The sequence below is a fragment of the Emydura macquarii genome, unplaced genomic scaffold, assembly GCF_026122565.2.
Source record: "Emydura macquarii macquarii isolate MOO-44397 ecotype Brisbane River unplaced genomic scaffold, CSIRO-AGI_Emac_v2 contig_1790, whole genome shotgun sequence".
NCBI classification, from domain to species: Eukaryota; Metazoa; Chordata; order Testudines; family Chelidae; genus Emydura; species Emydura macquarii.
In genome coordinates, this window is record NW_027131927.1 from 4,055,440 (window position 1) to 4,111,595 (window position 56,156).

A 56,156-nucleotide genomic window follows, 5' to 3' on the forward strand; every position below is an offset into this window, starting at 1 on the left:
CCCCCAAAACACGCCACAGCCGTTGAACAGCTTCAATTAACCACTTCCTCCAATTTAAAACAAGCAAATCACACACCTCCTTCCAAACTTTGAAAAGTAGAAAAAACAGCTCAGTGTCTTGCAGAACTGAAATGAAGCTTTTAAAAAAACGTTTCAATGCAGCAAAACGTCAAACGTTTTGGGTCAGCCCCAAGCGAAGAGACAATGCAGCGCTGTGCCAGGTCTAGCCATTGCCCTGCTTGTGGGTGCTGTTGGAGGCTGCCAGGTGTTAAGCAGCACGGTGCCCAGATGGGGCGAGGTGCTGATGGGATTCAGCTTCATTGTGACACAGGGACCTCTCCGTGCCCATGGGCAAAGGGTGCATAACACATACAGGGCTCCCTGGGCTGGTCTTTTCATCCTAGTCGCTAGAGCCCGTCACGTAAGGACTCTGCTGAAAGCCTGCGGCAGACTGGGCATTGTACGGAAAATATGATGGGCTCTCAGTGTGGGCGTTAGGGCTGCACATACACCGGGCTCCATCGCCCCTTCTCTCGCTCTTGGGCTCATCACATGCCAGTTTCGCATGGGCTGGTTCACAACTGTCACCCTTTACAGCCTGGGCAAAATGCTACTCAACAGACTTGGGGCCCTCTAGGAAAACCCCAGGGAGTGGAGACAAACTTTTGGAACTATAACTGTGTGGCAGCAGCTTCCCCCGCCCCCTGCTTCACTTCAGATGGTAACCGAGTGGGTTTGGTTCATGGCTGCCAATGGTGGAAGGCGTGGGGGAGGAGAGAAACATCTCTCCAGCAGCACGGACTGTGGCTGAGTTTTGGCTTCGGGAAGCGTTAGGGTTTTACACAAAACCCGTTGCTGCCCAGCTGGCTGCTTGCCGGCCTCTGAAAATCTGTTAAACAAACAGTGACTTGCTGTCACCATGAACAGCCATGGATGCCACATGTTAAAGGAAGCGGTCACAGGTATAACTAAGGCCGGTGACACGCTACTTCCTTGGGCACAGAGGGGCGGCAGCTCTGTGTGCAGCCAGCAGCCAGGGGGACACTCCAGGGAGACACTGCGGCTGGAACACAAGCGTTTCTGGTTGGCGGGGCGGGGGAGAGCTTGTTTGTCCCATGGAGGCCGGGAACTGAGCCCTGGCAAGGACCAGCACCAGGGAACCTGATCAGGCCTTCTACTTTCATGGCCAGGGCTGGGTGAGTCGTCCCCCCTCCCCCCCACACACACAGGCTGTTGCCCCCTGCTAGGGGCAGCACTGGTAACATTGCATTTCAGCCTCGCTGCCCAAGGCCCCCACTGCCTGGTACAAGGCTGCCACTCCCAGTTTCCCCTTCCACCACCTGGGGGGGGGAGAAGGGGGCAGGGAGAGGAGGCATCTTGCCGGGCCCCAGGCACCCCCACAGCAGCCTGATTAATGGCTCCAGCAGCCCTGGGGGAGACTATTCCAGACCTTAACCTCTCCCCCATGATAGCCTGGTAGCCGCCCCCTGGAGCCGTTTCTCTGGCGCTGCCTAGTTCAAACCCTGGACCCACACCTGGCTCTGTGCCCCGTGGCTGCTAGCAGCTGGGCAGGTTTCCCTCACGCAGCGGGCGGCGGATTTGCTTGGGTTTATTTTATTAACAACACAGCTCTGGGTTGATCTTGCTGGTGACTTCTTCTGCTATGAAACAAGAGCTTTAAGAGGCTCGCGAAGGCCCCGAGGACTGACCTGGGGGAGGCGTGGGGGGTAACAGTGAAGGCACCGTGGGCTAGCAACCTGCTGAGCCGTGTCCAGGGGAGCAGTATGGCTCCCGGGTGTTGGCCGCCTGTGCCGGGGTCAGCACCTAGAGCTTGGAGTACACGACGTCCTTGGGGCTCTTCTTCTCCAGGGCAGCCTGGGCAGATTTCAGGATATCCTCCGTCTGCAGCATGCTCATGTTCCAGGTGGCCTGTGGGGAGGCAGGGGAGGCACTAGGACCCTGAGGGGAGGGAACCGCACTGCCCCTTTCAGCTTGAGCCCCGGGAGAACACTGCCTGCAGTCTAAGTACAACTGCATCGCTGGGGGTTGGGATTGAGGGGCCCCGGCGGAGCGGGGAGTGGGGAGCCCCAGGGGCTGCGGGTTGGGAATGAGGGGGCAGCAGCTCGGGTGCTTACGATGTACCGCAGGCCCTCAGGCACGGAGTGGTCCCTGGAGTAGAGGATGTTGATCTTGGTGCCCTGCACGGCCACGGGGCTCTTGCCAGCGATGTCGGCTGCCAGCTCGAAGGCGCCCTCCAGCATGGCCTGCTTGTCCTGGAAAACCCGGCTGGAGAGAGGGGAGGAGCCGTGTGGAGCTAAGGGGGGCGCTTGGACCCCAGAGCTGGGGCACGGAGCCAGCCACCTTGCGGATGGGACAGAACTGTTTCCTGCAGCGTGGTCTCCAGCCAATTGCAGTGCACTTCACAGCAGGGTGCGGCCCAGACCCCTCCCGGCTGCTCTACCCCCAAGACCCATGCAGCAGGGGAAGGAAGCCCTCAGGCTCCCGCCCCAGTCAGGCATGTGTCTGTCTGCTCACGGGAGCTCAACCCCACTTGTGCTCACATGCCCAAGAGTGGGGAGAAGGTGAAGTCACACACAGAACTCCTGGGTTCTCTCCCCAGTTCTGGGAGAGGAGTGGTGTCTAGTGGTTAGAGCAGGTGGGTGGGAGCCAGGACTGCTGGGTTCTCATCCCAAAACAGCCACAGACTTAGAGGCTTAGGAGAAGCCACCAACACCTCTCTGTGCCTCTCTTTAACCACCTGTATGCTGGAGGCCCTTTGCCTCCGGAAGGCAAGGGGTGGGGTGGTTCGCTCCTGTGCAAAGTGCTTGTTGGGGCAGCTACCTGACCAGGCCGCTGCTCTCAGCTTCTGGAGCCATCATCTTGCGGGCAGTGAAAGCCAGTTCATTCACCAGGCTGGGGAGGAAGAGCACAGAAGCAGGCTGAAGAGGGCAGGTGGGGGCATGAGACACACACAGACCTATCGGGGGAGTGAGGGGGCAGGTGTCATGGGGAGAGGCTGCTCCTTGCCAGCTGTGCTATACAGACCCCTCCTCCACGTCTCCTGTCCTCTCCACCCTCTGCCAGCTCAGCAAGCCTGCGTCCCTGCCCTGTTGGAAACGCAGCTGCTCCCTGACACCTGGCCAGCTTCCAGGGATAGCTAAGTGTGGGAGAATGGCTCCTAAATCCTCTTGTTCTTCAACTGGGCCAGAGCTCCCTGCCGTCTCTCTAAGCGGCATCCTTCTGGCTCTCAGTGCCATGCTGCCTGGTGCCCTCAAACCGCTGCCCTCCAAAAGTGGGAGCTATCAGCTATTCTCCCCCAAAGGAGCCCCCCATTCACGAGCCCGAGGTGACATTCCTGGCTTGGATTCTTCTCACTCCCCTCCCAAGCAAGGTGCAGAAGCAAAGGGGCAATGCGTGAGCCAGCCTAGAATGCGGCCAATTCGATTCAAGGAGACTGGACAGGCAGGACAAGCAACGCTCAAATTGCAAGACAAAGAGGGGGTCAAAGGTCCAAACTACTTCTCATGATAGGGGGCTGTAGGGGGACCAGAGGAGCCAAGAGGGACATTTTTCCAGGCACTGGTGCTCAGATTCTGTGGTGCGCAGCGTACCATTCGCCAGCACCATTTGCCAACTCACAGATCCACCAGCTCTTGGTCAACTGACTTCCCATGTTAACAGGGTTAGGGAGAATCAGGGCTCTGACCCATCCCCTGCAAGCTCTGACCTGTCCCCTGCAAGCCATTCCAATGTTTGAAACTGGCCGCAGACACGTACCTCTGGTTCCCAATGATTCTAGGCAAGCGCTGCAGTGTGCCCACGTCTGCTGCCAACCCGATATCCACCTCCTGCAAGGGAGGAGAGAAGGGCAGGGATCGGACCCCCATGCCTAGATGCTAGGCAAAAGGGGCATTAGATCATTGGGTCCTGCAAACACAAGGGAGCTGCACTGGGAGAAAAGGGGGAGGATGATTCTGTTACAATGATCAGCGGGGAACACACGATGGCAGCAGGGACTGAGCTCGGGTTTAAATCACAAGCCTCTCCTGCTTCCGCTAAAAAACCCACCTCTGCTGACCAGGGCTGCAGGTGCTGTATGTGGCCCAGCCACCAATAGAGGGAGCCACATGGAGCTGGGGCAAGGAAGGTGGCTGTATTAAGAAGCTGTTGCAGAGGGAATGGCACGTTTGCCTTTGACAACAATCTCTTCTAAGCAACGACTGTCTTGCTACACCTGTCTCACACCTCTACCACAATCCTGTGACGTACTGAAAACTGGATTACAATTGTGATCTGTCACTTTAAATTCCCAGTTTTCCTGGTCCTGCTGGCAGGCCACAGGGGCTGTCTAGGAAACTGTGAGATCAGACTCAGTCAGCAAAGAGATAGCTTAAAGCAAACTAGGGTAAGCTGAGCCCCTCTGACTGAGAGAGCAGCCTGCTTTGTCTCTCTCTGTTTTGGAGCTCCGGTGTGTTAGGAGTATGGATTCTAAGAAATAAAGTGTTATGCAGCAACCTTCCAGCGAGAGTATCGGGTGTTTTTATCTAACTTGTGTATGTGTGCGCGCACCACTAACGTAACTCTGAAGCATCATCACTAAGCTACAGAGTTGAGATAAATGGGTTCTCTGGGCTGTTGGTTCAGGCTCTCAGCATACTCGGGCATCAGTTCAAATCCTGTAGGGGTTATGAGCAACTGTGAAAGGTTACTGTGACTCAGGGACCTCTTTATTTATTTATTTATATATATATATATACACATATATACATACATACACACACACACACACGCACGCACACACACTGAAAATTCTGTTCTCTAGGACTGTAGTTGAACGCAGATGAAAGGTAGTGTGCCTTGAGACACACTTGTCCAGACAGAGATGGGAGACCCTTATCTCCACAATGGACCATTGTGTATTCTGTGTCATGCAACAGGAGTCTATTAGCACTCCAATTCCAATACCTCTGAAGAGCTGGTGGGGACTTCAGAAGGAAATTAACAAGAAGAGGTAAACAGCAGGTGAAGAGAAATGGGTGCCCTATTTTGAGGGGAACATCACAGGTCTTTTTTTGGTATATGTGGGGGGCAGAGAGACAACTTGCCACCTTTCACCTAGGAAGTACAGAGACAGGGAGCTTGCTTCATGAAAAAGGGATCTCAACCAAACTGGTTGAAACCACTGGGGGTGCGCTATCTTGTAGGAGACAGGGGAATGTGCTGTTAGTGAAGGTTAGGCACTAAGAAGCGTTATGATTTTGTTTTATGTGTAACAGTTTGTTTTAATCTGCTCACTCTCTAGCACTTGACTTTCTGTTTGACAATAAACTTATTTTCACTATATATAGTTGAGTTGAGTCTTACAAGCTGGCGTATTTTTCTTTTGGGAATAGCAGATCTGAGAGTTCAGTGGAACAGGGGCTGGGCACTTGAAAGGGATGATTTGAGGGCTCACAAGTTAGTTTGTGCCTATCGCTACCTGTATAGAGAGAGCAGGGCCAGAAGCTGGTGGTTTCAGGGCGCTGATCACAGACCAGACTGCTTCATGGTAAAGGCAGCTGATAGTGAGGTGCCTGAAAACCCTGGAAAGGATCATAGCTACAGATTTTTTGTTTAAATGAGCTCAGATTCTGGAGGACAATAAACAGCTGCATAACTGCCGTATACTCTGCTGTGTGGAAAACATAGAGCAATACTGCTCATATGTTAAAAAATAACAGAGCTAGAAAACCACAATGCTGTCATCCGATCACCCCAAAATGTGCTTAAAAAGCCAGCGATTTAATCAGATTTCTGTCCTAAAGGGAAGGGCAGCAGAGGGCCTGTGACATACCTTTACTTGGAACCAGGCATCCTGGGTGCAATACCGGATATCACAGGCAGAGATCAAGTCTATACCTGTAAAGGGACCCAACCGTCATTCTGGGCCTGCCATAACGTTCCCACACCTCCACCCCTTCTGCTTGCCTATCCTCATTCTCTCTCTGGTGCCAGGAGGCTCTGGGGAGGTTCAGACAAGACTTCCCCTTGGGGCACTCACTATGCGAATGGGTGCATGGAACCCCTTAGCTCTGCACTGGTTTCAGTGCCAATTCAGAGGGAAGGGCACCCCCTGCTGATTCACTGATATAACTGCCAGCTTTCTCCATGGCCTGATTCAATCCCTGACTTCATTGTGAAACTGCTGATTGAGGGCAGTTCGGACTCCTCTCTGCTGGGATCTGAACCCTCATCACACACAGGCTGCTGGAACAGCCAGCGCCTTCAGTCCCTCATTGCCTGTTCCAGTTTGGAAACAGGGATCTAAGAGGTGAAAGACTCCGTAGACTGTTGCTGATTCCATCCTATGTCATCCCCACGAGGAGCCTTGAGCTAACGTAGCCCTGCCCCATTTCCACCCCCAATCCAACAGGCCTCACCTCCCCCAATGCAGCCTCCGTGGACAGCGGCAATCACTGGCTTTGAACACTGGAAGAAAACCAAGAGGATGTTAATCACAGAGCAGCCAAAGCCAGCCACCCCCTGCCCAGCTCAGAAACCCGCCGCTAAGAGGAAGGGACGCTGACTCATCGGGGATCCCTTCCATGCCTTTCTCTCTCTGGACATGCCAGGTTCTTGCTCACATCCTGATGCTGGATCCACAAGAGGCCGGCAGCTGCAGGGAAGAGCCGATGCAATGGGAGGAGGACAGGTGTACGACATGCACATGGGGAGGGAACGCTCCCGAGGAGTGTTGTTGCAGGGAGCTACAGTGCTAGCCGGGGTCAGGGAGGTTAGTGCCAGGAAGATGCTTGACTGTAGTTGTTGGTGATCCTGGGGCAAGTTAGTGTTATTTATTATTGGTATTACTATAGGGCCCATGAGCTCTAGTCTGGAACCAGGCCCTCACTGTGCTAAGCGTTGTACTTTTTTTTGCTATTAGGTGTATTACAGTAGCACCTAGGCTCCCCACTCATGGCCATGACACCATTGTGCCATTGTACCTTTTTATTGCTATTGGATGTATTATGATAGCACCTAGACATCTGTTATGGCCCAGGCCTCCATTGTGCCAGGCGCTGTACAAACATAGACCAAAAAGACGGTCCCTGCCCCAACAAGCTGGCACTCTACGTACAAGGAGACAAAAGATGGAGCCAGATGGGGCAGCACAGAGACACAGTGAGGCATTCTCAGTCAGCACTATGGGCAGTGCTTTCAACGCCCCAGCAGCCTGTCAAGTTTTCTGCAGGCGTCAGAGCAAAGAAGAGATTTCAGGAGGAATGGGAAGGAGGAGGTGGCTTTCCAGATGTTTATGGGTAGCTCCTCCCATGCATGGGGCAGCCTGGGAGACAGCATGGTTAGAAAATGTCACCAGTGGATGATGGAGACCGGCACCACAGGCCAATCAGAGGCAGGAGTTGACAGCAAATGGCAAGCAAAAACTCTCTCTGCAGCAGCATTCTGAATGGAACTGAGCAGGGCAAGCATGGAGTGGTCAAGGCCAGAATGAAGGACATTCCATGTGGGACTCAAGGAACAAAGCACAGTGTAATTTTTAATTTAGATGTTTTTATTAATGTGTGTAGGTGCAAAGTTTAAAAATAATGTACATTGAAGGTTTGGGTTTGGATGTGGTTGCAGGTCATTTAATTTAATGTCATTTCAGAACTTTGAGTGACACAATGAGTGATGAGGTGGGTGAAGTAATTTCTTTGATTGGGCAAGCTTCTGTTGCTTACAGAGACAAGCTTTCAAGCTTATACAGAGCTCTGCTTCAGTTCTGGGCTCTGTGTAAGCCCAGGAAAGCTCTATGTAACCTCTAAATCTTCTCTCTTTCACCAACAGAGGTTGGGCCAATCAAAGATGTCTCTTTAATATCCACCCACCTTGTCTCTAATATCTTGAGATCAGCATGGCTACAACACTGCAAACGAGTGATGAAATTTAAAATGTTGTTATATGATAAAACTGAAGCAAGCATACACAAAAGTTTACAGTATAATAATTGTATATTTATACTTGCATTTTTAAGATGAAACAACATTAAGGGGCAATTAATTTTTTTTGATGAAGGAATGGATATAGGGTTTTTTAAAGCTGTGTGTGAAACTTTTATAAATTGTGAGGTACCCTATTTATAATATGCTATAAATTGACTTTTTTTGCTATTGTGTTTAATTTTTGTTCTCAAACAAATATTTTATTGGCTATTAATAATATTTTAATTATTATTTGCATCAATGCAAATTCTGCAGTTACTAATATTTTAAACCATTTTAAAATTCCCCTATAACACTTGTTAAAACAAAACATATTTATGACCATGATCCAAGGTTGTGGCTTGAGTCACTTCTATTCATACTTTTTATTTACTTATGCCAGTGGTTTTCAGTTTGGGGTCCACAGACTATGTCTAAGATTTCTATAGGGGTCAGCACTCCATTCAAAATTTTTTAGGGGTCCACAAATGAAAAAAGGTTGAAAACCACTTACTTATGCTAACAAACTTAACTTTAGCTAGTTTGAAGCCTGAAGTTTAGGCTGTAAGGCTTGCTTTCTACTTGCATTTATAACAGCTTGATTAGCATAAGCAAACATTTCTCACTACTACTCCACACCAGGCTCCCGACTGACAGCCAAGAGGTGAGTTGCAGGAGAGATCCCAAGGAATCTAAGCCAGACCCTATTGCCATCTCCTCATGGAGAGTTTGCATGTGAAGTTCACAGCTCCAGCCAAAGGCTTTTGGTGTCGAAAAGCCAAAATGAGGAGCGAGCCACTGTACACCGGACTGCAAAAACCAGCTTCCTGGTAGGACACGTGCTCGCATTCTCCAACCATGCTAAGCCTCCTCACCTTCTCCAGCACTGAGAAGCTCTCCTGATGCTCCCTGATCTTCTTCCGCATGTTCCACGCCTTGCGGGCCATGTCATCCCCTTCCACCATCATGAACACGCTGCCCATCTCCACGAGGTCAATGCCTATAGGGGGCAGGAGGGAAATCACACTCCCCCCTGTTCACTTCAATCACAAGAGTAAAGATCTACTTTACACGCACCCCTGCAGGCCCAAATCAAGGACCTGGACACTGAACTGACAAGACACTGATTGCCAGCAGTGAGGTAAGGCCCCTGGCACCATGCAGGACAGCAGAAGGGGATTCCCACCCAAGACTGATGTAGCTCCCACCTGCCTCACCCAGGAGACATGCACTGAGATGACCCAGCACAGCTTCTACCAGCCCAGCCAGCAACGATTCCTGTCTGAGACCAGAGCAGTCCTGCCAGCCCCACTCAGGTTGAGATGATGCTGAGACTGGCCCAGCCCAGCTCCTACCAGCCCAGCCCAATAGCAACCGGTCACTATCGCAACCCAGGAGCAGTCTTCCGGCCTGCAGGGAGCCTACCCCATCCCCATGACACATGAGCCACTTGCCCAAGGCTCCTTGTGTCCAGCCCATTCGGGTGGTCTCCTTACCAGCAGAGAATAGCTTCCCGGCGCCCGACACTACCACTGCATGGCACTCTGAGTCCTGGGCGATCTTATTGAAACATTCCACCATCTCCCTGCAGGGATCAGAGCAATGGGAGATCAGCCGGGCTCTCAGGGGAGTAAAGGAGCTGCTGGGGAGTCACTTGCTAGAGGAACAGTTACTTCAGTGACCCCAAAAAACATTACAAAAATCCACACCCCTAATTCTGGAGAGAGCCCTGCCCCTTCCCTAGCGCAGCACAAGCGTAAGAGAATCAAAACCACCTTTGTGATTGATCTCTTGGATGGCATGGGATCAGGGACAGGCTAAAACTGGAGGATGACACGGAAAAATCCTGGCTCTGGATGGGGATGGGAAAGCATCAGCGATCCTGGCTAAGAACATCCTATCGACACGACCTCACTGGGACACCAGAAACAGGTGCTGCTTTAGCAGAGGTTTTATAGGCCAGCTGTGGGCTAAAGGAATCTGCGGCAGAGCCAGAATCAGACCCAGGTCTTCTGATCCCCAGGCCCTAACCACAAATCCTCCTTTCACCTGACCTCTCCAGTTCACCAAGACCCATCCCAGCCATTTCAGAAAGTCAGCTGTGGCTTCTCCCAGTACAGTTTGCTCCCATGACACGTCCCTTCTTTCCAGGGCTTCTCAACCCCGTGGGCTGCAACTCAAACTTGGGTCACTTGAATATATCAAATGTCCAGGCAGGAAGCCTGTGGAGGGATGGAGAGACGGTGCCCTGCCCCCAAGGTCGGGTGGGGAGTTGCATAGCTCACCATGCACGCATCCTGCAGCGGCAGCTCCAATCCCATGGGGCTGGCTGGGCTTGGCTCTCTGCTCCGAGCACTGTGACCTGGTGCACAGCATTGCGGGTTTGGCCCAGCAGCCCCTCCATCATGACGACAAAGGGCCGGCTTGGCCAACTGTACGTGAGCTGCCTTGTGACCAGGTACATTGGATTGCAGCGCCACTCACACTAATTCAGACTCTCCAACCCCCTGGCATCATGACAAAGGGGCAGCTGAGCCAAACCTGAGTTGGCGCTCACCAACCTGCAGAGCAACGTGTGCTGTCAACACCACAAGAACAGCCAGTAACTGGAAGCTTCCTACTCTCCTCCCCCCATCCCCCTTGTTTCTTGTTGTCTAGGCACACAATCTTGCCTGAGCATGGGGTGTGTGTGACACTTGATGACCACTGGAGGCCCCTTCCAGCCCTGCATTTCTAGGATTCCCACTTACCTCCAGAACACAGAGTTCATGGCGTTCCGTTTGTCCGGCCGGTTCAGCTCCACATGGAACACTTTCTCCCGCACCCGGGACACCTTCAGAGTCTCATAGCTGTGAGATGCATGAGGCTGCCCTGAGGCCGATGACATGGCTCTGAAGCTAAGCCACGGATGAATCTGGGTGGACAACTCTGGGAAAAGAGACACGTAGCCTGTTAATATTGGGAACATGGATCCCAGTGGAGAATTCCCTGTGGGAAGATACTGGGCTGATCTATTATGGGGAAGAGTTTGGTAACCACAAGGGGAGCAGTGCAGCCTAATGGATAGGACACTGGAGACTCAGGACTCCTGAGCTCTGTTCTTAGCCCTGCTGCAGACTTCAGGCATGTCCCTTCCCCTCATGCCTCAGTTTCCCCTCCCACTCCTTGTCTATTTCATCTGCAAGCTCTGAAGCAGAGATCATTTGTGTGTTGCCCAGCACAAAGGGGCCTGTAAGTACTACCATAATACTCCTAAATCCATATTTAGGCACCTTTCCACAGGGCCTGATTTACAGAACCTCAGCACCCACTACTGACATCAGTGGAAGCTACTGGCGGTTCGTCCCTTTTGAAAATCAGTGCCTGAATCAGAATCCAAATAATGGAACCCAACTTAGAATGTCTCAGCCTCTGCTTTCCTTGTCATGTAAATATTAAAGTTCAGTGCTGCCTCTAACGCTCACTGCACTGTGGCAGAGGCCAGGGTCTGGAAGAATAATTAACCAGAAGGCTGCATGGAGATAGAGTGATAAGACACAGAGCTCATAATGAAGTCAGCAGAGTTTAAGAAAAGGAGGAGGGTGGGTTACATTTTTCCAGGTGGCACTTGTTGAAATCTTCCTCTAGGTATGGAATGTATTATGCAGTTTTATTTAAACAGTGCCCTCCTCCCCCAGTTTTACCACAGAAAGAACCACCCAGATTTCGTTCAGTTCTTCCTAGGGCATCTCAAACCTGCACAGCTCCGGCTGCTTTATTTGTATGTAAATGATCAGACTGCTTCTGTGTTCATCTGCAGAGTGCTTTAATTCTCACAACCTGCATGAGAGGGTATCAGTATTATCTGCATTTTGCAGAATAGGGAAACTGAGGCATAAAGTGGGGAAGTGATTTGCAACATCTGGAAAGAGAACCTAGGAGTCCTAGCCCCACCCCCTCTCTACTCTCACCACTAGAACACACTCCCTCCCAGAGCCAAGAATTGAACCTGAGAGTCTCAAATCTCAGCCCCCTTGTTCTAACCACTAGACACCACTGTCCTCTGACAGCCAAGTATAAAACCCAGGAGTCCTGACTCCCATCCTTCCTGCTCTAACCACTAGACATCACTCCCCTATGAGAGCTAGGATAAAAACTGGGAATCCTGATTCCTTGCTCTCTGCTCTAACCATCCCTATCAGGGCCTGTTCTATTCCCAGCTCTTGTCACCGATGTGCTATCTGAGACACAACCTTTCCCCTAGTGTCCTTTGAACGAGCTTTTGTAGTCTGGCACATAAATAGCGTGTTCACATTGGGGGCCAGGAGGAGAGATGGAAAGATCTGTTTATAACCAGAAGCAAATATGACTCCTTACCCAATTCTTTCACCTGGGGCCGTGCCTGGACACCAGGCCTCCCTGCTTCACCTCTGTGTGCAAAATATTTTCTCCAGAAAGATTTCACACACATGCTCCCAGCAAAAACCCTAGGAATTGGAGCAGATCTCTATCTAGAGATCATTGGTACTTCTGTGCCACCATCACCCGCTCTTCTCCCACCCCATTACTGTAGTATCTAAGCACCACACAATCCTCCTGTGAGAGAGGGCAGGCTGGGCTATTAGCTCCACTGCACAACTAGGAAAACTGAGGGCTTGTCTGCTCTTGAAATGCTTCAGTGTAGACACTACCTACACTGATGGCAGGGGTTCACCCATAGGCATAGATAATCCACCTCCCTGAGAGGCAGTAGCTAGGTCAACAAAGGAATTATCTACTCCAGGGGTTAGGTTGTCTTAATGCATTGCTCAGGGATGGGGATTTTTCAGATGCCCTGAGCAACGCAGCTGGGTCGACCTAACATTTTAGCATAGAGCAGGCCTGAGAAACAGTGTGAATAAGTGACTTGCCCCAACTCACACAGCAGAATCCAGTGGGGGAGAAAGCAGGGAATAGAACCTAGATCGCTCAAGGCCCAGCTCAGCACGCTAACCACTGGGCCATTCTTCCTCTCGAGGGCCCAGTCCTAAGAGTTGACCTATGGAGATACCCGCCTACTTATTTCAATCCAAGTCTGCCCAGGCCTATAAGCTTCCACTATCGGGTCCGTAACCCACGTCTGTCACCTGCCACACGCCCACGCCTGGGCACCCGTAGAATGGTTCCCAGCTCTTATCCAGCGCTTTACATCCGTAGATCCCAAAGCACTCCACAAAGCAGGTCGATATCATTATCCCCATTTTACAGGTGGGGAAACCAAGACACGGGGCAGGGACAGGGACTTGCCTAAGAGCACCCAGCCAGTCAGTGGCAGTGCTGGGAACAGAGCCCAGGTGTGCTGAGACCCTGTCCTGTGCTCTACCCACTGGATCACACTGCTCCCCTAAGCCTTGTTCGTTGGGGGGGTGCACAAAGCCCCCAACCTGCAGGGTGGGGGAAGCTGCTAGAAGGATATTGACTGTGGGGGTGCAGCCCACACGAGGGGGAGAGTTGAGAGAGGGGCAGTGCCCTACATGCCCCCCAACTGCAGGGGGGGGTCCAGGCACAGTAAAAAGCAAGATGCCCTGGAGGGGGGGCAGCCCCCTTGCCATCACCGGGGGGGTGACCCTGGGCTCCCCCAGGCTGAGAAGTGGGGGGAGCCGCCTAAGTGGGGGGGGCCTGCCCATGGGGGATTCACCCCCCCACTGACACGGGGGGCAGCTCAGGGGTAGGGAGGCAGGTGAGGTCAGGGAAGGGGTCAGGGGGTCTCTGTCCCTCACGTCTCCTCAGCAGCCCCCTCACGACGGAGCCAGCAACCGCCGCCATCAAAGCCTCGCGCGCTCTGGCCCCGCCCCCAGCCGACCAGGGTCTGGTCACACACACACACTCACATGACGCAGCATGGGACTGGGCCCTAGCAGAGCACAGCCCCTGGTCACCTGACCCATAGCCCCGTCCCTCGCAGAAAGGTGGGGACCCGTGATCAGCCCCGCCCCTTCCATCAGCCATGACATCTACCGAGGCGGAAGGGGCCAGTCCGCGCTGCCTCCTAGCGAGGCGGAAGTGGTACCCACCCAACCCAACAGCCGCTACAGACAGACAGAGCATATGGGAAGCAGCAGGCTGGATTTAGTTGGGGTTGGAATAGATGACTTCCTGAGGTCTCTTCTATCCCTAATCTCTGGTTCTATGGATGAGCCACTCCAGGCCCTGCTCCCTAGGGGAGTGGTGCTGGTGTGTGGTGCAGCCCCCGCAGCATGGGAGGCCCAAGGGTTCATCTCCCCTTATATTCCAAAGGGGGCCCAGCAGGTGCCCCACCAGCTCTGCCCCGCATGCCATGTCCTGCTCAGCACTCAGCCTTTGTCAACCCCATCACCTCCCCACTCATCCAGGCAGAGGGGATGTGACTATCTCCCTCCCCACACTTGGGGAGTGGGGCTTTTATATTTATTTTGGATGGCACCGTACAGCCCAAGCAGCACGGCAGGTACTGCTTTCTGGGGCCTCCTGGCTGCAACTGAGCTGTGGCCTGCCTTGCCTGCATGAATTACACCTGTTTAATTAAAGGGCACAATATTAAGCAGGTGTAATTGTGTATGGACTGTTGGGGTAGTTTAATTTAAAGCAGTTCCTAATGGTCTTAAATTAAACCAAAATAAATGGCACCAGAGGATATTTAAAGTTAAAGGTGAGACTTTCTTTAAAAATGTTTAATTAGGCAGAATTTTCTTATGTAGGCAAAGCTTTATATTGCTGGAGATTCTCTATTCATATTTTTACTCTAAAATGCCAATAATGTACATTGGAAAACATAATCCCTACTACACACACAAAATGATGGGATCTAAATTAGCTGTTTCCACTCAAGAAAGATCTTGGAGTCGTGGGATAGTTCTCTGAAAACATCCACTCAATACACAGTATCAGTCAAAAAGCTAATAGTGTTATGAACACTTAGGAAAGGGATAGAAAATATATTGCCACTCTATAAATCCATGGTATGCCCACATCTTGAATATTGCATGCGGTTCTGATCGCCCCATCTCTAATACCCTTCACTATACTTTTCCCAAGTCAAAAAAGGATGTAACAAATGACTAGGGGGCATGGATCAGCTTCCATGTAAGGAGAGATTAAAAAGACTGGGATTGTTCAGTTTAGAAGAGAGACAACTGAGGAGGGGAGATAGACATCTATAAAAGAGTAAATAAGGAAGTATTATTTATTCCTTCACATAATGCAAGAACCAGGGCTCATCCAATGAAAATAAACAGCCGGTTCAAAGCAACCAGAATTTCTTCACCCAACAGTGTCAGTCTGTGGAACTTGTTACCAGTGGATGTTGTGAAGGACAAAAGAATAATTAGGTTTTAAAAAAAAAAAAAAAAAGAATCAGATAAGTTCATGGATAGGTCCATGAATGGCTATTAGCCAGGATGGGCTGGGATACAACCTAATGCTCTGGGTGTCCCTAAACCTCTGACTGCCAGAAGCTGGGACTGGATGACAGGTGATGGATCACTTAATTGTCCTCTTCTGTTCATTCCCTCTGTAGCATCTGGTACTGGCCATTACTAGAAGACAGAATACTAGGTTAGATGGACCATTGGTCTGACCCAGTATGACTGTTCTTATGGTTGTGCAGGCCTCCTCCCATTCACTGCCACATGGCATTGCTACAGCAGCTACAGCAATTGCTTACATGGAGAAGTAAAATTAAGAAATTACTGTATTTTTAGCTGTTGATTAATATAATTAAAAACAGGGAAACAGCATCCACTCTGTCAGCTTTCTGTGTACCAACATGTTTTCCATGACTACTAGCATACAGGGTTTAAGCATCTGCTTTGCAAGTTTATGGATTGACTCAGTCATGCATGCAGAGTTTTCAGACAAAAACTGAGAAAACCTCAAGCCTCATCAGCTGTGTAAGGCATCAGAAATCCCACCACATGCTTTTCATAGAAGGGATTTATTGGTGTCATTGCCCCCAATAGACTGCATGATAGGGAAAAGGCCAATAACTAAAACCCTGCAAATCTGCAGCTATCCACTTTTATTCAGAGACCATGTTTGCAGATCACAGATCAGCTGTGGACACAATTTTGTATCTGCACAGGGCTCTACAAATAACCTACACCCCAAAGATGGCTGCATTTTTACGGTGCTGCATATACTAGTTGTAGAAGACTTCATGATGAAAGATGCTGTTACTTTATATATCTGCTTTTGACACCAGATCTGTTTAAGTCATTCTCTGTAATGTTAAAAAAAAATAGTCATCTTAGCCTCAATGAACTACATTTCAAAGCATTCATTATTCACTCTAAATCTGTCTCAGGAATTCTTTTTTTAGATGACAAGATTCCAGTTCTCTTTTAATTGGCAAGCACGTGGCTGCCGTTTGTAGTCTGTGTTACTCTATAATACAGACTCAGAAAGGGACATTATCTTATCTAAAGCACGAAGTGTACTTATGGTGTTATACAAATTGAAGGTAAGGTTTCCATGCATAATTACAGCATAAAGTTTCCATCTAACAGCAAACAAATCTCCATATCCCACTCATGGTGAATTCTCTTTGAAAACAAGCTTTATTTAGCAGTACAATTGTCAGCACTTCATATGTTGAAAAAACAAAGTGAGGAACATCAAGTACATGCAAGTGGTTCTCTGGATATTAACACCTTATTGTAGGAGAAGGTTTGGGCTAGTTTCAAATTCACCAACTCTCATGTCAAACCCCATACTTATGAGTGATGTCACAAACTGAAGCACTCAGTTACGATTTGCTTTTGTTCCCACGATGAATGGGAAATCTGCAGACCATTCTAAGTTTACTAACCTCAAGAGGGTAAGAGAACGTACTTTTGATGCCACTTTGATATTTAGGATCAAACACAGGTAATTTTTGTTTTCCAAACGGTTTTATTGAAATGTGCCAGTAACACAGGCAGCACAAAATATGAACGGGAAAACAAATCACATGTACAATAATTTTTAAAATTGAAGGTATCTGGGAGAGAGACTGCTTCACTTCTCCCAGCTGACATGTCTTCGCTATGGGTAGCTTCTACTAAACTGGAGCATTAAAAAAAGGAATACAAGAACTTTTTCAAAGGCAGCAGAAAGAATGGAAGGAATCTCCTGCTCCTGGCCTATCCCGGGCAACACTTATGAGGCATGTTGAGCAGTTGAGAAGCAGAGTTTCAGCGTGTATGGGTATGGCCCATCTAAGACGAGAACAAACAGGATAAAGGTTATTTTTTGCTGCAGAGACTTACTTTTTCCATGTCTAGTGCCTTTTAGTATAAAGGATCTAAAAGCTCTTTATATGCATTAAGTCCCACACCTCCCTCAAGGAGGTTAAAAGTATTATCTCCTTTTTGCAGGTGAGTGGACAGATTAAGCAGGGTTGCTCAAGGTCACTTAGCAAGTCAATGACAGAGCAGAGAATAAAACCCCTCAAAAATCCCAGCCCCCTCCTAGGCAACAGGACCATGCACTCTCCCATCACACTAGCTGCTCAAGTGCAACAGCATTTCAGTTCAAACAAGGCATAAGAAGTGGGGAAGATGGGAACTGTATTAATTCCCTGTATTTGTATAGCAACTCCCTCTGATACAAGCCATGGAAATTTCAGATGACAATGAATCATGGCATTCAATGGACCAGGCTTCTGACCACATCCTGTTAAAACTCACAGCTGATGCTTATAGTTGTTTGTATGGGGACTTGTGATAAGCATCAGCAATCGTAACTCCAGCTTAACCAAATCTGTCTGCTGACTGAATTACAGACAACTGGCAAAGAGGCCAGGAAAAGTATGCTCCATCAACAAGTTTCTGGACCAAGATTTACAGATTAAGACAAGAGTTCCCCAAAGCATGAGTGCAGGTACAGTAAAGCTTACTTGGATTTTTCATCTGGTAATGGTTCAGGAATGCCAGGGTCTCCAGCGCATCGCTTTTCGAATCCCATTCCAGCAAACCAGAGGAGCTTCTTTCACCTGGACGGAACACTGGAGGTTACAAGTGTGCGTACATCACTATACAAGAAGGACAAGGTAGGACAACAACACAGGCTAATACTCCACATTGCTATGCAAAAGATCAGGGCCTGTGCCCTGTTCTGATTGGCCTCAGACATTCAGGCTGGGAATAGTGCAGAGGATGCCTCATGCAATTCACCAGAAGCTCCGATGGAGGAATAACACCTCCCTTTTTGGAAACAAACCCAACAGAATAAACACACTTAAATGTATATTGTTGAATTTGGTCCTAAGAAGAGAGGCAGTGTGTGTCATAGAGTTTAAGGCCAGAAGGGACTACCAGGTCATCTAGTCTGACCTGTACATTACAGGCTGCCAACACCAGCCAGCTACCTGCACACCAAACCCAATAAGGGTATGTTGGGTGGAATCTAGTGGTTTAATGGGACTAGTTCCATGCAAACCATTTCCTTACTCTCCCCCTTTTTATATTGTCAGGTCCAAATTATGCAGATAGGGTTCAGTTTGCAGGTATTCATTGCTCTTCCCATCCCCATATCCAGTCCTCAGATGGAAAGACAGGGTAACAAAATCATAGGGAGCCATGTTTGCTCAGCAGAATAATCCAACCAAGTGCCCAGAAAAGGATCTGCTAATGCATGTTCAATCTCCTCTCCCTTTATGCATGGACTGCTTGCTAAATAAAGGATTGGTGGCCAAGGCACTAAACCACAGTTCAAGACTGCAACTGTAATGACTGAAGCTGGATACGCCACTCAGACAATACAGCAGTGCCACACAATTTATCAGCCGTGACCCAATCTTACACTGAAAGCTGCATTCCAGACCTGACCTCCAAACTGCCACTTACAAAGCATCCCCAAGGTTTCCCAGTACAATTGTGCTGTCCCTTTACCTACCTCTGACAAAGCAACCATTTCTCCCTGGTCCCTAAATGAAGTTTCACCATATTTAAAAGCTTACTTACTTTTTCCTGAAAACACCTTGACAGAAGCTGGCCTCTTCACTCCCAGCTCATCACAGATCTGATGGGAAGACAGACAAGTATTCAGAGATAGTAACACAACAGCCTTGAGAATCAATTGAAGTGTAAATACAGTTCAATCACCTATAAGCCAAACTTCATCAAGGCTATGAACTTATCACTAGCCTAGCACAATGGGGTCCTGATCTATGACTGGGCTCCTTGGTGCTATGGTAATACAAATTAATACCTTTCCATGTACTCCAACTAATTAGACACTTCTGTTGCCCGTTACAGTGCCTATATCAGAATGCTCCTGTTAAACATTTCCAACAGGTTTTCCGGTTCAGAGAGGTGCCACCGAATAGTTTGAGCACTATCAGAAACTAAATCTTAACACACCACCACCCATTGCATGGGAATTTTATCTTTTTTTTTTTTTTTTTTTAAACCGCATACACTAGAGGTCACTGGAGACTTTCACAATTTAGAGCGTAACTCTGCAAGCTGTGCCCCATGCAACAGACCACTCCTTACAGGGAGAAAAACAGGCCAAATAAGAGACAGAGCATGAAAGGCTTCTGCGTGGTGCAAACACATGCTCACGCAATCCTTGGTGCTCACTGAGTGCCATTCACTCCAAGCTCTAAAAGTAGTTAACTAAATTAAGCTTCAACCACTGTTTCAGGTCAAGATTCCTGTTTGGCAGAAGGGGAAAACAGACAAGATGGGAAGTGACCATGAGCAAGTCATGAGTCAATAGAAAAGGCACACCCAGGAAAACTGGGTCCCATCTCATGTTCTAGCCACATGGGAACAATAACTACATTCTAGAGCCACTTACTGCTAAGCTCATTATTACTGAATGCATCTATTTCAATAGAACCCAGAGATGTCCATCAGGACAGAGCCCCACATGAAGCTAGGAGCTGCATGCAAAAGCAAGACGTGAGACTCAAATCTGACAGTGTACCACAAAGAAGTGGGAAGAATGTTAATCAGATTATACAGCTCCCCTCAGCTCTTCACCGTCTCATCAAGCTTACCTCATAAAAGTTGTCTTCTGTCACCTCCAGAGGAGCATTGAAGAAGTGAAGCACATTGCTAGGATGTTGGATTCTGTTCTTTGCAGCCTGCTCTGGGGTTGAAAACCTGTTATTTCGAGAGCCACTGAAGTCCTTGTAGCTGCACGAGCCATCCTCAAGCCCATATGACTGGCCAGGCATAATAGCTTGCTGCTTAGATACACTACATGCAGAGAAATGCACAGCTTGTCACTATACACATAGCTTTCTGCTGGGAGTCAAGCTCCCCCATGAGATCTCACAAGACAAAGGCCACAAAGCATCTGGAAAGAGACCTACCACACATTCAGCTTCTGTCCAAACATGAAGTTGTTGTTGAGGTGGGTGATTGCTCGATCCACAGCATAGCCATCTGCCATCTCCACCATGGCTGCTCCTGGCTTGCTCTTCATGAACTTCACCTAAGATACAACAGACCCTTGATGTGAGCACAGGATGTTTACATTCATTAGAGGGGAAATTTAGGAAGATCACTTGGGTTTTAGAGACACAAGGTGGGTGAGGCAATATCTTTTATTGGATCAGCTTCTGTTGGTGAAAGACACGTTTTGAGCTCACACAGACCTGAAGATCTGTGTTAAGCTTGAAAGCTTGTCTCTTTCACCAACAGAAATTGGTCCAATAAAAGATATTGCCTCTCCCACCTTGTCTCTCTAATATCTTGGGACCAAAATGGCTACAACATCGCAAACAACCTGGGTTTTACACATCTAAACTGAACTTCTTCAGATAGATCCATTTCAGAGCCAGGCTTCAAGCTTTGCTTTCGATTTCACTTCATTTGAGTTTAGTGAATTGCTTCATCCATCCATTCCTTAAGCAGCATGTCCCCACTACTTTGAAGAGCCAAACTCTTCCATGATCACCACACTCCTCCAGTCAGCCGTAAGTCTCCAGAAGCAGAGGATATTTTCAGTTAGCCTGCTAGAAACTGTCTGCAAACAAGGAGCCACCACACAATTTCAGTGTGCAAGTTTTACACTTCTGACTCATCTGAGCCCTATTTACTCAAGCAGAGATCATGAGATACTAAAAAGGAGTTTGGCTGCACAACGCCAGTTTCAAAGCCAAGCCCAACAGACATCGTGGGAAGCAAGCAAGGCTACCTAGCAACAGAAATCACAAGCCCCAGCACAGGAATTGACCTCTCTGCCAGAGGCATGTAAAAGGTCACAGGTATCAGTCTATACATGGCCACAAGAAAAACAAGCCATTAATTTGTTCCTCTCACCTTCTCTACATTTCCATAGAGGCAGAAGACATTGAAGACCCTATCGCAGTTCATCTTGGACTGGTCTAGGCCGTACACCATCAGCACAGGGCTGTCAGCATGAGGGCCGTACTCCGGGGGTGGAGGAGGGGGAGGAGGATGTCCGTACTGAGGGCCATAGCGGCTGGGGCCCCTGCGGTGGCCACCAACAGGAGGGCCCATCCTTCTCCCTTCATAGTGAGGTGGAGGAGGGCCGTAACCCTCATCATGGTAATGACTGTGGTATCCACCATGAGGCCCTCCTGTGAAGACACCGGGAATAGAGGCAACATGTGAAAGCCATTAACATTGGAGCAAGATAGTCCTACCTAAGCCACCGTGCATACCAGACCCTCACCGTATTCTGCAGGATGGTCCCCAAGGAGAGGGGGCTGCCTCTGACGCTTATTAGGGTTACCGCCAGGATCCCCTAGAGAAAGAAGGATGGGTTAAGAACTTAACCAGAGAGGAACAATGCTTCAATAGGATGTACTCCTGGGATTTACCTGGATGCTACCAAAGTCTTAGTTTCTTTTAACTCATAATGTAACCCCAGCTGCCCAGGAGGTTTTAATCATTTTCTAGCTATTTGATTGAAGGTGCTGATGCTACCAAGACTGCTCACGCTCTCAACACCCTTTGAGAACCAACAACTGCCTCCAACATCTTAAGATTTGTTTTGGTAGGGGGAGATTAAACTCCCCTCCCCCACAGGGCCATTTCTCCTAAGGCCTGGTATTAGAAGTGACTTTCCTCAAAGGCCAAGGGGAGGTGGATCCAGCTCCCTCCAGAGCCTTCCAACCCTGCTCCAAACACTGACCACATGGTTTTCAATGCGCTCCCACACTGGACTGCAGCAGCGCTGTCTCTGCTGAAATCCCCAGGCAGTGAACTACAGCTTGACACTGCCCTAGGCTAAAGGCCTGGACTGGCCTATTTTAACAAGAGGTTAGTTTGTAGGACACACTTACATTTTCGTTTGTTAGAACTGCCGCCAAACAATCATGATTACAACTCCTATTTCTGAACCCACACAGACAAGTTATGGCATCTTGTAATGAAACCCGTATCAGAGTAAAATGCTTAGAACGAATACAGGACTTCCCAGCTTCATCTGAATGGACAGCTGGGTGCATTTCAAAGCTGATTACAAGGTAGGCATGACTGACAAGGAAAAGAAACAAAAGGAAGTGTCCCAGTTGATTTTGTGATTGAAACAATGCTGAAGTACACCTGCCTCCAGGACACTGCTAGTTCTTTATAGCAATGAAAAAACAAAACAAAAAAGTGGCAAAATATCTCCCCACCCAAACAGAGGAAGAGGGAGTGAGAGACTTATACAAGCATGGTAGCAAAGCAACGGCAGTAATAAGTTAAAATGAGCCATCATATACAATGCATAACATTCATGTAACCATACAGTTTGTTTTTTTAAACAACTGAGTTTCATACAGGTTTATTCCAACAATCAGTCATTACAAAGATTGAAAAGGGCTACTTACAGCAGGAGTACACAGTACAATGTCCATTGTCACATAAAAATTCTGTATTTCTCTTACCATTGGACGCTTCAACAGTGAGTTAGCACAGTTCTGAAAGATGGCGTCCCATCAAACATACACTGCGACCCTGCATCACATGGTTTCAGAGTCATAAATACAAGTCAAAGGCACAAAACTGCTACAAATTTTTTTTAAAAGTAAAAATCTTTAAAAGGTCTCACAGATGTTTTGTCCTCAGAAGATATCAAGAAAGAGGACATAAAGGTGTATAAATGAGAGTGTTCCTTCCATGTTTCATCTCCTGAATTTGTGTGGTGCTGTAACAAAATGGTGCTTCTGGCTCTATGTAGTTCTCCAATGTGCGTGTCTCCTCTGTAATGGAATGTGCCTTGGGTCAAGTGCCCCCGTTATGCACGCGTGCACCAGATTGCACACCCCAGCTACAGCCTCTTAGGTATCTGTGTGCCTTTGGGTTTTTTTGTTTTTGTCTCCACTTGGCGCTGATATGTTGGCAGCTGAGGACTGCAGGAAAACAGTATAACCAAAAGAACTGCCCTCCCAAACCAAACCATGTTGATATGGAGCGCATCCTATGTCTTGGCTGGCCACTGAGATCTACTCCATTCTCCGAAAAGCGCTGGTGGGCTTGTTTTGAGAACCCTCTGTTCTGTGTTTCCTAGTTCTGTGTACGTTCTTGGGTTCAGAGTTTTGTTTGGCTTTGATCAGTAAGAATAATGTCTGCTGTGGCATGTTGCGCCTCTTTCTCTCTCTCTCTCTCTCTGTGCTTGTAGATGTTTCTTGGACCACGGTGTTGTGTTCTTGATGTAATGAGCTCAATCTGCTGCTGTTTCTGGTACGTAAGGATGATGCATGTTTTCTCCAGGAAGAGCTAGTGAGGTTTCTACACTGTGTGGTGTGAGGAATGTGCAGAGGCAGGCCACAGCCAATTCGGGACGTCCACTGTAGTACGGTCCCCCAGGGTTATATATAATAACTGCTCAGAGCTGGGAAAGGCCAGGTTAATACACCGCCTTCATTTCCCAGCCTCCTGTCAGGAAAGCCAAGATGCATCTAAATAAATGCACAGCCCTGCAGCTAGCCCCTGCGGCTCTGCACATCTTCTAGTTATGTACCTTGGAGGAGAAATTTGTTTATGTTTTTGTTAAGTCATGTAATGCCATTGCTTGCTTCAGTATCTTAAGTTTCCATCTTTTAAAAACAGGGGTGTCCACCACATGGGGGTTACTCCAGCCTGCCAGGCACCTACTCGGCACCTTGGGCCATGCTGCATGGGCTTCTCATCATGAAATAAGGAGGAACTGCCTCTGGAGGCAACAATGTGGCATGGCAGGAGTCCTATGTAGCCTTTCCAAGATTACTTAGAGGGGATGAAAGCAATGTCTCTGAAGGGAGCACACCCAATTCTGGAGGGACCCTCTAAACTCCTATCAGCTGGGACCACAAATAGCTCCACACCCTGGTTTTAAAACACGAAGCAAGACAACACTGCCAAGCAGATTGTACCATTTTCAAAAAAATACAGGGAAATGTACCAGATGCAACTATTTCAGCTGATGTGAGTGCTGCTCAAACTGTAACTCAACACCAGCTGTTTATTTCATATTCCTCCACACACAGTATGCATAAGTTTCAAAACCCCAAGCAAGGGGTTTCCAGATAAGCTTTGGCAGTAATTTTAACAGTCATAAGTAGAGATCTATGCAAATTGAATACACACAGCATCTCACAGATTCTGTGTAACTAATTTGCAACACAACTTGGAAGGGAAAAGGATCTGTTCCTCAATGCTTTGAAAGATGGGAGCAAACAGAGTCTTTGGAGTTGTACAAATTTTTTGCATTTTCCTACATGGTCAAGTTACATTTGTGTAAAATGTTCACCCACACGCCTAGGACTTATAACCCAGCTCCACATTCCACTACCCTTCAACTGTGTGATTACTATCTAACAGCTCAAGGAGAATTTTCTTGTTACCTTCCTGCATAATGAAGAGATTAGCAACTATAAAGCTGCTCAGTTTTGAAAGTCGGACACAAAACAGCCTATAGCTGCTATCAGGTGACAAGCCATAAATCTCCCATGTAAAAAAGCAGTGGCACTTAGCCCTCGTTTATCCTAAAGACAGTCCTGGTCCAGAAACTCCTTAAAACGACTTATACATAGGATTCCTTAATTCCTAACCTTCAACCAATGAAGTCAGGCATGAAATACATAGTGTAAGCCACCCATGAGTGTCTCTGGTAACCAATGCTCCATTTTAAAATAAATTGAACCACCAACTCTTCCCCCCGTGTTTTGCATTGGCCTACACCATGTTTGAATTGAGGTACAGTTCTGACTGAAGTTAGGAGGCAGATCAATGGCATTACATAACATGACTCAGATATGAAGTGTGCGAGTCAACAGACAAGCAAAGTTTGTGTATAGTTACAAAGCAGTCCATCAAGGTTACCTTGTCCACTGAGATTAGGGTTTGTGTAATCCCAGGTGTCCTGGTCATTCTTGAACACATTCAAACGTGTGGGCTGCAAAAACAACAATCCTGACCCATTACTCAATTTCATACAGTGACAGTTTAGGTAAAACAGGACAATTTAAAAACATAGCAGATGGCCTTGCTACAGTATCTTTCATTCAAGGATCTCAAAGCAATCTTCACACTAAATAAGCCCTACAGCTTCCTCACAAATGAGTATTCCCCCATTTTAAAAGGAAGGTAAGTTAAGTGACTTGTTCAAGCTCACGCAGGAAGTCAGTGGTGGAACCACTTATAGAACCCTTGAGTTGTGGCTCCCATTCCCTTGTTCTAACCACTAGAAGAAAACTCTTCCTCCCAAGGATATGAGGAGAATGCAGGAGTTCTAAATTTCCCTCTCTAACGTTGTCTCCCTGTTTATTTTTACATCCACAGAGAGGTACAGGTCCATATTTCTGATAGGGAAGACAAAACCATTTAAAAAAGTTTGAGCTTGAGAGAGTTAAGCTAGCTTTTCTACAACTCTCCAGGCCTTTTACATCCACTAAGCAGATGTATAATTTTGTACAGATGGTCTGCATTCAGCCCTACATACAGACAGGTGCAACTTATCAAGCACATATCCACATTTTCAGTTACACTTACCTTGGCATACTCAATCTTTAGAGTGCAACACCCAGAGTAAATATCAGCACCATTCAGAGATGCCTTGGCTCTCTGCGCGCTCTGCACAGAGTCAAACGTTTAGAACATTAAGGAAATCTTTAGAATATTTCGTATATTTCAAACAGACTTGTGTTGCATTTCTTTAGGAGCAGGATAATTGTTCCTATCATGAGGAGATCCTCAAGTATGCAGGCTGCTAATGTCTGCTTCCTGCTCCTTCTTCTGCTGTTAAAAGGACTCCACATAATACTTGGTGCATGCATAACACTTTACAAACCATACAACCCCCATGTGAGTAGAATTAGGATATTCCTTTTGTACCTGGAGAATTAAGGCAGAGAGAGCAAGTGATTCCCTCTTATCCAAAGTAAATAATCAATAACAGAAATGAGTACAGAACGTTCTTGCTCTCAGTGCCAGCTGCAATCACTAAACCATACCCACAACATGAATAGTGAATTTTGATATTTATTTCTAAATTAAGCATCTTTTGTTAAGGACGTGCAAGATGCAAGTCTCCTGTGCCCCTATTCAAAATTTCACACTTGGAGTGTAAGGATTCTATCAAGAAATCATTGGTGAGAGAGGGTTTCTAATCTTCTATAATCAGCACAATTCAACAGTTCAGTCTGAACCCAAAACCGAGTTAGGATCAACTTTAGTAGAGTAAAATAAGAATAAACACTGAAGAGCACAGGTAGCCTCAAACAGTGAAAAAGGATATTCCACCATGGCCTGGACCCCATTCTTTCTGAATATAACAATCCTTTGCACAGGACCACATGGGTTGCAGATAGTATACAGCACGTCCTGTTGAAAGGAAGGAGACAGGATAACTTAGGAAACACACAAAGAACTTAACTGACACTGCATTAATGGCCTGGCCTTCCAGTTCTAGGAAACAGTCTCCACCAGACCTTGCCTGCATCCACATCACAAGATGTGGATGCAATTGACAGTCCACATTCAGAAGTGCTGGGATAGCAAGATCACTGCAACTGAGGATTGAGGTTTTACAGCTAAGAAATTTGCACAGCATGCATCGATATTCTACATAACTACCTAGTAATTTTTCATCATTTCTTCATCCAAAGATGCAAATATACGCTCATTTCAATTCAGGGTAATCATTATTCCCTTGCATTTGCCTGATAATATCCCATTTCAGCCTGTTAGGTGGGCTTGGCACATATTAATTCAGATACTTAAAGCAAGACCACAAACAGATGGGAATTAATTCTCCAACATGTCTCAAACTGCCTCTTGCATTGGTATATGCAACCAAGTACTTGGGCTACAATGCATTTTACAGAGATGAACATAGATTGCCCCAGGGTTAGAGAGGTCTATTGCACTCAAGGAACCTGCAATTAGAACCACCACGCACCGTTGTAATTGAATAGATGGGGTTTAGGATGGTGAAGAGCAGCACGTTGTTGACTCCCCTTGAATCATCTGTGTCTCCAGGGCGGGATATTTTCTGACTGGTGGAATAGTTGACAAACGCAGGGTGCCCTGCTATGTAGATTTGGTTGTCTGCTGCATAGTTCACAGCATTGCAGGCACCAAGAATATCCTCAAACTCCACCAGAGCCTGTCTCTTCTTAGGCATCACCACAACATAACTAGGGGGGGGAAGAGACTCTAAATTAGTTCTCAAACATAAGACAGAGGTCTATAAAATCATGACTGGTGTGGAGAAAGTAAATAAGGAAGTGTTATTTTCTCCTCATAACACAAGAGCTCAGGGTCACCAAATGAAATTAGTAAGCAGCAGGTTTAAAATGAACAAAAGGAAGTATTTCTTCACATAACGCACACTCAACCTGTGGAACTCTTTGCCACAGGATGTTGTGAAGGCCAAGATTATAACAGTTACAAAAATGAACTAAATAAGTTCATGGAGGATAGGTCCACCAATGGCTATTAGCCAGGATTGGCAGGGATGCAAAACCATGGTCTGAAGTGACCCAGGCCTAGCCTCTGTTTGCCAAAAGCTGGGAATGGGTGATGGGATAGAACACCTGTTCATTCCCTCTGAAGCACCTGGCACTGGCCCCTGTCGGAAGACAGGATATGGGCTAGATGGACCATTGATCTGACCCAGTGTGGCTGTTCTTAACATAGAGCAAATGGAGAGCAGGCTAACATTTAACTACTATAGTTACTATAGTATTAACTACTATAGTTTTCACAATCTAACTAAAATTAATGAATGAGGAAAAGTGGAAGCTGGAATTAGTACTGAATCATACATGGATCCAAATTGCCTGCTTGATGAATACATGTTTTCCTTACCTAATGGGACCAAACTCTTGCAGGGCCTCCACAAGATCAGCTTCCACAACACCATCAATCAGCCCCCTGATGTGGACAACTGGAGAAGCAGGAGTTTTGTGCGGATCGTCATAGTTTTCCTAAAGGGACAAAGCAAATAAGTATGTTAAAAGATGTTTTACACTGTCTATATAACTCAAGTTCCAGCAGTAAGATATCTCCTTTGCAAAGCTAGTGCTGTTTACTCAAGGATCCCCAAAGGTAAATAGGTTTTAACCAGGAATGAGGAAGACCGATTCAACTAATGTCTAGCAGACACAGTACCACAGGGATATATGCTTTAATTCAGCAAGCTATGCTAGCCTAAAACCTGCCCTTATATATCATTTGCTACAACTGCTCTTCGAATACCTTAGTCACAACAAATGAAAGTAAAGAACCATAGAATAACATGTTAAAATCCCACTTCCTAGACCTTTTCTTAACAGTCAAAAATGGTATGGTTTTCAGTCATACAAGTTCAGCATAAATGCACATCCCTGAATGCTCACTGATATGCAGGTTAAGCGGTTTGGAACTCTGTTTGCTGGCCACCTTGTAGCCTATGATATGGCCAGCCACAACAGCTGCAAACACGTTAGCCTGCATCTTAGGGTATAGTGAGACTAAGAAAAAAAGTGTGCTTTCTATAGCTGGTATTTTAAAATTCTAGCACAGACAGATTTTATAGTTTTAACATATGCTGGCTGGTCGAGGTGAACCCTACAACCTGCATTATTCTGTATCTTCATCAGAAAGGGCCTTTTCAAGAACGTTAAGCAAACATGACTGAAACACGCACCCTTTTTGCCTGTCATGAGAGGGACCTAGATGATTCAGGGATGCTAATCCTGCAGAGACGAGATTGCTGTAGGCCTGCACATTGAGAGACTCTCCTTCTGCCTGCTCCACTTGAGGCTTTCCCTTAGGATCAGTGAAGATCTCCACAGCCCCATGAACCGCTATACGGCAAGGAAGCATCATGCCTTCACCTTGGGATGATGCTAGGCACTGATCCCCCACTGCATTGGGTGAACAATCTTTTATTTCCCTCCACATAACTCTATGCAAAGATCTAGGATCTGCAGATCCTAGAGCAGGGGTTCTCAAACTGGGGTTGTTCTCAAACTGATAGCCAGAGCCCACCAGAGCTGTGTGGCCAGAGAGCAGCAGCTGACTGCTGGGTACTCTGAAGGCAGCACCGCTGGCAGCAGAAGCAAGGGTGGCATGGCATAGGAGGAAGCGGCATGGCATGGGAGGGGTCATCACTTTTTTGGGGCAGTCATCACAACCTGAAATACTTTCAAAGGGAGATCCCAGAAAAAAGTTTGAGAAGCTCTATCCTAGAGAGTGCACATGTGGTGAGGGGCTGGAGGGAGTCTGGTCTTGGCCCTGCTGTACTGCCAGGCACCAAGATCACCCCAAGCTTCCCCTGCAGGCCCTGTACTATGCAGGTGTCTGGTCTTTGTCCTGTGGGCGCTGCCAATGTACCAAGATGCCCTCCAAACCCAAGGGAGAAATGGACGTGGGGGACAAGGTCCTCCTCTTGGCCCTGGACTCTCCCCATATGCACATCTCCCTGCCCACCTCCCCTCCACAGCTACCCCCACCAACCCCCACGCTCACAAGCCCCCTGCCACATCCCAACAGACTACTACCTCCCCTCTGCTGCAGCGGTCTGTCCCTCTCAACGCCCAACCACCTCCCTGCGCCCCTACACAGGCCTCCCCACCCGAGCAGCCAACCAGGTCCCGCTACCGTCAGGCCCCGCCCCCAACCACCATCAAGGCCCCTCCCCCATACCCCCCCCCCCGCTCCCTCAGGCCCCACCCCCCGCTCATAGCCCCCCCGCCCCCATTACAGCAGGCTCCCAGCCCCCCACCGCGGGACTTCTCCCTCCCGTCAGCCCCGTCGTTGCCCTCACCCCTCCGGCCGCCCCGGGGCCGCCTCCGCCGGGGCCGCCGCCGCCCCCCGGGCCATGCTGCTGCTGCTCCGCGTTCTCCGTCTTCTGGCGCTTCGGGGCCCGGCCGCCCTCGCCGCCCCCACCGCCGCCGTAATACCGGCCCGAGCCACCGCCGCCCCCGGCGGCCGCCATCTTCACCATCTCCCCACCCCGGCCGCTGCCCTCCGCGCTCTGCGGACCCCGCCACCGTCGCCGCGACATGGCGCCTGAATCTGAATCTGAGTCTGAGCCCCCGCCACGCCCCTCTGAGGCCCGTCGGCGCTCATTGGCCAGCCTTTCCATCTCCCCAACTGCCATCCCGCCCTCCGTCGCCATTGGCTCAGCCACCGCCTTCCTGCCGCGTTGATTCGGTCACTCTCCTGCCTATCAAGAACGTCACCATGCTCCATTGGCTGCAAGTCGCGTCCGTCCTCCCGCCCACCGAGCTAGTTGGCTACGGTCACTGTCTGTCTAAACGGCGTCCCGCCCATCTTCACTGCCTATTACTGACTCCGCCTTCTTCTACCCAAAACTCTTGGTTTTCTTCGTCCGCTTCCGACACTCCATTGGTTAGTCTGCACGTCACTCAAAAAATTATCGACGCTGATTGGTTCATCCTCTCAACGCTTCTGCAGCTTCCGACAATCCATTGGTTAGTCTGCACGTCACTCAACAAATTCATCACTATGATTTGCTCATATTCCAGCCTGGTCTACCCCGTGCGTGCCCTGGCTACCGTCATTGGCTCATCCTCCTGCCTGCCAACTCCTCGCCCCGCCTTCCTGCTCCCACCTAGCATCTGCTGTGCTCTGATTGGAGGCCAGCCTCGGCCCTTCCGTCTCATTGGTGTCTCTTGCAGGCGTGGGGCGGGCTCACCCGGCATGGAGGCTTTTTTGCTCGAGGCCTGGGTGGGCCCCTCACTGATGGGAAGAATTTAGGGGAGGGGCTCAGCCAGCAGGGGTGGAGTTTGAGAGGGAGGGGCTCAGCCAGGACGGGCAGGGGGGGTTTGGCTTGGGGGGTGTTCAGCCAGGAGAGCTGGGGGGGTTTCTGGTGGGGGAAGGGTCTGGCTTGAGGGGGTGGGTTAGGGAACCCCTCCCAGTGCTTCACCACCCGCCTAAGGAAAACATTTTCCTAATGTCCAGCCTAGACTCCCCCACTGCAGCTTGCCACCACTGAGAACAGCCCAGCTCCATCCTCCCTGGAACCCCCTTTCTGGTAGTTAAAGGCTGCTATCAAATCCCCCCTCAGTCTCCTCTTCTGCAGACTAAATAAGCCCAGTTCCCTCAGCATCTCCTCCTAACCCATGTGCTCCAGCCCCCCTCATTGTTTGTGTTGCCCTCCGCTGGACTCCCTCCAACATCTCCACATCCTTCCTGTAGTGGGGGGCCCAAAATTGGACACAATACTCCAAATGCAGCCTCACCAATGCCAAATAGAGGGGAATAATCACTTCCCGTGATCTGCTAGCAATGCTCCTACTAATGCAGCCCAATATGCTATTAGCCTTCTTGGCAACCAGGGCACACTGCTGACTCATATCCAACTTCTTGTCCACTGTAACCCCAGGTCCTTTTCTGCAGAACTGCTGCCTCGCTCATCGGTCCCCAGTCTGTAGCTGTGCATGGGATTCTTCCGTCCTAAGTGCAGGACTCTGCAGTTGTCCTTGTTGAACCTCATCAGATTTATTTTGGCCCAATCCTCCAATTTGTTTAGGTCACTCTGTATCCTATCCTATCCCTTAAAGACAAGGATCCTGCTCTAAAATATTTACAACCATACTGATCAGATTAATTTTCTGATCCTGTAATCCAGTCATCATTTTTACAAAATAACTTTCAGTTAGAGAGCAAGGTCCTTGTACAGTTCCTGCCTGTTTCTCCTCTCTTTTTCACAAACCCCACATTATTATATCTCCGCAGCTGGTGGTTTCTTTAATATGCCAAGAGAACATCTTTACCCAATTAAGGTTAAAAAAAAAGCTTCCTTTTCTTGTGGGAAGCAATTTTTCCCCCATCAGAAAGGGACATATTTAAAACAGCTCATCCCAGGCTGACGCATCCTGCCTACAGTGCTTCAGAGATGGGGAGGTTTCTACGGAGGGGTAAGACACGAGCAATTATGGTGATGCGGGAACAATAAAAGCCATTTGTAGGCAGTTATGGGGCTGGGAAAGGTTCTTGCTGAGAGGTGACAGGCTGCTTGCCTGCAGCAGATAAGGAGGAAATGTATTTCAAGGATGATCAAAAGAAGTATTAAAGTTTAAACCAAGTGAGGCCTTTTAAATGTTAAATTCTCCTCGATGCTTTTAAGTGCTGGATTAATGACCTTGGAGTCCCCTATTTATCCTCAGGATAGAGACAGCAAGTGGAGCAGCAGAACAAGCTTCTTACACCACTGTCTGCCAGCTAGCAGTGTTATTTGTGGCACCTAGAAGCTCCATTGTGCTAGGTGCTGGACATAGTTTGGCCACATCTACACTACAGAGCCTATGCTGGCATAGTGTAGATAAAGCATATGCTGACAGAAGGAGTTTCGCCAACACGGGAATGCCACCTCCCTGAACGACATTAGCTAAGCCAGATGGTCTTGTCTGTCAGCACAGTTGTCTCCCCCCTGGGGACTTTGCTGGCATAGCTTAGCTAAATCAGCTAGGGGATATGATTTTTTTTCACATCTAGCCAATATAGCTATACTGGCATGTCTTTGTAGTGTAGACCAGGCTTTAGCCTACACTAACAGACTGGTATACTGGTATAGCTATACTGGTATACTGGTATAGCTATACCACCAAGTCATCCTAAAGCAGATGCAGTGTCTACAAGCAACAGTATGCTTTTGCCAATATAGTTTATACCAGTTCCTTGAAAAAAAATTAGCTATTCCAGTAAAAGGATTTTTTTCTCAGTGTAGCTGTGGCCATACTAGGGCTTAAAGTGTTCTTAAAAACAAATCACACCCCTATCTGCCATTATCATACCGGCAAAAGTAGCCCTGGTCTAAGAGACAGTCCCTGCGCCAATGAGTTTCCAGACTGACAGAGAGTGGGGGGCACAGAGGGAAAGCGACTTGCTCAAGGGCATAGATTTAGTAGATTTTAAGGCTAAAAGAGACTATTAGATCATCTAGTCCGACCTCCTGAATTACACATGCCAGAGAATTTCATCTAGTTTGCCCTGTACTGAGTCATAATTAATGGTTGGTTAAAGCATCTTGTCCAGAAAAGCAGCCAGTCTTGATCTGAAGACATCAAGAGATACAGAACTCGCCACCTTCCCTTGGGAGTTGGTTCCCCATGGTTAATTACCTGCACTGTTAAATTAAATCGGTGCCTTATTTCTCAATAGAATTTGTCCAGCTTTGATGTCCAGCCATTGCCTCTTGTTCTGCCTTTCTCCGCTAGATGAAAGATCTCCCAGCAGCAGGCCGGCCATTTGTCTTGTTGAAAGCCGGACGGCTCTATTTTTCTATGGCTTGTCCCATGTCCAGTGCTAAGACAAAACCGGGCGTGGCTTTGTCTGGTGTCACCTGCACTGCTCCAGTGCTCTCCAAAAAAGCATCCTCCGGGTGGCGTGACCTCGCACACACAGTACATGTGGTCACTCTGGGGGTGCGGGAGGGGTTGCACAGGGGCGAGCGAGCCCAGGCCATTCCCAAAAGTACCAGAATGTCCAGTATTCTTGGGCTGTGTCAGTAGCTGAGGCAGGAATAAATCTCCTGGCTCCCAGCCTACGGCCCTGTCTCCTAGACCACTGCCGCTTGCGGTCTAAAAGCTTGAGAGGGGAGTCATGTGTCCATGATCCACTCCAGCCTTGGCCTCTCTGCTGCGGCTGCCATGGAGGTGGTCTAGTGTCAGCTTTGAGGGTGGGGGTTGTAAAGCGGACGCAGGCCTGTTAGGAAATGGATTGAGATACCCCCCACCTCTCTGCAGTCGCTTACTAGGTTCAGGCTGGATCCAAACCGGCACGTTAGAGGTTAAAGACTCTGTGGGAGGCATTGGATTTTAAATCTGCCTGTGCTGCAGGAAATGGTCAACCCTGCTGCTGTCTGTATGGAGAGAGGTTGGATGAATGAGACAGCGGGATGTGACCTCACACTGTGGGTATTTCCAGTGTCCTCACCAACCCAGCCCGCCCGCCCGGGAATGTCAGTCGGGAACAGCTGCTCCCTCCCACCTTTATCCGTGGCTAGCAGGGAGCAGAAGCTACAGGAGGGATGAAGGGAGCCCGGGCTGGGGGATGGCAGGGCTCCTGTGGGTTGGCAGCGAGGGGGCCTTGGCCAAGCTGTGGGGGAGGAGCGGAGGATGGAAATAGCAGGAGGCCCTTGGGTCAGGACTGAGAAGTATTATCAGAGCTGGGGAGGGGTTGGAACCCAGGACTGAAATAGTAGGGGTTGCGGGGCTGGCCTGAGGCGCTTTCATAGTCCCTGACTCTACCCAGCTTTCTCAACTCCCCAGGTTTAAATCCAACCCGCAATTCAAGCAGGAACAAAAGGGAAAGGAGATCGGGCGACAGCTGCCTCTTCTCCCTGCCCGCCTGCGTGAGCCCCTCACAGCTGTGGCTGGCTTTCACAGACCCTCCCTTGTGAGCAAGCACTCCCTGGGGTGCAGCCCATCCCACCTCCCCACTCTGCTCAAGGACGGACTGAACTCTCAAAACTGACAGCCTGACTCAGGCTCCTGGAAACCGCCCACCTTCGCCCGCTTCCCTCCTCTTGCTCAGATGGATCTGCAGGAAACCCCGGAGATATGCCCACACTCCCCTCCCCTTTCCCCTCCTGGAGGTGCACTCAAGAGGCTGATGGCTAGAAGAAACTCCTTGAAGTGGTGGCGGGGGGGAAGGGCAGGTGCCTGTGGGCTTTCCTGGCTTGCCAGGTTCAAGCTCAGACACGTGGCTGGGCAGCGAGCGCTGAATCACTTGTGGCTGCCGCGCCTGTGAATCTGTCCCGGCAGGTGCAGTTGGGCTAACTACAGAAACAATTGTCAGGGCAGCGAGGAGGGCAGCAACGCAATTAAATTCCCCAACACTTCCTAGGCTCAGGCAGCGCTGGGACACGGGGGATATCACCTCCCCAGACAGTCAGCGCGGGCCAAGGGCACAGACGGGACAGAACCACTCCGGTGAGGCTTCCTCTGGCCCCACGCCTCCTTCTTGTACAGCCCTTCTGAGAAGATCAGCCACACACGCCCCCTTTGCAATGGGCCCAGATGCCACAGTGACAGAGCCCTGGCACGCCAAGCTGCAACAGAGCCAGGGGATACGAGGAGCACCCAGACCATCTCCAACATCCCCTGGCTCTGCAATACCCCTCCAGACCTTCAGTGCCCATCCTGAGGCCTGCTTCTCCATCCCTGGTGCTCAGTGTTACCACGCTGATCGGGAAGCGTTTCATGCCTATTTTGCACTGGTGAGTGATCATCCCAGGAGCAGATGGCTGGGAAATCAGGCCTCTCAGGCCTCATATCCTACCTCCCGCTGCCACAGGTCAGACTTCACCCAGGCAGCCCAGTCCCCGGGGGGACAACGCTGCTCCATCAAATGCAGCAAATCCACCTCTAGCAACAGCCTCTGACTCGTGCTGCAAAGGTAAGTAGCGTGAGAGGTGTTTTAGCTCAATGATTCCCAGAGGGGTTTTCCCATCCCCGCCAGGAGAGAGGGAGCTACAGGACATCTGAGAACCAGCCTGGGTTTCACAGGATCACAACCTTTTCCTGTCCTTTCTGCACGGCTCACAGCTGCTCCATTCTCCCCAAACACCCAGCTTGTCCACCACTACCGGCTCAGCCAATTTCTGGCACGAAACTGCCTGGGTTCAAAGACTGCCTGGGCAGGCAGGTTCCTGGAAAACAGGGCAAGTGCTTGGATGGCTGGGTTTAAACATTCACTGCAGAGGCAGGTTAGCAGGTCATCTCCCTGAATAGCCAGGCTAGGCCAAGAGATTCAAAACAAGCACTGACCTTTTTTTCTTGGGGTGCATCTGGCTCTTTCCTAGTCATCCCTGAGACTGCAGGCTCCATTACAAGACATTGCTAATAACTTCTAATCCCTCCCACCCCCCTCACCAACCACACGCCCCTCTTCAACCCTGGATCTGCCGCTCTGAGTTGCAATCCAAAGTTTGGCTCATTTCATCGGGCCTGGTTTTTTCCAATCTCACACTCTCTCTGTGCATCCTTTCCTCCAGTCAAGCCCAGCGCTCTCCAGCAAAACACAACCGCCCCGACCTCTCCAGGGGCTTTACAAACATGAAAGGAGGTTGCAGGCTGGGAATGTGGGGCATCAGCAAAGCTGGATGCGGGGAGAACCCAGGGCTGGAATAGCGGGGGAGCTGCAAGTCAGGAGTGAGGGGCTCCCCCCCTTGCTGCCACCCCTCAGATTTCCTCTGCCTTTCGCTAACACGGCTTTGACCTTTTGCGTCACGCTGGCTTTGCTGAACAAGGGGAATCAGTGTCCGAATGGAACAGTCGGGCAAAGGACACTTCAGGGACTCCAGGTTTTTTTTTTCTCCACACCTAATATTTGAGTTGGATCCATCCCAGTGGGAGCGGAGCACTTCAGCAGGACGTTATGCTATCATTGCCTGGCTAGGGCTAGCAATTCTGCAGGGGTCATAGGACAGCGGCAGTGCTGACAGGGGTTTTCTTGGATCCCAAGGTCACCCCGCTGAGCTGGAACGAGTTTGTCCCACAAGCCAGCATTTTAGAAGCAGTAGAATGGATTCCATTGGGCTTGTCCAGAAAGGCTGACTAGACTTAGGACCAGCTCCTCCCAGAGGAATTTAGGCACCTAAACTCTCATTGATTTCAGCTTATTGGTGGATTTGTGCCTTAGTGCTCCGCTCCTGTAGCCATCGTGTTACTGCTGGCTCACATGCGAGATGAGTTGGGCCACTCTCAGCTCACACTCTAGACCAAGTGCCCCCCTCAAACCATCCCTCCCTGTTGGCGCTAGGCAGCTTTGTGGCTGGTAACCTCAGCACAACAGCCAAGGTGCGAGCCAGCCCTGGGAACTGAACTGGCCCCAGATGGGAATGAGTGAGTGACATTGGTGGGGGCAGGTTGTCCTGGTCCAAATTGCTTTCCACCCTCTAGGTACGTCTACACTGCAACATAAGCCCAGGGTTCGAACTCAGGCTCAACCCTAGCCCCCCTTCCGTCGACACACAAATCACGCAGGCCCAGGGTCCCAGGACCCCATGAGGGTGGAGTGTCTGAGCTGGAGTCAAGCTGGGATCCAGGGTTCAAGTCCTATTGCTTTGCAGGGTAGATGCAGCCTTGCTGGAATCTGGGAGTCTGCCAAAAGTATCCCACAATTCCACAGGCCAACTTTCTTTGTCCCTCTGGACAGTCAAGTTTGGTAGATAGTCAAGTTTCCCCATACAGCATCACAAACCAAAGGCTGGAGTGGCCCCATTTGGGAGGGTGCTAGGAAGTCTGGGATATGGCTGGTTGGACCCGGGCCGACACATGCAGCATAGACATTGGAGCCCCCGTTAGGCCCCAGGGTTCAACAATTCCTAACCTGATTACCAGCAGGTGTAGACGCTCAAGCCCTAGGTTAACAAACCCAGGGTCTGCTAACTCGAGTTCTACTAACCCTGGGCTTACATTGCAGCATAGACATCCTGAACACCAGCCCACAGGAGGTCAGCGCTAAAGCGACAAACACACAAGTGGCCACAGGAAAGGGAGGCTCCTATTCACATGCCGGCCTTCGTCAGTTTCGGGGGTGCCTCCGCTTGGAAGGGCATTCTTCAGATATTACTAAGAGCTGCCGGCTGCCTGCTCCCAAGAAGCTTCCTCCACAACCCAAGAATGCTTAAAAGGCAAAGGGGGAAGGAGGATCACAGAGGGTGGCTAGAGGGCAGGTGTTTAAACTGGAGCAAAAAAAAAAAGGGGAGGGGATTGGGGGGAGAGTGTGTGTTACAAATAGGGAATGCAAGGGGGGAGGTTGTCAGAGAATGGGATCCAGGGCCTTTCCCTCTAGGGACTGGCTCTAACCCAAGCCATGTTAGCTAAGTCGATGACTGTCTGTCTGCCAGACAGTGAACTGTGGGGATAAAGATGCCTGGGTCTTACTCTGGTTCCCAGCATCTGCATTACCCCCCCGTATCTCAGCAGGGAGCCCGAGGAGTAACTAGGCCCCCAGAGACCGAACCAGCTGGGCAACTGGCTTTAACAGAGCGTGGTGCTATCGCCCCCACCCTCGGGTGTGCTGTTCGGATCACAGAGGTGTGAACACAATAGACAGAGGGCTCCTCCTGGGAGAGTGCACCGTCTGACTAACCACAGGGACAGGAAGCGGACGCATGCAGAGGTATATGCTCGCTCAGCCCAGGAAACGCAGCAGCTCGCCCATCCCAGGCAGCAACTCAGCCTCGAGCGAGCAGAGGCCTCAGCTTTCCCCTCCCACCCACCAGCGGACAGCTGGCTGCTTTCCCTTCTTCCCCCCGCCTCCCAACAGGGTACCCCACTCATGGCACGGTGCACATGTCCCCTGCCGCAGGCGTGCAGAGCACATCATGCCCACCCACGCCTTTGTAGAGAGGACGTAGGACAGGAGGCAACAGGAAGGCATGCAGGAGGCTGAGAGGATGGGTTGTGGGTCACAGACCCTTTTGCTTCTAGGGTGGTGGTTCAAATCCTGCTCCGGGATGGTAGGGACCAAATGTTCTTACCTGAGACCGTTTCGGTCTCCGACATAGATCAAGCTAGGAGATCTCAGCCTTGGGCCCAGTGGATGGATATCTTCATTCCTAAAGCCACACCGTTGCTGACAGCTTCAGCGGTCACTGGAACAGAACTGCCCTCATGTGGGGCGGGGGCAGCAGCATCACAGATTATAAGGACAGGCACCTGTGGTGCCCACCTGCAGCATCCGGGCCAGAGTTGGAGAAGGGAGGAAGGATGGTCTAAAAGGCATCAAGACTAGGGAACCAGGGTGAAATTCTCCCCGCCCCATCTCCTATTCAAGACAGGCTGAAGATGCCTTGATGCTGCCTTCTGGCCTTAGAAGCCTACGGGAACCTCTACGCTACCATAACACCCCCCCCCCCCCCAGCACCAAGTCCCAGCGCCCGGGCCAGCCATGGGTCTTTGATTGACCTGCCCCATCCATCATTCCCTACCTCCGAGGGACATCTGTCAATTGTGAGGCACTCCCGACTGCCCGGGCAGGGGGTACAAAGCCTGCCCCTCTGACAGCAGCCCTGGTCTTTGAACAGAGCAGAGCTCGCCTCTCCAGCCAGCTGAAGGTTTCACAGACCTGCGTGAACCAGACCGATTAGGGAAGGAAAGCCCCATCGGCGTCAACATTTCACGTCCGCGACAGGCGTCTGGCCTGTGTTCCACATGCACACGCAGGCTCGCCTTCCTGGGTAACATTAATTTAATCAGCCGCAGGCGCCTTGTGCTTTGCGGGTCGTCTCTCTCTTTAAAAGGCAGCCAATAGAGAGGAGCAGTGGCCAGACAAGCAGCGGGGGACACACACAGCCCTAAGGCAGGGGAGCCAAATTTGGGTCTAAAAGGAAGAGCATGGCTTCAACTGGCTCCAGGAAGGTGCACGCACTTACTGGCCTTTCTGGAGCAGGGTAACCCTCCCCACTACTCCATCCTCCCAAACATGGAGATGGGGGGGGGGGGGAGGGGAAGAAGGGAGGGAGGGAAAATGTGTGGGATTAAAGAAATCACCTACATATTTATATTCAGTGAGGGCCCAGTACTAAGGCAGGGTTGCAATGCTAAGAGAAGTCATGGGGGAGTGGGGTCTAGCGGTGAGAGCAGGGGGCTGCTCACCAGGACAGCTGGCTGGTGCTCAGACCTGCCATGGATTCACTCACTTTAGCCAAGTCACTTGACCTCTATGCCTCAGTTTCTCCATTTTTAAAACAATCCCAAAGTATTCTCTTTTGCGGACCTAGTTGTTGGCTTCAATTTTCCTCATTCCTTATAGGCTGGGGGGCACTTCCCTTCACCCCCCAAAACTCAGAGGAGCCAGCATGGCAAAGAGTGCAAGTAGACAGTGGTTTTGGGAGTTGCTGGAGTCCCTCCCAGCACCCTGGTGTTTAAATTGTTGGCAGCGAGAGATCCCCCAGATCAAACCTCCGGCCTGGAGCCACGCCTGGAACCCAGGAGTCCTGGCACCTGGGCCACTGCTCAGTGCTGCTGGAGGAAACAGGCGAGGCCATGAAGTTTGAAAGGAGGCTGTGAAAAGCAGAATGACTGTCTGTCTAGAGAGGAGATAGTTGGCTTCAGGAACTGGGTGTGTGTATAGCTGGGGGTGGGGGGCAGGGTGTCACGTGTGCGCCCAACCACCACTTTAGTTTTCTTCTGAAAAGTACGGTGCACACCCAATGCTGCAACAAGCCGGAAACGAGCTCCACTCCCGCCAACATCCCCTTCGCCAGCTTCCACCCCCCTGAGTCACAGCCACGCATCACCTCCTGAAAGAGGAACCAAAATGCTCGCCACAGCACCACATGTTCCTGCTTTACATTTTCCCCAGAGCACATTGTAATAACTTGTCTCAGCCCCCGCTTACAGATCAGCGAACCGAGCCAGAGAAGGGGAAACCGTTTGCCCAAGGTCACCCAGCAAGACATGGACAGGACTGTGACCCGGCCTCTGAGATACCCAGTGGTGCCTTCGTCTTAAGAACAGGAGACGTTCAATCAACCGTGCTTGCCTTGAAGCCTGGGGCCCCGTTCACTGCTGCTTTGCACCAGTGCAAAAATCCTCTCCCTGCTGACGCTGTAGTTTTGTACCTGACTCCGTCCAGGCTTTTATTTCAGAACTGGCAAGCAGGGCGAGCGCTGCTAGGGCAGCATTATAACCACTGTTCAGCTTAGCTCTGCTGCCGCGCTTTTCAGCCCCAGCTCGCTTTACAAGAGAAGTGTCACAGCCCCTTTGTGTGGGGAAACAGACACTGAGCGGAGAAGCGGTCAAAGCGGCAGAGACGGGCATAGAACCTGGATTGTGGAGGCCCTGTCCGGGCTCTAACCACCCTCCCTACTGCCTCATTAGAAATAGGTGGGGGGAATAAATAACCAGACCCATATAGAGGGAAATCTCTGCATGAAAGTGAGAAATAAAGCACAATACATCAGCCGTAGAGATTTTTAAAAAAGCTTTTCATTTGCATAAAGATTAGAAAGAAAAAAATAACACCTTGAAATAAAAAAAAAAAATCTGTTTGAATGTAATGAGCCCTTTGCACACACTGTGCACACCCAGGGTCTCCGGCTGCAGTGAGATACTTATAAAAGAAAAATAGGAGGAGATGCTAAATCTTCCCAGATTACACATACAGTCCGTTGGCATATGAAGATGAGCATCAGATAATACATTCCCCTGGATAGCATCTCCCCAAGCAGATTACAATCCCTGGCTGGTTTCAAACTCTTCTTTTGGGTTGCTCTTAAAGTCCCTGATTTTCCTTTAAGCGACAGTGGCACTTCAGTAAAGGCACAGGGTTCTTCAATTCTCTACCCGCCAGGAGGAACCTCCTCGTTCCCAGCTCACTCGCATCACCTAGTGCGGCTAAGATATTCGCCCCATCGGCTCTGGATCAGAACCAAACAACCCCCCCGCAGAGGAGGTGGCCACCCACCGCACAGCGCAATCAGCTCCCACACCAGTGCGCGCGCTCGTACAGACATGCGTGCGCACGCACTCGCGATGAACACCTGTGCAATAACGGAAAGCTTATTTCATGGCCCCCCCTCAGTCCGATCCATTACCCCACCCTGCAGTAGCTTCTGCTACGTTTGTAGGTCTGGCGGCGCCCCCCTCCCCCCTCCACGGGTTCAGTGAGTTTTGTGCCTCTGGAATCCAGGCTTGGCAAGTTAGCATGCACAGTTAACACGGCGGATGGGCTCCGTGTGAAGGAGGAGTACATAGGACTCAGGCTCCAGATACACCCTAGGGCATAAGATGCTTGTGCCAGATGCATGCCCAGGGCATTTTAAATGCTGTAGCCAGCTCACCCTGTACGAGGTGTGTGTGTGTGTAAGTGAAACAAGACTTTTGGGGGCAGGTATAGGAGGAAAGTTTTCCAGCCAAACGAACCGCACCTCTCCCACCATAAACAGGTGCTGCAGATTCTCATCAGGCCTGCAGGCACACAACGCTTACCCTGCTTCATTTCAGCCAGGGCATCAATCCAAACTGTTCCCAGTGTGAACAGTAAGTACGAGGACACGGTGCTGGCGAAGGAGGATTTTGGGGGGGGGGGAGAGGGAAGGAAAGATACACGTACTCAACTGGAATGTTAAAGGAAATTGGCCCCCCCACCCCACACGCTGCTCTAGCCCTACAGTGTCAGTTCCACGGGCATTGCTTCTAGTGTGTCACGGGTGCCTCTTGCCAGCCAAAATGTGCGTCAGAGCGAAGGAGGGCGGAGGATCTGGGGAAAGGGCACAGCTGCACCCCCACCCCAGAAAGGCAATGGCGGGAGGCTTCAGGACAGCTGGAGCCCGAGGGAGCCAGCGCACGTCCTGCACCCCGCTCCTGGAGTCAGGCTGTGATTTCGAGTGAGAGGCAAGCCTCGTGCGAAGGCAGATTTTGCAGAGCAGGGATCATGCCATGGCTGGATGGAAAGAGCTGCCCAGGCCCAGCTTGCATCAGAAAGAGCCTGGCAATTAAGGGGGGGGGAAGGCAACGCCCCTTTTTAGTTATGATTCATTCTTTTCCGGGAGGGGGAGGGGGGGCCACACCCAGGAAGTAGGTTGGGAGCCCGCCTGGAAGGATGGCAGCATGAGACTGCCCTTGAGGGCTGCCCACGTGTGCCCAGAGGCTCGGCCTCACAGATAAGGAGGGAGATCTGGGGCCATGGATCTAGGGAGGCTCCTTCCCGGAGCAGTCCCTGTTCAAAGTCACTGCAACTGGGTCACAGCCGGGTGGGAAGGCACCTGCCAGTGGATGTGTGGGGCAGAGGGGTTGGGAAACAAGCCTTAGGCTGGGTGCGCAGAGGCCGAACAAAACTCATTCCAATGCTGGGCTCGGTTTGAGCTGCACCCACGCAGGGAAGGAAAAAGGGAGTTTAAGCCACTCCCACATCTAGCAGGTTTCTCAAGGAAGCAGCTGCAGCTTCGCGCCACCCGCCTCTCCTGAGAGCAGAAAGGGATGGTGAACCAGAGGCCGGGGTGTGGCCTGAAATTAGAGGGGGAAGGGGAGAGATTTAGGGCTCAGTGCAAGGCATCCTGGCTGCCTCCCACGTGGGAGCTGGTAGGGGCATGAGATGGTCAGGCGGGAGCGAGAACGGCTCCTGTGTAGGACGGCCGCCATGCCCCGGGTCCTGCCATCTCAGAGGATTTTCTCCCTCCCAGGAAGAAGGGCAGGGCTCCCGCAGAACTAAACTACCCCTGGAGTTGACCCCCCCTCCCACAGTCAGACAGCTGTCCTCCCCTCTTCCAGCAGGATCATCAGCCTCTGCTAGACGTGGGTCCCTTGGCAATGGCCCCCTGCCACCTGGCAGGGCAGGAGGATGCTAAGAGGGCAAAGCAGAGAGAGGGGAAGCTGGTGGGCAGAAGCCGTCATTCCACAGGCAGAGGGGCCAGGCCAATAGCTGCAAACAACAGCCACTTTCACTCCTCTGGGCCGAAACTGGGATGGAGGGAATCTACTGGTGGGGCATTTACCAGGGAATATCCCGTCCCCGCCCTGCCCCACGCAGATTCCAGCCTGCAGCTCTGCGAGGGAAGGGGTGTGGCTGCACACATGGGGTTAATTGAGATCCCAGCTGGGCCTGATCCAAAGCCCACTGAGGTCCCAGGAGAGGGACACCAACTGGATTTGCACCAGGCCCATGGTCTTCTCCCTCCCCCCACAAGAAGGCACCACTGTCCCCATGATCTTCAGCCAGTGAGGACAGGTAGTCCCAGGATCCAGGAAAGAGCCACGCCCCTAAGGGCAGGCGGCTAAGCCAGCTGGATGAATGAGCTCTTTGATTTCCCCCACCCACCTGCTGGGGAAACTGGTTTGGGAGGAGACATGTGGGCGTGTCTGCGTCTCCCCAGAACGCCAGCTCTCTCCCGGCCCAGCAACCCAGCAGGTTCAGCAAGTCACCCAGGCGTGCACCACAGGCTCCCATGGCACAGCCGCCGCAGGCCCCTCCCATGATGTGGGACAGCCTTGAACGCCTCACCAGACCTGGACCAGCAGCAGAGAGGATGCCCCCAGCTGGGGAATGGAGGGGGGGATAAATAAGGATCAAGCCTGATCCAGTTTGATCGGGGCAAGCGGCTGTCATTCCCAACAGACAAGGATTGTCTTATAATTGTGGGTTATTGGGGGGGGCTGGACAGGGGACCCCCCCCCCCCAAGCTGCTCCCGTACCATTCACCCCAATGCAAAATCTTAAGAGCCTAGTACAACAGATCGCCACCCCCCCCCAGCCCCTCACTGGTTGGTTCTGCAAACCACCAGGAAAGGAGGAAAGGGATGGATTCCCAGCACCACAGATGAGAACTGACACCAAGGCCATACTGGTAGCACTGGATGATTGGACCCTGTGAACAGCTTGGAGTGGGGTGGGGGAGAAGAGTCCACACCCATCCCGCACTTCCCAGGTTCAATTAAATAATCAACTCTACAGGAGTTACAATCAGCAACAAGAAAAAGAGGCTAACTGGTTTGCGTTCAGATCTAAGCGTCATCCCCCCAACCCTGCAGCATTCATGACATCCCAACCCTCCATCCTGGGGGCAGGTGCCAAAGCAGGGATCAGATCCCCACCCCACCCCAGCAATTTTGAGAGAGAGAGAGAAACAGACAAGTGTGGGGGGGATTGGGGCTGGTGGGGGTGGGGGGAAATAAGGTTTCATTGGGTAGAGACGCGGGCGTGGGTCTAAAAAAAACCGAGATTAGGATTTGTAATTGGACGTCAGCCACATCAGACCTTCGCAGAGTCCTTCCCCGGACGTTGCGCACGAGGGCTGGACGTACCAATTCCTGTCTCTAATGCGCGTCAGGCCCAGTTTCTCCTGGATTTCGTGAGGCTTCATGGCATCGGGCAGGTCCTGCTTGTTGGCGAAGATGAGGATGATGGCGTCGCGCATCTCCCGGTCGTTGATGATGCGGTGCAGCTCCTGCCGGCCTTCGTCAATCCGGTCGCGGTCGGCGCAGTCCACCACGAAGATTAGCCCCTGGGTGCCCGTGTAGTAGTGTCTCCATAGAGGCCGGATCTTGTCCTGGCCCCCCACGTCCCAGACGTTGAACTTGACGTTCTTGTAGGTCACTGTCTCCACGTTGAAGCCCACGGTGGGGATGGTGGTGACCGACTGGCCCAGCTTCAGCTTGTAGAGGATGGTGGTCTTGCCGGCTGCGTCCAGTCCCAGCATCAAGATCCGCATCTCCTTATTGCCAAAGATCTTGGATAGCATTTTCCCCATGGCTGCGGGTGAGCAGCACAGTCCATACAAGGCTGCAGGGAAGAACAGTGAGAAAGTCAGGCACAATGCAGTGGCCAAGCAGCAGGGCCTGGAATCTGGCTGGCCTCAACTCCCCTCCCTGAGCTCATATCCCAGCGCTGACACCAATTCCACTTGAGCACTCTAGGCCTCAGTCTCACCCATCTGTAAAATGGGAACAATACTTTCACCCACCCTTTGTTTGCTTAAATTGGAAGCTCGTTTGGGTGGAGGAAGAGGCAGGACGGTCACACCACAGCGCCCGTGCGCTACTGGAAATGGAGATCCTCCAAGGCATTCAAATTGGGTCTAGCACAGCAACACATTGCCCACCTGGATCACAGAGGATCTCAAAGCATTTGAAAAACACCCCCACTTCACGGATGGGAAAAACCAGAGGCACAGAGAGGACACAGCAGGTCACACAACAATCAAGGTCGAGTTTCTATAGTCCCACCTCCTAGTCCCCTGTTCTAACCTCTACCCCCACTTCCCTCCCAAGCCTGGCAATAAAAGCCAGGAGTCCTGACTCCAGATCCCTCTCTTCCAAAACTCTGGACTCCCCTCCTAGGAACAGAACCCAGGAGTCCTGAGCCACTTCCTTCCCTGTCTAACCCTGCTCCTCCAAAGAAGCCAGACATTAAAAGCAAACCAGGAATGGATCCCACACTTCTGAAGACAGAAGCAGAGCTGCAGCCAGTTTCTCGAAACACCAGGAGAACGCTGTGCCTGGGATCTCCGGCCCCAGACCCTCAAGAGGTGTTTAAGCACCCCTGAAATCAGTGCCTTGCTCCCCAAGTCCCTCTGACTTTATGCTGAAGGTTCCCAGTGCAATTGCAGTCCACAGCATGCTGCAAATAAGCCAGTGTTCCCCCAAACGTCCAGGTAAGGCACCAGCTTCAGGACAGCTCCTGAAACCAGCTAGCCAGCTGTTTATTGTTACCCTCAGGGAGGGGGCTGGGAAGGTGCCAATTTCTCCACCCCCTCCCCTTCCATTGGCAAGCCCCCTGAGTACCCCCTCGCTGAGGGCTGATGGCTTTGTCCCTGGCCAGCCTGGGGAGCAGAGCCCCTTCCCCCCATGGGATCCTGCTAAGCCAGTGTCCAATTAGACACAGGCTTGAAGGTCAAACTCGAGGGGAAGTTTCCAGGAGCAGGAGCTGGAAGATGGAAAATACCCATTATCAGGGCTTGTCTGCCTCACCTAGGGCACAGCGGACTCCACACACCACTGCCTGCCCCCCACCCCCTCTGTCCCACCCTGAACAGTTCTTCTCCTCATCCTTCTCTCCTTCCCAAGCGAAGGGGCCAGGGAGGAGGAAGGGTGGAAATAAACCCCCGATTCCCTCCAGAGCATCTGAACACGCAGTAGCAATTTCAGCATCTCAAGGTTCCACAGTTATTTTGGTGTAGCGTGACCCCGTCCCTAGTCCACCCAACTGCAGTTTAGATCAGTCAGAAGCAGCTGTAGGCGACCCCCAAGAAGCCACCGCTCTTCAGCTGAAATCAGAGCGCCTTCCCAAGGGGCGGCCCCAGTTTAACTGGTGTCATGAAACTGGGGTAAGTTTGAGAAGGCAAGTAGCCTCTCCCTCCCAGAAAAGGGACACTTGCAAGCGAGCCCTCCTGGGGCAGATGTAGCTTAGAAGGGAGGCAGTGAGGTCCAATGGGTAGGGCACTGGACTGCAACTCCAGGGTTCTGGGTTTGTAGGAACCCAACCCACCCAGGAAGGCGCATCCAGTTCCCGGCTGACTGTAGGCCACCCCATTGCAGAATCCTGTCCATAAATGGCTCAAACTCCATCTGAAAGCCAGTTAGGTTGCACCCCGCCCCCACTTCCCTGCTGGGAGCCTCTTCCAAAACCTCCCTCCTCTGATGGAAAAATCAGAAACCTCCTGATTTCCAGCCTCAATTTTCTCATGGCCAATTTATCCCCACTTGATCTTGTGCCAACGCTGTCCTTGAGCGAAAGACGCTCTTCCACCTCCCTGGCATTTACCCCCCTGATGTATTCCTGGCTCTACCGCTGGCCTGCTGCCCCTCTGTGCCTCAGTTTCCCCATCCATAGCATGGGGATAACGATACCGACCTCCTTGGTAAAGTGCTTTGAGAGTGACTGGCAAAAGGCTCTAGATAGATAAGAGCTATATATTATTATACCAGTCCCCTGAACAAAATAAGCCAGACCCACCGAAGGATTTTTGGGGGGCGGGGGGAAGCCTAACTGCATCCACACTAGGGCTTTTACTGGTATAAAAATGTCATTCAAAAACCTCCACCCGCCCCTGCTGATATTGCTGTACAGGCAAAAGTTCCTAGTGTAGACCTGACCTTTGAGACACTGAAATTGCTACATCAGGGTCAAACTCTCCAGCAGCTGTTTGTCCCCCCCGCCCCGTGCGTGCACACTCAGCTTCCGACGGAGACAGGCCCCTTCCAGCTCCAAAATGGCCCCCACGAGGCACAGGACAGAATCCTCACCTGCCAGCCAGGCCGAACCGAACCTGTACAGATTACCTGCCGGGCTAGCTGCCCAGTCATCCCAGAAGTTTCTGTCCCCATCAAGTGGAACAGCTGGGCTGAGAGTTGGAGGAAGATTTTTTTTTTTTTTTTTAAAACCACCTTCCTTTTTAACTTCCACAGCCCCCCCCAAAAAGACACTGCAGAGATCTGGGGACAGTGGGTTCTCCACTGTCCTGAAAACAAACTCAGACAAACCCCTGATTTTAGCAAGAGCCTCTCCCACCCCCTTTTTAAACCCAGGACCCGAGGTTGAGAGATTCAGGACACCCAGTTTGCTTTCAAAAGGAAATAAACTATCCCCTCTCCAATCAGCAGCCAGCTGTTCGCTCAGGCAGGGCCAGGATTGAAAAGGAAAATCTGCTGCTTCCCCTTTTTTCTATCTCTCCCCCCCCCCATCAAGCAAGATTGTATGTGTGTGTGTGTGTGTGTGTGTGTTGCTGCTTCCGGACACGGAGTAGTTAGTTTCTAGAACTGCTCCTGGTTAAATGGCCGTTTTAATTCAAACTCCCAGATCCACCCAGTAAAGTTTCAAGCCTCACACACACACGCCTCCTTCATGGCCGTGATGCAAAGGGAAAACATTTCAAAACCAAGAAGAGGGGGGATCCCATGATTCTGATAACTTCCCCAGCCCTTTCAAATTTGAATTCAACCCCCACCGAGAAGAGTCAAGCCTCAGACACACACACGCCTCCCCCATAGCCACGATGCAAGGGGGAAATATCTCAAAAGCAAGAAGCAGGTGGAGAGAGACTCTGATCATTTCCCCCTCCCCCTTTCCAACTTAAATTCAAAATCCCGGTCCAACCAGGAGAAGTTTCAAGACACACACACGCGCGCCTCTGCCCCCTTTGATAGAAGGGGACGGTATTTTAAAAACAAGACGGGGGGACCCTTTAATCTGATAATTTCTTCTCTCCCCGTCAGGACTTCTATTTAGATTTTAACAGAGCGATCAATGCCTCCCCCCCGCCATTAACAGCCAGCAGCGCATTGTGTCTGCGTGTGTGTGTGTGGGGAGGGGGGGGTGAGTCACCCACTCCGCAGGCGAAGTTGAAGGGGGTTTCCGGGGGTGTCCCGGCCCGGATCAAAGCCCACTGCTGGCTCCGGTTCACGGCCCCGCCGGCTCTGCGCTCCACCCCGCCAGCCCCACTCACCCGAGCGGGACAGAGGAACCCGGCAGCCTCCCCGGCGGGACCCGCCGCGCCCCGAATTGTGGCCGCTTCAACTTCCGAACGCGATGTAACAATTTTTAGCGTCTCGACGTTCCACGGGGCTGCCCGGCAGCGGCCGCCCGCGGGCTCATCGGCCCGGCCCGCCCCAGCCCCAGGCGCAGCTGATCCAGGGAGAGGCCTCCAGGGAGCCCCGGTTGCAGGATCCACTAGCCGGCCCGGCGTATGCCCCGCTCCCGGCTCGCCTACAGCGCCGTGCTCTACCCGCCCGGCCGGTCCCGGAATAGGAAAGGGCGCGGACCGGTAAGGGAGTCGCCCTCTCCCCTCCCTTTTGTCACCGTGCGCATGCTCTGGGCTTCTTAAAGGGACCCGGCCCTTTTTTCTGCCCTCCAGCCAAGGGGTCGGGGAGGAGGGATTTAGGGGGTCGTTCGCGTTTGTCTGGTCAGTCAGTTTCCCTCCTGCAGAGCCATTGTTGGGGAAAGGGATCCTGGCTGGGAGCATCGTGTGTGTGTGTGTGTAGGGCTGCTGGGTTCATACACAAGTGTGTATGGCTGCTGTGTTAATACACGTGTGTATGTAGGGCTGCTGTGTGTGTGTGTGTGTGTGTGTGTGTAGGGCTGCTGTGTGAATACACACACGTGTGTGTAGGGCTGCTGTGTGACACACACACGTGTCTGTATAGGGTTGCTGTGTGAATACACACGTGTGTGTGGCAGTAGGCAGAAGCAGATGAAACAATTGCTTAGGGCCCTGAGCAGCTCAAGGGCCCCATTTCGTATTACCCCCAATATCATCCATCGTATTGAACGTGGCCGTTGCAACAAGTGTGTTGGCATGTGTGGGGCTGTGACATTTTTTGGTTTGTGGAAATAATGCAATGAGTATTTTTTAGGAGATGGCGGGAGGAAAACCATTCCTGCTCAGCCTCCCCTCCCTTGGGCTAGCACCGCCTGCGTGCGTGTTACATCTTAAAAGACAATGCCTTTCCCTTGATTGAATGCCCAAAAGAAAGAAATGACCCATGAGGGGCTGGCAGCTGGGGCTTTGCATGATTGAAAGTTCAGTGTGTGACATGCATAGTGCTATACATGGGCTAGTTACACACCACGGTGGGGCTCAGGCTCCAGCCACATACAGATCAAGTGTGTGACACTAACATTTAGTCCAGCCACACACCAAAGGTGGGGTGAGGGGTTGAGTCAGCTACAAGCCAGCTACCCTGTGATGTGTGTGTGACTTTGGCCCTAGGATGAGTTACACACCGGAGGTGGGGTGCTTCGTGTGACACTAGCATTTGGAATAGTTATACGGTAGCAGCAGGATTAGCTCTTGAACTAGCCACACACTCTGGATTGTGTAACTGGCGCATGACACTAGCACTTGAACCGGACACCCTTGGGCCGGGCATGTAATTGCTCTGTGCCTAAGTTTCCCCACCTGTAAAATGAGGATAATAATCCTTCCTTTGTCTGTCTCGTTTCTCTAGACTGTAAAAGGTTGGGGGCAAGGATTGTCTCTCACTATGCGTCTGTGCAGCGCTTGGCACAAGGGGGGCCCTGATCTCAGTTGGGAACTCTAGGTGCTATGATAATAAAAAAAAGTAGCAAATAATCATAAACAAGACAATTCTGAAGAGAAACTCAGATTCTCAAGGGTGGGTGGGCGGGGGTATGAAACCAGTCTGCCTGGGCCTAACGTCATGTGTGGTTCCCCTCCATGTACCACCTCTCGGTTTCTCTTCCCAGCCTGGGGAGCTTGAAAGCAAATTCTCAAAGCCATTAGTCTGAAGTAACCAAAGAGTTGTTCATGGAGGGCAGAGAGTGGGGTGGTAAGGAGAAAAGGGAAGTAGAAGGCAGGTGCCTGTCTTGCGTTTACACATATTTCCTTCCACACCCCTGACAAAAATGAGACCATCTTGCTTACGTCACTTCATTTTGCATCCAGAGGAAGAGAAACAAAGACATCCGCTACCAACCAAGTCATCTGAAGATTCTTTTAAACCAGAAAGACTGGAGATAAGACAATGCCGTAGGCAGATAAGACAATGCATGGCTCCTAGGTACCATACTGATGAGATAGATAGATGTGGGGGTAGAGGATAGCTCGTTCGATTAGCTCCAGATGTATATATGGCAATAGACAGACACAGAGATGGATAGATAGATCCAGTCTTGTAAAGCCTATGTGATCCTTTATGCAACGGCTGGAAGTTGAAGCTAGACAAATTCAGCCTGGAAAGAAGGCGTACGTTTTTAATGGCGAGAGCGGTTAACCATTGGAACACCTGACCAAGGGGCATGGTAGATTTTCCCTCACTGGCTATTTTTAAATCAAGATGGGCTGTTTTTCTAACAGATCTGCTCTAGGAATGATTCTGGGGCCTTGGAACCTATGAATTGACTGATGTAATTGACTTATTCATCATTCCATTTGGAGGGCTCGTCCCATCAGCGCCTGCCCTGGGAACCGAACAAGCCAGATTTATTTTTTGTTTCCTGGCACTTCAGATTGGACAGCCAGAGGTTGGCAGTTGGATTAGAAGAAGGTGTCTAGGCGTTCAGTCCCTCTCTCCCCTGAGATCAGACACTCCCGCTGCTCAGCGCCAACAAGTTAATCTGCCTCTGTTCTGAGTTGCAGGTGTCACTCCCAGGGGAGTTAGGCACCTTTGAGGATCTGGGACAAAGTGCCTTAGACTGGTATATCTTATTTCCTTTTTCACATGGGAATAGCTATACCAGCAGAAAGCATATAGAGCCAAGGCTCGGAGTTTTGAAATTTCAAAATCTGGCCCTACGTCCGCACTAGGGGTCTGAAGCACAACTTTCTAGTGTGGACAAGGCCTTCGATTGGGAGCTCTTCAGGACGGGGACCAACTCTGTTCTGTGTTTGTACAGCGCCTGACTCAATGGGGGCCTGACCCATGACAGGGGTGCATAGGTGCTACCATAATACCCCTAATAGCAATAAAAATGGACAGCACCTGGCACAACGGGGCCTGAGCCATGAGCAGGGCTCCTAGGCACTGCTGTAATGCACCTAATAAATATGAGATTCTGGGTTATGAAATCCCAGCAGCTCAGCTCTCGCTCGCATAATTGACCAGGCCCAGCCCTGCTGGAATCTGCAGGCGAGGGTGGTTGGAGTGAGGAGCTGCGAGTTGGGTTGGATCCTGAGATCAGCCTCCCTGGGGGAGGTGGACTCCATCCCTCCCTTGGTACCTTTGTCTGCAGCTCAAAGTTCAGGCGTCGCTAAGGGTGCTGGCAACACCACTATGTCTCCACGGTAACTGTTACTGTGCCCATGGGATAACCCAGCCAGGCCAGTAGTACCTCTGGCGAGTGTGAATGGGTCATTGTAGTTCCCCTTCCCCCTACATAACAATTGCTATCTCCTGGGCCAGGAATAGAACCCAGGAGTCCTGGCTCCCAGCCCCCCCGCTATAACCACTAGACCCCACTCCCCTCCTAGAGCTGGGATAGAACCCAGGAGTCCTGGCTCCCCTCCTCCCCCAACCACTAGACCCCACTCCTTTTCCTGAGAACTTTTTACAAAAGAAAAGACATGAGCAGGCCAGACTGGGATGTGTCTCTCCCAGGGGGACAAATACTATTTCTGTATAACACAAGTTGGCTGCCCCACTGGTGAACATGTGACGGCAGCAACTCCCCCCTTCACTAGGACAGCCATGGGGACCTGGGAGCCATTAAGCTAGGCCCTATGGTTTGCCTTCCATGCTAGCAGAGGGTCACTGCATACACACTCACACGCACGCGCGCACACGCACACCATACACCTCACACACTCAAAGTCCCACCACATGTAAACTCTCCCCTCCCCCCCGGCCATGTGTGTGTCTCTCTCACACACACAGAAAGTCCTACCATGCATCACACTTGCATCCTGGCTATGTGTGTGTCTCTCTCTCTCTCTCACACACACACGCACGCACGCACGCACGCACGCACCCAAGTACCATGCAACACCCACACGCACACAGTCTTACCATGCATCACACACAGACACACCCCTTCTGTGCATCACACACGAATCCCCACACACCATGCATCTCTCTCTCTCTCACACACACCCCCCCCCCGCCAAACAAGTTGGGCACCCTGAATTTGCGTATAACTTCTTACCTTCACCTCGCTGTGCCTCAGCTCCCCCGTCTCTCCAGCTGTGGCAGGCGGCACCAGGCAGTGCCATCAAACACACGCCAACCAGTTCTGTACTTAGCAAAAGAGCATATGTTTAGTCTCTGAAGACCCGCTGCCTATGGGGTGAGTGTGACTGGCGCGGGCTGTTTTGGAGGGAGCTGTGGCCACAGCAGGCACATTCACTCTTTGCCTTCCTCTCTCTAGTTTTGAAGCAAAGTTGCTCCCTGGGAATTGCACTTGGCAGTCGGGCTCAGATCTCTGCTGGAGGCGCTGGACACATGCCGTTTGTGACCACCTCTGCTCCAGGACTGGTGCACATGTTGTCAATAAACAAATTGCATTAAGAATACATCCAGACTGCGTGACGCTTTTTTTCTCTTCCAACAGGAGACCGACCTGCCACGCCTTGAAATCTGCGATTGTGCAGCAGGGGTGAGGTGGATGAATCCCTCTCTGTAACTGGTCTCTAGCAAATGGGATCAGAACTGATCTGCTGTGTGTCCTAGCCTCTACACTACGAACAGCTGATGGCGATCCCCTTTAGTGCTAGGCCTGTCTTTAGGCCAAAAGCGGCTAAGCGTTGCCCCTGCTGCTGCGATGAGTCTTTGAGCGTGTGACGTAGCAAAGCACCAGCTGGTTACAGAGTTGCTAGTTGCTCAAGTGGCGCTTGGTGCTGTACATTGCTCATTGCTCGGAGGGAGACAGCTCCTGCCCCAATCTGCAAAATGCCCCCTCCATGGCTGTGCTGAGATCCTCCCCCATGTAACCCCCGAATTCAGCCTCCTGGGAACTAGCTCCCCTTTGCTCCATGGCCAGGCACTTCCTTCCTCTGCAGCCAGTGCCTGCTGGCCAGTCGGAGGTCAGCCTCCTCAGCTTGCCCTTATGAGGGAAACGTGGCAGGGCTGCCGGGAGCTGGGCCCAGCTGGGGGTGGCTGGGCAAATGCCCCTCCCTGTGTCATCGGGGCTCTGTCTGTAACTCAGCTGGGGCAGCCCTGACCTTCTAGCCCCTCTACCTACCAGTGTGTCCCAACTGGCACCAGATTAAGCAGGTGCCCTTTAAAAACTACCCAGCTGGACACTGTCGGGTGGCAGCGACGGGGTTAATGAGGCAGCCTTCGACACACAAAATCCCCCTCCCCCGGAATCCTTTCTGGACACACTGGCACGGGAAGCTCCAGCCAGGCGAGAGGCGGATTTAGTGATGGGGGTGGGGCTGGGCGCCAGGACTCCTGGTTCTAGCCCCAGCTCTGGGAGAAGTGAATAAGCGGATGCAAATCTGTGCTGTGTGAAGAGCCTTAAAGCGGCAGAGCAGGTGTTTGATTTGATTTGATGTGGTGGGGCTGGGGGAAAGCGGGGGCGGGTGGGCGAGAGAACCTCGGCGGTGGGAATCCGTCGTGCTTTTTGCAGCTGCGATCAGAAAACTTCCCCCCTGTGAATTTAGGGGGCAGCGGGCTCGGTTAATACTGCAGTCAGACAGCAGAGGGCGCCCTTCTTCTGGGAAGGCGAAGCCTAAACAGGCTGTAAATGGCAAATCGGGACCAGCGGGCACCCCCCACCCCCAGAAAAGAGGGCAGGGGGGTCAAGGGGGAGCAGGGAGCTGCGTGTCGGGATTGAGGGGCACTGGCAGAGCTGGGGGTAGGGAGCTCCGGGACCTGTGGTCGCAATTGAGGGGTACCAGCAGAGCTGAGAATGGAGGAGGGGAGGGTTCAGGGCTGGGGTAACGGGGCGGCGGGTCAGGATTAAGGGGCACTGGCAGAGCTGGGTTGGGTGGGAGGGGCAGGGCAGCTCACCACAGGCACAGCCTGGGGGGAGGGGCAGGGCACTGCTGCAGGGGAAGCTCACCACAGTCATAGCCAGGGGAGGGGCAGGGCCCTGCTGCAAGGGAAGCTCACCATGGTCAGAGCCTGGGGGGGGGGGCGGGGGGGGGGAGAGAGAGGCAGGGCACTGTTGCAGGGGAAGCTCACACTGTCCCTACCCTCTGGCTGTGGAAGAGCCCCACCTCTATAAATATTGTTACCCTGGACTCAAAAGCTGCTTCCCCAGGGGAGGACAAAGCCCGGCTCCCACCCCTGGGCTGTACCCACTACTTCAGGGACTCAGCCTTGCTCTGCTGCGTGCATGTCAGTAGCCCTATACTGCATGCTCCCCCAGCAGCAGCCGGGGTGGATGTTGCATGCGGGGCTAGCCGTCGGCACACTCACGAAGGCTGGAGTTCTTTGCCTTTCTTGGGTACGGCCTGGGCCGGGGAACCGGCCGTGCAGCCATACTCTGCCCTTTCTTAGGCAGACGGGAAAGTTGGTGTTGCTCCAGGTGCCAGGGTGTCTGGCGCTGCCTCGTGCCTGCAGCTTCCCACCCGGATTCAGTTACCGGCAGAGCTGCCAGGGCTCCCGGGCACAGCCACCTCTCCCCACCCTCCCCCTGCTCCTTTGGCACGAGAGCCAGTCCTCTGCTGGCTTTGCCCAGCCGCCAGGGCCTGCCCATCCCACCGCAGACAGAAGCAGTCAGTGCTGGCTGATGAGCGCCAGAGGTTGAATCCATGCTGCCAGCACGCATCCCTTATGCTGAAAGCACGAGCGGCCCGGGCCTTGTCTCTGCTCCAGGCCAGCCCCGAGCTAGCAGCTAGCTTAGCAGGCAGAGGAGGGTGTCTAGGACCAAGACGGGGTCAGTCCCCAGCCACCAAGCTAGAGGTGCCAGAGAGAGAGAGAGACAAGGGACGTTTGTCAGTTTCAGAGGCTACAGAACCTGCCCGCAAGAT

At 51.2% G+C, this 56,156-nt stretch overlaps 3 protein-coding genes across 7 annotated transcripts; all 3 read right to left on the reverse strand.

Moving 5' to 3' along the window:
* Positions 1 to 208: 208 nt before the first annotated feature.
* Positions 209 to 13,795, reverse strand: ECH1 (enoyl-CoA hydratase 1). 3 transcript variants are annotated; one of them, XM_067556722.1, is made up of 10 exons: positions 13,700 to 13,795; positions 10,712 to 10,889; positions 9,458 to 9,546; positions 8,837 to 8,961; positions 6,420 to 6,468; positions 5,834 to 5,898; positions 3,778 to 3,848; positions 2,842 to 2,913; positions 2,136 to 2,286; positions 209 to 1,929 (listed from the first exon to the last, which is right to left on the reverse strand). In XM_067556722.1, exons 1-10 carry the CDS (start codon positions 13,743 to 13,745, stop codon positions 1,825 to 1,827), a joined length of 951 nt encoding a protein of 316 aa, XP_067412823.1. In that variant the 5' UTR covers positions 13,746 to 13,795; the 3' UTR covers positions 209 to 1,824. The 3 variants fall into 3 exon arrangements, with proteins under 3 accessions (XP_067412823.1, XP_067412822.1, XP_067412824.1); XM_067556721.1 differs by lacking the exon at positions 13,700 to 13,795 and adding an exon at positions 12,318 to 12,426; XM_067556723.1 differs by lacking the exons at positions 5,834 to 5,898; positions 6,420 to 6,468; positions 13,700 to 13,795 and adding an exon at positions 12,318 to 12,426.
* A 2,699-nt stretch (positions 13,796 to 16,494) lies between these two features.
* Positions 16,495 to 30,410, reverse strand: HNRNPL (heterogeneous nuclear ribonucleoprotein L). 2 transcript variants are annotated; one of them, XM_067556714.1, is made up of 13 exons: positions 30,135 to 30,410; positions 28,193 to 28,311; positions 27,282 to 27,519; positions 26,619 to 26,704; positions 25,874 to 25,970; positions 25,205 to 25,277; positions 21,588 to 21,659; positions 21,212 to 21,492; positions 20,260 to 20,381; positions 19,942 to 20,143; positions 18,899 to 18,956; positions 17,833 to 17,928; positions 16,495 to 17,152 (listed from the first exon to the last, which is right to left on the reverse strand). In XM_067556714.1, exons 1-13 carry the CDS (start codon positions 30,372 to 30,374, stop codon positions 17,094 to 17,096), a joined length of 1,743 nt encoding a protein of 580 aa, XP_067412815.1. In that variant the 5' UTR covers positions 30,375 to 30,410; the 3' UTR covers positions 16,495 to 17,093. The 2 variants fall into 2 exon arrangements, with proteins under 2 accessions (XP_067412815.1, XP_067412813.1); XM_067556712.1 differs by having other exon boundaries at positions 17,833 to 17,940.
* A 10,849-nt stretch (positions 30,411 to 41,259) lies between these two features.
* On the reverse strand, positions 41,260 to 49,587 carry LOC137158824 (ADP-ribosylation factor 6-like). Of its 2 annotated transcripts, XM_067556739.1 has the most exons (3): positions 49,230 to 49,587; positions 45,091 to 45,568; positions 41,260 to 43,296 (listed from the first exon to the last, which is right to left on the reverse strand). In XM_067556739.1, exons 2-3 carry the CDS (start codon positions 45,534 to 45,536, stop codon positions 43,098 to 43,100), a joined length of 645 nt encoding a protein of 214 aa, XP_067412840.1. In that variant the 5' UTR covers positions 45,537 to 45,568; positions 49,230 to 49,587; the 3' UTR covers positions 41,260 to 43,097. The 2 variants fall into 2 exon arrangements, with proteins under 2 accessions (XP_067412840.1, XP_067412841.1); XM_067556740.1 differs by having other exon boundaries at positions 43,120 to 45,568.
* Positions 49,588 to 56,156: the final 6,569 nt, after the last annotated feature.

Coding starts and splice junctions, on each gene's coding strand:
- LOC137158824 (XM_067556739.1), bottom strand. CDS start 45,536: ATGGGGAAAATGCTATCCAAGATCTTTGGCAATAAGGAGATGCGGATC. Junction 43,297..45,090: donor CGCATTAGAGACAGGAATTG/GTACGTCCAGCC, acceptor CTCTAATTTCAG/GCCACACCCCGGCCTCTGGT.
- HNRNPL (XM_067556712.1), bottom strand. CDS start 30,374: ATGTCGCGGCGACGGTGGCGGGGTCCGCAGAGCGCGGAGGGCAGCGGC. Junction 17,941..18,898: donor CAAGGTGTTTTCAGGAAAAA/GTAAGTAAGCTT, acceptor TGTAACCTCCAG/TGTTCCGTCCAGGTGAAAGA. Junction 17,153..17,832: donor TTACCAGATGAAAAATCCAA/GTAAGCTTTACT, acceptor TTCTCGTCTTAG/ATGGGCCATACCCATACACG.
- ECH1 (XM_067556721.1), bottom strand. CDS start 12,411: ATGTGTGTGAAATCTTTCTGGAGAAAATATTTTGCACACAGAGGTGAA. Junction 9,547..10,711: donor ATGAACTCTGTGTTCTGGAG/GTAAGTGGGAAT, acceptor TGATCCCTGCAG/GGAGATGGTGGAATGTTTCA. Junction 8,962..9,457: donor CGGGAAGCTATTCTCTGCTG/GTAAGGAGACCA, acceptor TGCCCCCTATAG/GCATTGACCTCGTGGAGATG.